At 44.0% G+C, this 59,555-nt stretch overlaps 1 protein-coding gene and 1 non-coding gene across 2 annotated transcripts; both read left to right on the forward strand.

The window, feature by feature from the left end:
* Positions 1–18,886: 18,886 nt before the first annotated feature.
* On the forward strand, positions 18,887–39,121 carry LOC115186258 (N-terminal EF-hand calcium-binding protein 1; the record flags this gene model as incomplete). Its single annotated transcript, XM_029745927.1, has 7 exons — positions 18,887–19,019; positions 20,359–20,435; positions 25,892–25,945; positions 31,233–31,345; positions 33,192–33,269; positions 33,793–33,884; positions 38,244–39,121. Coding segments are annotated over 7 exons (576 nt in total), but the record flags the coding sequence as incomplete, so codon positions are not given.
* On the forward strand, positions 33,549–33,621 carry trnaa-ugc (transfer RNA alanine (anticodon UGC)). Its single transcript has one exon. It is a non-coding gene; the product is annotated as a tRNA-Ala (tRNA).
* Positions 39,122–59,555: the final 20,434 nt, after the last annotated feature.

Here is a 59,555-nt window from a genome sequence, read left to right on the forward strand (position 1 = left end):
CTCCTTCTCTTCTCTCCTTCTCCTCTTCTCCTCTTCTCCTCTCTTCTCCTCTGTCCCCCTCTTCTCTTCTCCTCTGTTCTCCTCTCCTCTGTTCTCCTCCTCTCCTCTCCTCTCCTCTCCTCTCTTCTCTTCTCCTCTGTTCTTCTCTCTTCTCTCTTCTCCTCTCTTCTCCCCTATTTTCTTCTCGTCAGTCAGTCAGCCAGCCAGCCAGTCAGTCAGTCAGCCAGCCAGTCAGTATGTGATGAGTGATGAGTGCTCTCCATCCAGACAAACCTCTGAGGGGACTTCTGCTTTATGTCTGTGTCTACCCAATTAGTGTGTGTGGGTGTGTGTTGTGTTTTGTGTGTGTTGTGTGTGTTGTGTTTGTGTGTTGTGTTTGTGTGTGTGTTGTGTTTTGCGTGTGTTGTGTTTTGTGTATTGTGTTTTGAGTGTGTTGTGTGTTGTTTGTGTTGTGTTTTGTGTATCGTGTTTTACATGTGTTGTGTGTTTTGTGTTGTGTTTGTGTGTTATGTGTATGTTGTTTTGTGTGTGCTGTGTTTTATGTGTTGTGTTGTGGTTTGTGAGTTGTGTTGTGGTTTGTGTTTTGTTTTGTGTGTTGTGGTTTGTTTTGTGTGTTGTTTTATGTGTTGTGTTGTGGTTTGTGTGTTGTGTTGTGTTTTGTGTGTTGTGTTTTGTGTGTGTTCTTGTGTGGTTCAGTTGGTAGAGCGTGGCGCTTGTATTCATGCATGACTGTAAATTGCTTTGGATACAAGCATAATGTGTTATATATTACCTACCCTATGTTGGGTAATGTGTGTTTTAGCAGTCTGATTATCTAGCTCTGTGTAGCATGCCTCTAGGGTCATTAGTAACAGTGTGACTCACCAGATCTGGTCTGAATGTAGGTCGAATGTAGGTCGAAGGTCAGCTCTGTCCATGCCCTGGGAAGCAGCGGCTACTTTTAGAACACTCACAGCGTTCTGAATCAGAACGGAGAACCCAGGCTGCCACAGTGCTGCTTTTTGTTCTAGCACCTGGGTGATGGCATGTCATGCTTCAGAACTGGGCAAGAATGGAACAGAATTCTCTCCTCTCCCCTCCCTCCCTCCCCTCCCCTCTCCTCTCCTCTCCTCTCCTTTCCTCTCCTCTCCTCTCTACTCCCCTCTCCTCCTCTCATCTCTCCTCCTCCCCTCCTCTCCTCCTCTCTTCTCCCTTCCTCTCCTCTTCTCCTCTCCTCTCCTTTCTTCTTCTCCCCTCCTCATCTCCCTTCTTCCTCCCCCCTCCTCCTCTCAGCTCCTGTCCCAATCAGGGACCCTGAGTTCCAGCCCCCTGAGTCCCTGAGTCCCAGCCCCCTGAGTCCCAGCCCCCTGAGTCCCAGCCCCCTGAGTCCCTGAGTCCCAGCCCCCTGAGTCCCTGAGTCCCAGCCCGCTGAGTCCCTGAGTCCCAGCCCCCTGAGTCCCAGGCCCTGAGTCCCAGCCCCCGAGTCCCTGAGTCCCAGCCCCCTGAGTCCCAGCCCCCTGAGTCCTGAGTCCCAGCCCCCTGAGTCCCTGAATCCCAGCCCCCTGAGTCCCTGAATCCCAGCCCCCTGAGTCCCAGCCCCCTGAGTCCCTGAGTCCCAGCCCCCTGAGTCCCAGCCCCCTGAGTCCCAGCCCCCTGAGTCCCTGAGTCCCAGCCCCCTGAGTCCCTGAGTCCCAGCCCCCTGAGTCCCTGAGTCCCAGCCCCCTGAGTCCCTGAGTCCCAGCCCCCTGAGTCCCTGAGTCCCAACCCCTGAGTCCCTGAGTCCCAGCCCCCTGAGTCCCTGAGTCCCAGCCCCCTGAGTCCCTGAATCCCAGCCCCCTGAGTCCCAGCCCCCTGAGTCCCTGAGTCCCAGCCCCCTGAGTCCCTGAGTCCCAGCCCCCTGAGTCCCTGAGTCCCAACCCCTGAGTCCCTGAGTCCCAGCCCCCTGAGTCCCTGAGTCCCAGCCCCCTGAGTCCCTGAGTCCCAGCCCCCTGAGTCCCAGCCCCTGAGTCCCAGCCCCCTGAGTCCCTGAATCCCAGCCTCCTGAGTCCCAGCCCCCTGAGTCCCTGAGTCCCAGCCCCCTGAGTCCCTGAATCCCAGCCCCCTGAGTCCCAGCCCCCTGAGTCCCTGAGTCCCAGCTCCCTGAGTCCCTGAATCCCAGCCCCCTGAGTCCCAGCCCCCTGAGTCCCTGAGTCCCAGCCCCCTGAGTCCCTGAGTTGAGTCCCTGAGTCCCAGCCCCCTGAGTCCCAGCCCCCTGAGTCCCTGAGTCCCAACCCCTGAGTCCCTGAGTCCCAGCCCCCTGAGTCCCTGAGTCCCAGCCCCCTGAGTCCCAGCCCCCTGAGTCCCTGCCCAGCAGCCATATTTAAACACCACTCCAGATATAACAACATTTCTCTAGTCCCTTGTTTGGAGAAATTCTGTAGCTGGAATCCCAATTTGCTCCAATAGAGAATTTAGTAGCAAAGCATCAGCTCAGCAGGTAGATGAACTCTACTGTCTCAATCTCTGATGTGTCTAAGGCCCATTTTCTATTCTGTCTGATGTCTCTAGCCAGGTTCACTGTGGAGCTGTGTGTGTGTGTGGGTGCGTGTGTGTGTGTGTTTACGTATGTGAGTGCGCACGTGCATACGTGTGAACTTGGGTGTGTGTGCGTGTGTGTATGCATGCGTGCGTTTGTGTGTGTTTGTCTGCAGGATGAAAGGATGCAGACCACTCAGGTGACCACATTGGGGGGGGGGGGACCTCTATGGAGCTCTACCATTCAGACTGAAAACCTCTGGTTATATATACTCTGGTAGTATGGGGAAGAGAGACAGGGCCGCTGTTCTTGTTTCTCTGTTGAAATGACTAAATCCCTCAGAGACAGGACCAATGCCTTTCCTATGAGACCTAAAATGTTTTTCCTTTGAAGACTACCTCATCAGCAGTCAGTTTACAAGCATATATTCTCACATATATGTGACTCGTTTCAGGGAACTAGGCATATTTTATTGATTTATTTATTTTACCTTTATTTAACCAGGTAGGCTAGTGGAGAAGAAGTCCTTTATTTAACCAGGTAGGCTAGTTAAGAACAAGTTCTCATTTACAACTGCGACCTGGCCAAGATAAAGCAAAGCAGTTCGACACAAACAACAACACAGAGTTACACATGGAGTAAAACAAACATACAGTCAATAATACAATAGGAAAATCTATATACAGTGAGTGCAAATGAGGTAGGATAAGAGAGGTAAGGCAATAAATAGGACATGGTGGCTAAATAATTACAATATAGCAATTAAACACCAGAATGGTAGATGTGCAGAAGATGAATGTGCAAGTAGAGATACTGGGGTGCAAAGGAGCAAGATAAATAAATAAATACAGTATGAGGTAGGTAGATAGATGGGCTGTTTACAGATGGGCTGTGTACAGGTGCAGTGATCTGTGAGCTGCTCTGACAGCTGGTGCTTAAAGCTAGTGAGGGAGATATGAGTCTCCAGCTTCAGAGATATTTGCAGTTCATTCCAGTCATTGGCAGCAGAGAACTGGAAGGAAAGTCGGCCAAAGGTGGAATTGGCTTTGGGGGTGACCAGAGAGATATACCTGCTGGAGCGCGTGCTACAGGTGGGTGCTGCAATGGAGACCAGTGAGCTGAGATAAGGCGGGACTTTACCTAGCAGAGACTTGTAGATGACCTGGAGCCAGGGGTTTGGCGACAAATATGAAGCGAGGGCCAGCCAACGAGAGCGTACAGGTCACAGTGGTGGGTAGTATATGGGGTTTTGGTGACAAAACGAATGGCACTGTGATAGACTGCATCCAATTTGTTGAGTAGAGGGGTGGAGGCTATTTTGTAAATGACATTGCCGAAGTCGAGGATCGGTAGGATAGTTCGTTTTACGAGGGTATGTTTGGCAGCATGAGTGAAGGATGCTTTGTTGCAAAATAGGAAGCCGATTCTAGATTTAACTTTGGATTGGAGATGTTTAATGTGAGTCTGGAAGGAGAGTTTACAGTCTAACCAGACACCTAGGTATTTGTAGTTGTCCACATATTCTAGGTCAGAACCGTCCAGAGTAGTGATGCTGGACGGGCGGGCAGGTGTGGGCAGCGATCGGTTTAAGAGCATGCATTTAGTTTTACTTGCATTTAAGAGCAGTTGGAGGCCATGGAAGGAGAGTTGTATGGCATTGAAGCTCGTCTGGAGGGTTGTTAACACAGTGTCCAAAGAAGGGCCAGAAGTATACAGAATGGTGTCGTCTGCGTAGAGGTGGATCAGAGACTCACCAGCAGCAAGAGCGACATCATTGATGTATACAGAGAAGAGAGTCGGCCCGAGAATTGTACCCAGTCGCTCCCCCATTGAGACTGCCAGAGGTCCGGACAACAGGCCCTCCAATTTGACATACTGAACTCTATCAGATAAGTATTTGGTGAACCAAGCGAGGCAATCATTTGAGAAACCAAGGATGTTGAGTCTGCCGAGGAGGATGTGGTGATTGACAGAGTCAAAAGCCTTGGCCAGGTCGATGAATATGGCTGCACAGTAATGTCTCTTATCGATGGCGGTTAGGATGTCGTTTTGGACCTTGAGCAGGGCTGAGGTGCACCCATGACCAGCTCTGAAACCAGATTGCATAGCAGAGAAGGTACGGTGGGATTCGAAATGGTAGGTAATCTGTTTGTTAACTTGGCTTTCGAAGACCTTAGAAAGACAGGGTAGGATAGATATAGGTCTGTAGCAGTTTGGGTCAAGAGTGTCCCCTCCTTTGAAGAGGGGGATGACAGCAGCTGCTTTCCAATCTTTGGGGATCTCAAACGACATGAAAGAGAGGTTGAACAGGCTAGTAATATAGGTTGCAACAATTTTGGCGGATCATTTTAGAAAGAGTGTCCAGATTGTCTAGCCCGGCTGATTTGTATGGGTCCAGATTTTGCAGCTCTTTCAGAACATCAGCTATCTGGATTTGGGTGAAGGAGAAGTGGGGGAGGTTTGGGCGAGTTGCTGTGGGGAGCGCAAGGCTGTTGACCGGGGTAGGGGTAGCCAGGTGGAAAGCATGGCCAGCCGTAGAAAAATGCTTATTGAAATTCTCAATTATAGTGGATTTATCGGTGGTAACAGTGTTTCCTAGCCTCAGAGCAGTGGTCAGCTGGGAGGAGGTGCTCTTATTCTCCATGGACTTTACAGTGTCCCAGAACTTTTTTGAGTTTTGTGATACAGGAGGCAAATTTCTGCTTGAAAAAGCTAGCCCTAGCTTTCCTAACTGCCTGCGTATATTTGTTCCTAACTTCCCTGAAAAGTTGCATATCACAGGGGCTATTCGATGCGAATGCAGAACGCCACAGGTTGTTTTTGTGCTGGTCAAGGGCAGTCAGGTCTGGAGTGAACCAAGGGTTATATCTGTTCCTGGTTCTACATTTTTTGAATGGGACATGCTTATTTAAGATGGTGAGGAAGGCACTTTTAAAGAATAACCAGGCATCCTCTACTGACGGGATGAGGTCAATATCCTTCCAGGATACCCGGGCCAGGTAGATTAGAAAGGCCTGCTCGCTGAAGTGTTTGACAGTGATGAGGGGTGGTTGTTTGACCTCAGACCCATTACGGATGCAGGCAATGAGGCAGTGATCACTGAGATCTTGGTTGAAAACAGCAGAGGTGTATTTGGAAGGCAAGTTAGTTAGGATGATATCTATGAGGGTGCCCGTGTTTACGGATTTGGGGTTGTACCTGGTGGGTTCATTGATAATTAACATCAAGGCGGTGACCCGATCCTGTAGGTTCATGCTCTACAACATTCGCAGAGTACGACCCTGCCTCACACAGGAAGCGGTGCAGGTCCTAATCCAGGCACTTGTCATTTCCCGTCTGGATTACTGCAACTCGCTGTTGGCTGGGCTCCCTGCCTGTGCCATTAAACCCCTACAACTCATCCAGAACGCCGCAGCCCGTCTGGTGTTCAACCTTCCCAAGTTCTCTCACGTCACCCCGCTCCTCCGCTCTCTCCACTGGCTTCCAGTTGAAGCTCGCATCCGCTACAAGACCATGGTGCTTGCCTACGGAGCCGTGAGGGGAACGGCACCTCCGTACCTTCAGGCTCTGATCAGTCCCTACACCCAAACGAGGGCACTGCGCTCATCCACCTCTGGCCTGCTGGCCCCCCTACCTCTGAGGAAGCACAGTTCCCGCTCAGCCCAGTCAAAACTGTTCGCTGCTCTGGCACCCCTATGGTGGAACAAGCTCCCTCACGACGCCAGGACAGCGGAGTCAATCACCACCTTCCGGAGACACCTGAAACCCCACCTCTTTAAGGAATACCTGGGATAGGACAAAGTAATCCTTCTAACCCCCCCCCTAAAAGAATTAGATGCACTATTGTAAGTGGTTGTTCCACTGGATATCATAAGGTGAATGCACCAATTTGTAAGTCGCTCTGGATAAGAGCGTCTGCTAAATGACTTAAATGTAAATGTAAAATAATTTGAGGGCATCAAGTTTAGATTGTAGGATGGCCGGGGTGTTAAGCATGTCCCAGTTTAGGTCACCTAGCAGCACGAGCTCTGAGGATAGATGGGGGTCACTACTTCACAGGCGAGCCATTTGACCGTAAACTTAAAAAAAATATCTAACTGCGTCTTTTTGGCAGAAATGCCTTCTGGAACATGTGAACTTTCATGTGGCTTAATAACAAACTTGTATTCCATCTGGGCTTCCGAGTGGCGCAGCGGTCCAAGGCACTGCATCTCAGTGCTAGAGGCGTCACTACAGACCCTGGTTCGGTTCCAGGCTGTATCACAGCGGTATAAGGCACTGCATCTCAGTGCTAGAGGTGATGGAGAAAACACCAGTCTGGATTACATCATCAAACTAGGGCATGGCATCAGACAGGAGATGCGTCCATCGATGAATGATGTATATGGGTAAGATAGTCTAGCTAGCTATTTTCAAATATTACACATTTCAAATTTTGACCGAAAGTGGTTTAATTTCAAGTTAAAGTGTTCTCTTAGCTAGCTAGATAACGTTAGCTGGCTGGCTCGCTAGCTAACGTTACGTGTATGATCTTATTATTCGTATCTCAGAGCCATTTGTTTGGTTAGCTATAGCTTCATGCTAGCTAGCTATAGCCTAATGTTAGCTAGCTAACATTGAACCTGGTTGGTTAGCTACCTGCAGATTCATGCAGGGTAATAATGTCATGAGTTGGGATTATGGTTCATTGTTTACCTAGCTAGCTAGCTACATGTCTTAACAATAGACTCTACTATGCAAGTAAACATTTCGGGTGTGTTTGTAAATTCTGTCTGGCCATCTACTCCGATTTCAGAGCACTCTTGTCTAATTACATTTTAGGGTATCTGAGGAGTAAATAGAAACGTATTTTGACTTGTTGAAACAAAGTTTAGGGGTAGATTTTCGGTTTCCTTTCTCTGCATGTTGAACGAGTGGATTACTCAAATCGACGGCGCCAACTAAACAGACTTTTTGGGACACAAAGAAGGATTTTATCTAACAAAACAACACTACCTGTGAGAGCTGGGACCCTTTGGTTGACAAATCAAAGAAAGATTTTCAAAAAGTAAGTGAATATTTAATCGTTATTTGTGAATGTATGAAAGCTGTACCGGTGGAAAAATATTTTGATATGGGGCGCCGTCCTCAAACAATCTCATGGCATGTTTTCTCTGTAATACCTACTGTAAATCGGACAGTGCAGTCAGATTAACAAGAATGTAAGCTTTCAACCGAAATAAAACACTTATATGTACATAAATGTTTAAAATCCATAATATTTACGATTATTTATTTTAATTGAGCGCCCTCCAGTTTCACCGGAAGTTGTTCCCGCTAGTGGGACCTCTAGCCCTAAGAAGTTTTGAAGAGATGGGTGGGGCTAAACCTTAACAGGGTTTGAACAATGCTAAATGGGGGTAGACAAAGAAGAGCTCTCCAGTAGTAGTATAAAAACAATCAAAGGCCATTTTCCCAAAAGTGAGTTTACAAGTTTGTCAACTTTCAAAGCAGAATGACTTTCTCATTGTTCCTCAACTGTAGTGTATGATTTACCATTTTCTAGCTCTGAGTCTCTACTTTTATCCACTGTAAAAAAAAAACATTTCAAATGTTGCTACATAAGACCGACTTGAGCCGGTCGGTCACATATTTAAATGCTGTTTAGTATACATACTGTATATCACATGATGATGGCCATAGTTTATGCAGCAGCGTCACACAAACAACCAGGGGGCCAAATCAGTGCATCGTATCGTGCCGAACCTAACCTATTGTCATCTGAGGATAATTTTAAGTGACGCCAGCCCACGGCTACCTAGACCCTGTGTCACTGGCACTGAGAGATGCAGCACTCCACTGGCCACCACAGACCTGGATGGGTTCAAATACACTGAACAAGAAACAGAAACGCAACATCTAAAGATCCCAGAAATGTTCCATACGCACAAAAAATGATTATTTCTGTCAAATGTTTTTTTCCATCCATGTTAGTGAGCATTTCTCCTTTGCCAAGATAATCCATCCACCTGACAGCTGTGGCATATCAAGAAGCTAATTAAACAGCATGATCATTACACAGGTGCACCTTGTGCTGGGGACAATCAAAGGCCACTAAAATGTGAAGCTTTGTCAAACAACAGAATGCCACTGACGTCTCAAGTTTTGAGGGAGCATGCAATTGGCATGCTGACTGCAGGAATGTCCACCAGAGCTGTTGCCAGAGAATTGAATCTTCAATTCTCTGCCAGAAGCTGCCTCCAACGTCAGCGGTTTGCTGATGTCAACGTTGTAAACAGAGTGCCCCATGGTGGCGGTGGGGTTATGGTATGGGGCAGGCATCAGCTACGGACAATGAAAACAGTTGCTTTTTATCAATGGTAATTTGAATGCACAGAGATACCGTGACGAGATCCTGATGCCCATTGTCGTGCCATCCAGCCTCCTCCATCACCTCATGTTTCAGCATGATAATGCACGGCCCCATGTCGCAAGGATCTGTACATAAATCCTGGAAGTTGAAAATGTCCCAGTTCTTCCATGATCTGCATACTTACCAGAAATGTCACCCATTGAGCATGTTTGGGGAGCACTGGATTGATGTGTACGACAGAGTGTTCCAGTTCCTGCCAATATCCAACTTCGCACACTGACTGGTTTACTGATACATGCCCTACCTTTTTTTTAAAGGTATCTGTGACCAACAGATGCATATCTGTATGCAAATTAAATCAAATAACATTTTATTGGTCACATACTGTCACGGCTGTCTGAAGAATGGGACCAAGGCACAGCGTGTGTATCATTCCACATTTTTATTATAACTGTGAAACTATGCTATACTATATTGACATACAAATAAACAAATAAACAAAACAACAAACCGTGACGAAGAGGTGCAACATACACTTACTCAAAATAATCTCCCACAAACCCAGGTGGGAAAAACAACCACTTAAATATAATCCCCAATTAGAGACAACGATGACCAGCTGCCTCTAATTGGAGAACATCCCAAAAAACCCAACATAGAAATACAACAACTAGAACCCCACATAGAAATACCTAAACTAGACAAAACCCCCAACATAGAAAAAAGAAACTAGAACCAACATAGACATAAATAAACTAGACAAAACCCTCTGTCACGCCCTGACCTACTCTACCATAGAAAAAGCTTTCTATGGTCAGGACGTGACACATACATTAGCAGATGTTATTGCGGGTGTAGCGAAATATTTGTGCTTCTACATCTAATACATGTGCTAATATCTAACAAGTAATTTCTAACAGTTTCACAACATATACCCAAAATACACGTAAATCTAAGTAAGGAATGGATCAAGAATATATTTACATATACGTCAGAGAGGCATTGGACTAAGATACAGTGGCATAGTATAGAATACGGTATATACATATGAGAGGGGTGATGCAATATATGTAAACATTGTTAAGTGATTAAGATACCGTAGACTAGTGTGGAGTAGAGGTCGACCGATTAATCGGAATGGCCGACTAATTAGGGCCGATTTCAAGTTTTCATAGCAATCGGTAATCAGCATTTTTGGACATCGATTATGGCCGATTACATTGCACTCCACGAGGAGACTGCGTGGCAGGCTGACTACCTGTTATGCGAGTGCAGCAAGGAGCCAAGGTAAGGTGCTAGCTAGCACTAAACTTATGTTATAAAAAACATTCAATCTTAACATAATCACTAGTTAACTACACATGGTTGATGATATTACTAGTTTATCTAGCTTGTCCTGCGTTGCATATAATCGATGCGGTGCCTGTTAATTTATCATTGAATCACAGCCTACTTCGCCAAACGGTTATTTAACATTCGCGAAAAAAGCACTGTCATTGCACCAATGTGTACCTAACCATAAACGTCAATGCCTTTCTTAAAATCAATACACAAGTATATATTCTTAAACCTGCATATTTAGTTAATATTGCCTGCTAACATGAATTTATTTTAACTAGGGGAATTGTGTCACTTCTCTTGCGTTCTGTGCAAGCAGAGTCAGGGTATATGCAGCAGTTTGGGCCGCCTGGCGAACTGTGTGAAGACCATTTCTTCCTAACAAAGACCGCAATTAATTTACCATAATTTTACGTAATTATGACATAACATTGAAGGTTGTGCAATGTAACAGCAATATTTAGACTTATGGATGCCACCTGTTAGATAAAATACGGAACGGTTCAATATTTCTGTGTGTTATTATATTATAATTAAGTCTATGATTTGATAGAGCAGTCTGACTGAGCGATGGTAGGCACCAGCAGCTCTTAAGCATTCATTCAAACAGCACTTTCATGCATTTGCCAGAAGCTCTTCGCAATGCTTCAAGCATTGCGCTGTTTATGACTTCAAGCCTATCAACTCCCGAGATTAGGCTGGTAATACTAAAGTACCTATTAGAACATCCAATAGTCAAAGGTATGTGAAATACAAATGGTATAGTGAGAAATAGTCCTATAATAACTACAACCTAAAATGTCTTACCTGGGAATGTTGAAGACTCATGTTCAAAGGAACCACCAGCTTTCATATACTCAGTTGGTAGAGCATGGTGTTTGCAACGCCAGGGTTGTGGGTTCGATTCCCATGGGGGGCCAGTACACAATAAAATAAATAAATACAAATTAAATGCATGAAATGAATAATTAAATGTATGTATTCACTACTCTGGATAAGAGCGTCTGCTAAATGACTTAAATGTAAAAATGGACCAAATGGACCAGTTCGTAGCTGGATTCTTCACCAATCTTTTATACCTTCTACAGAACATAAATGTAGTTCGGTTCTCCAATTATGTGAGGTGGAAGAATCCTTTGCTCTCTATACTGTGAAACACTCTGTCTCTTTATACTGTGGCCATGAGGTGGGACATTTTCTTAGGAATTTACGACCCCTTCTGACCACAGCAGCCTGGGTGTAGGAGACAGAGGGAGATGGTGAAGAAGTGCAGGGGGAGGGGGTCAACTGTGCTCGCTGTACCCAAAGAGGGCAATGTCATGACAGGTGCTTCCTGTTTGAGTTTCTGCCTATAGGAGAGGAGGAGCAAGATGAAATCATGGTCCGATTTGCTGAATGGAGGGCGGGGGAGGGAGTTATATGCATTCTGGAAAATAGTATAACAATGGTCGAGAGTTTTGGCAGCGCTAGTACAACAATCAGTATGTTGATAGAATTTCGGGAGCCTTTTCCTCAAATTTGCTTTGTTGAAATCCCCAGCTACAATAAATGCAGCCTAATGATATGTGGTTTCCTCCACGCTTCTGCTTCCCGGAGAGATGTTTGTTCCTGTCGGCGCGATGTACTGAGAACCCAACTGGCTTTACAGAGTCAGAGTATATCTTGAGAGAGCCATGTTTCTGTGAAGCAGAGTATGTTACAATCCCTTGTGTCTCTCTGAAAAGCAGCTCTTGCCTTGAGCTCATCAATTTTATTATCCAGAGATTGGACATTAGCGAGTAAAATACTCGTAATCCTTGTCGTAATACCGGAAATTCTGGTGAGTTATCACCGCTCTAATATCCAATAGTTCTTCCCGGCTGTATGTAATAACGCAAAACAATTTCTGAGATAATAACATAAAAAAAATTGTACATGAACAAACAAAATACTGCAGAGTTTAAGAGCTAGTCACGATGCTGCCATCATTCAGTGTATTCCCAGTCATATGAAATCCATAGATTAGTGTCACGCCTGCTCCCGCTTCCCCTCATCAGGCTGCCCTTCATTGCACACACCTGTCACCATCATTACATACATCAGCACTCATTGGACTCCTTCACATTGTTGATTGCCCCTCTATATCTGTCTGTTCCTCAGTTTGTTCCCCGTGTCAGTATTGATGTTGGTATGTTTTCCAGTATCCAGACACTGTCCTTGTTTGTTTCTTGTCCGTTTTTCATACATTTTTATTTAACTAGGCAAGTCAATTAAGAACACATTTTTATTTACAATGACAGCCTACCAGGGAACAGTGGGTTAACTGCCTTGTTCAGGGGCAGAACAACAGATTTTTACTTTGTCAGCTCAGGGATTCAATCCAGCAACCTTTCAGTTACTGGCCCAACGCTCTAACCACTAGGCTACCTGCTGCCTAACTGTTCACTAACTGTATTTGCTTCTCATCTCCTTACAGATTAGGGCCTTATTAATTTATTTCAATTGACTGATTTTCTTATATGAACTGTAACTCAGTAAAGTCTTTGAAATTGTTGCATGTTGCATTTATATTTTTGTTCAGTATAGTATTAATTTAGTTTTTTAAATACATTAAGCTTTTGATTAAGCCTACATTAAGAGTCAGATGGGCAATAATTTTCTAGTGGTTTCATTGTGCCGGGCAAGCTCAACCAAGCGCAGAAAAAAAGTATTGCAAAGAAAACAAATACAATTTAAACCTGGGTCTGAGAGTGGCCACAGTGGCAGCACTTCTCTCAGAGCATCCATCATGGGATTCTCCACATTCTGCCATGGAGGGAGCCTGGTTCCATCTCATTCTGGCCTCCGCCGAGTCTCCAACAAACAGATGTTCAGTGGCAATGAAAAGAGAGCTGTAAGACTCGACTTCCTGTGACTCGACTTCCTGTGACTCGACTTCCTCTTTTGGACGTTTATGATTTGTTGACCTCCCCCTCAGTTTTCTTCTTCTAGTCATGTATGTAGGGGGATCTAGTTTCAGGTGTTTCTGTTACGTACGTCTACGTTGGTTTATCTCATTCAGACTAATAATTAGATAGACACACGACTAGTGTTTAGAGGTTAGATCGTCATATCTGTTATTTTGACACGCTTCAGAGGCTGCCTGCCAGATGACGATCAATTAATGTTTAACGTCAACATTTAATGGGGGATTTGAAATTAAGTTTGAAGTTGTTGAGCTTTTACTTTTGGTTTTTGGATCATACATTACACTTGTGGTGTATCGCACCTCACATTCAGACTCTGGAATACGGTATACATTATATACCTCTATGGAAAGCTAATGCTATTGTTTCTGTAATGCTTTTGCTGCTTAAAATTCAACTTCAGAAAATTCAGGCGGATAATTCATGCTCTTAGCTTCAAGCCAAATCTGTTCATTAATAACAACTAGTGAGCTTTTCCCCATGGACCCATATAGCCACAGAAATACCAGCTAAGTCATTCACTATTTCCCTCAGGGCTTGGATTTACATTTAATATTACGGTACACCTAGAGAAAACAGACATGTTCCCTGTTTGGCTAAACAGTGATGTATGAAGATTCCATTCGGTGTAGCATGGGTTCCCAGGTTTGGTTTACACTGTGAAAGCCTGTGACAGCAGAGGTATTCAGTAGCTGGTACAGAATACAGTGCGTTCAGAAAGTATTCAGACCCCTTTGACTTTTTCCCCATTTTGTTACGTTACAGCCTTATTGTAAAATGGATTAAATGGTTTGTTTCCCCTCATCAATAACCCATAATCAAAAAGAAAAGAAAAAAAACGTTTTGTTTTGCAAATGTATGTTTTAAGAAAAACATGGAAATATTGCATTCACATAAATATTCAAACCATTTACTCAGTACTTTGTTGAAGCACCTTTGGCAGCAATTACAGCCTCAAGTCTTCTTGGGTATGACGCTACAAGTTTGGCACACCTGCATTTGTGGAGATTCTTCCATTCTTCTCTGCAGATCCTCTCAAGCTCTGTCAGGTTGGGTGGGGAGTGTCGCTGCACAGCTATTTTCAGGTCTCTCCAGAGATGTTAGATTGGGTTTAACATTTAAGTCATTTAGCAGACGCTCTTATCCAGAGCGACTTACAAATTGGTGCATTCACCTTATGATATCCAGTGGAACAACCACTTTACAATAGTGCATCTAAATATTTTAGGGGGGGGGGTTAGAAGGATTACTTTATCCTATCCTAGGTATTCCTTAAAGAGGTGGGGTTTCAGGTGTCTCCTGAAGGTGGTGATTGACTCCGCTGTCCTGGCGTCATGAGGGAGCTTGTTCCACCATAAGGGTGCCAGAGCAGCGAACAGTTTTGACTGGGCTGAGCGGGAACTGTGCATCCTGAGGTAGGGGGGCCAGCAGGCCAGAGGTGGATGAGCGCAGTGCCCTCGTTTGGGTGTAGGGACTGATCAGAGCCTGAAGGTACGGAGGTGCAGTTCCCCTCACGGCTCCGTAGGCAAGCACCATGGTCGAGCTTCAACTGGAAGCCAGTGGAGAGAGCGGAGGAGCGGGGTGACGTGAGAGAACTTAGGAAGGTTGAACACCAGACGGGCTGCGGCGTTCTGGATGAGTTGTAGGGGTTTAATGGCACAGGCAGGGAGCCCAGCCAACAGCGAGTTGCAGTAATCCAGACGGGAGATGACAAGTGCCTGGATTAGGACCTGCACCGCTTCCTGTGTGAGGCAGGGTCGTACTCTGCGAATGTTGTAGAGCATGAACCTACAGGATCGGGTCACCGCCTTGATGTTAGTGGAGAACGACAGGGTGTTGTCCAGGGTCACGCCAAGGTTCTTAGCACTCTGGGAGGAGGACATAATGGAGTTGTCAACCGTGATGGCGAGATCATGGAACGGGCAGTCCTTCCCCGGGAGGAAAAGCAGCTCCGTCTTGCCGAGGTTCAGCTTGAGGTGGTGATCCGCCATCCACACTGATATGTCTGCCAGACACGCAGAGATGCCATTCGCCACCTGGTTATCAGAAGGGGGAAAGGAGAAGATTAATTGTGTGTCGTCTGCATAGCAATGATAGGAGAGACCATGTGAGGATATGACAGAGCCAAGTGACTTGGTGTATAGCGAGAATAGGAGAGGGCCTAGAACAGAGCCCTGGGGGACATCAGTGGTGAGAGCACGTGGTGCGGAGACAGATTCTTGCCACGCCACCTGGTAGGAGCGACCTGTCAGGTAGGACGCAATCCAAGCGTGGGCCGCGCCGGAGATGCCCAACTCGGAGAGGGTGGAGAGGAGGATCTGGAGGTTCACAGTATCAAAGGCAGCAGATAGGTCTAAAAGGATGAGAGCAGAGGAGAGAGAGTTAGCTTTAGCAGTGCGGAGAGCCTCCGTGACACAGATAAGAGCAGTCTCAGTTGAATGACCAGTCTTGAAACCTGACTGATTTGGATCAAGAAGGTCGTTCTGAGAGAGATAGCAAGAGAGCTGGCCAAGGACGGCACGTTCAAGAGTTTTGGAGAGAAAAGAAAGAAGGGATACTGGTCTGTAGTTGTTGACATCGGAGGGATTGAGTGTAGGTTTTTTCAGAAGGGGTGCAACTCTCGCTCTCTTGAAGACGGGAGGAAAGTAGCCAGCGGTCAAGGATGAGTTGATGAGCGAGGTGAGGTAAGGGAGAAGGTCTCCGGAAATGGTCTGGAGAAGAGAGGAGGGGATAGGGTCAAGCGGGCAGGTTGTTGGGCGGCCGGCCGTCACTAGACGCGAGATTTCATCTGGAGAGACAGGGGAGAAAGAGGTCAAAGCACAGGGTAGGGCAGTGTGAGCAGGACCAGCGGTGTCGTTTGACTTAAAAACGAGGATCGGATGTCGTCGACTTTCTTTTCAAAATGGTTGACGAAGTCATCCGCAGAGAGGGAGGAGGGGGGGGATTCAGGAGGGAGGAGAAGGTGGCAAAGAGCTTCCTAGGGTTAGAGGCAGATCCTTGGAATTTAGAGTGATAGAAAGTGGCTTTAGCAGCAGAAACAGAAGAGGAAAATTGCGACGGCGCAATACCATCCGAGTAGGGGCAGAGTGAGAAGTGTTGGAGGAGAGCGAGAGGGAAAAGGATACAAGGTAGTGGTCGGAGACTTGGAGGGGAGTTGCAATGAGATTAGTGGAAGAACAGCATCTAGTAAAGATGAGGTCAAGCGTATTGCCTGCCTTGTGAGTAGGGGGGGAAGGTGAGAGGGTGAGGTCAAAAGAGGAGAGGAGTGGAAAGAAGGAGGCAGAGAAGAATGAGTCAAAGGTAGACGTGGGGAGGTTAAAGTCACCCAGAACTGTGAGAGGTGAGCCATCCTCAGGTAAGGAACTTATCAAGGCGTCAAGCTCATTGATGAACTCTCCAAGGGAACCTGGAGGGCGATAAATGATAAGGATGTTAAGCTTGAAAGGGCTGGTAACTGTGACAGCATGGAATTCAAAGGAGGAGATAGACAGATGGGTCAGGGGAGAAAGAGAGAATGTCCACAGGGGAGAGATGAGGATTCCAGTGCCACCACTCCGCTGGCCAGATGCTCTCGGGTTCAAGTCTCGGGCTCTGGCTTGGCCACTCAGAGGCTTGTCCCGAAGCCACTCCTTCGTTGTCTGTCTGTACTTTGCTCTGTTCATCTTTCCCTCGATCCTGACTAGTCTCCCAGTCCCTGCCACTGAAAAACATCCCCACAGCATGATGCTGCCTCCACCATGCTTCACCGTAGGGATGGTGCCATGTTTCCTCTAGACGTCACGCTTGGAATTCAGGCCAAATAGTTCAATCTTGCTTTCATCAGACCAGAAAATCTTGTTTCTCATGGTCTGAGAGTCTTTAGGGGCCTTTTGGCAAACTGATGTTTTTACTGCTGGGCTGAGACTAGTTAGAGGATGTTTTACTGCTGGGCTGAGACTAGTTAGAGGATGTTTTTACTGCTGGTTTGAGACTAGTTAGAGGATGTTTTACTGCTGAGCTGAGACTAGTTAGAGGATGTTTTACTGCTGGTTGGGTTTGAGGCTAGTTAGAGGATGTTTTACTGCTGGTTGGGTTTGAGGCTAGTTAGAGGATGTTTTACTGCTGGTTGGGTTTGAGACTAGTTAGAGGATGTTTTACTGCTGGGCTGAGACTAGTTAGAGGATGTTTTACTGCTGGGTTGAGACTAGTTAGAGGATGTTTTACTGCTGGGCTGAGACTAGTTAGAGGATGTTTTTACTGCTGGGCTGAGACTAGTTAGAGGATGTTTTTACTGCTGGGCTGAGACTAGTTAGAGGATGTTTTACTGCTGGGTTGAGACTAGTTAGAGGATGTTTTACTGCTGGCCTGAGACTAGTTAGAGGATGTTTTACTGCTGGGCTGAGACTAGTTAGAGGATGTTTTACTGCTGGGCTGAGACTAGTTAGAGGATGTTTTACTGCTGGTTGGGTTGAGGCTAGTTAGAGGATGTTTTACTGCTGGTTGGGTTTGAGGCTAGTTAGAGGATGTTTTTACTGCTGGGTTTGAGACTAGTTAGAGGATGTTTTTACTGCTGGCTGGGCTGAGGCTAGTTAGTTAGCCAGGTGGCTGAGACCCTATCTGTGTCCCAAATGGCACCCTATTTCCTATAGAGCCCTATGGGAACTGGTCAGAACTATATAGGGAATAGGGTGCCATTTGGGACACAGACCCTGTGCTTTTAGAGACTCATCTCAGAAAATGTAATTGGCCAGGGACGATGTTGTGTGCGGAGAGAGCGTCCGATCACAGTCTTCCGTCGGCGTGACCCTTCCAATCACAGTCTTCCGTCGGAGTGACCCTTCCAATCACAGTCTTCCGTCGGAGTGACCCTTCCAATCACAGTCTTCCGTCGGAGTGACCCTTCCAATCACAGTCTTCCGTCGGAGTGACCCTTCCAATCACAGTCTGGCTGACGTCAGAGACGGGTCTCTTATACAGCCAAAGAGCATCATGATGTAAAGTTGTGTATTTATGACACTCTATCTCCCTATCCCATCCCTCCCCTCCAAAATGCTATTGTTCCCTTTGGCAGTGTTAATCCAGGACTGTTCCCTTTGGCAGTGTTAATCCAGGACTGTCCCCTTTGGCAGTGTTAATCCAGGGCTGTCCCCTTTGGCAGTGTTAACTCAGGACTGTCCCCTTTGGCAGTGTTAACTCAGGACTGTTCCCTTTGGCAGTGTTAATCCAGGACTGTTCCCTTTGGCAGTGTTAACTCAGGACTGTTCCCTTTGGCAGTGTTAATCCAGGGCTGTTCCCTTTGGCAGTGTTAATCCAGGACTGTTCCCTTTGGCAGTGTTAATCCAGGGCTGTTCCCTTTGGCAGTGTTAACTCAGGACTGTTACGCCTTCACCTCCCAGGATGCCGTAGACAGCCGAGAGCTGTGTGTGTGCATATACTGTATATCTGTGGGTGGTACCTTCCCTGTGGCTCAGTTGGTAGAGCATGGTGTTTGCAACGCCAGGGTTGTGCGTTTGATTCCCACGGGGGGCCAGCACAAAAAAATATGTTTTTAAATTATTTTTTTTTTAACAATGCATGAAATGAAATGAAATGTATGCACTCACTACTGTAATAAGAGCGTCTGCTAAATGACTAAAAATGAAGAAAAAAAAAGGCTAAAAAATGGTACCAGGGAAAGGTTCCTGACCTGCCTCTCCCTGTGTGTGTGTGTGTGTGTGTGTGTGTGTGTGTGTGTGTGTGTGTGTGTGTGTGTGTGTGTGTGTGTGTGTGTGTGTGTGTGTGTTCCCCAGACGAGGCCCAGTGAAGCCTGATGTGCTGTCCATCCAGTGGTCAGGGAGAAGATCCAACCGAAGGCTTCAAAGAAATAACAGTCTGTCTCCCAACAACCCGCTTCTCAGCCTGGTCAACTCAGGTACACACACACACACACACACGCACGCACACACACACACACACTCACACACACACACACACACACACTCACACTCACAGTCTGTGACTCAGTATGACTGGTATACTGTAGGACCAGCTGGTGACTCAGTCTGACTGGTATACTGTAGAACCAGCTGGTGACTCAGTATGACTGGTATACTGTAGGACCAGCTGGTGACTCAGTATGACTGGTATACTGTAGGACCAGCTGGTGACTCAGTATGACTGGTATATTGTAGGACCAGCTGGTGACTCAGTATGACTGGTATACTGTAGTACCAGCTGGTGACTCAGTCTGACTCATTTACTGTAGGACCAGCTGGTGACTCAGTCTGACTGGTATACTGTAGGACCAACTGGTGACTCAGTCTGACTGGTATACTGTAGGACCAGCTGGTGACTCAGTCTGACAGGTATACTGTAGGACCAGCTGGTGACTCAGTATGACTGGTATTCTGTAGGACCAGCTGGTGACTCAGTCTGACTGGTTTACTGTAGGACCAGCTGGTGACTCAGTATGACTGGTGTACTGTAGGACCAGCTGGTGACTCAGTATGACTGGTGTACTGTAGGACCAGCTGGTGACTCAGTATGACTGGTATATGGTAGGACCAGCTGGTGACTCAGTGTCACTGGTATGCTGTAGGACCAGCTGGTGACTCAGTCTGACTAGTATACTGTAGGACCAGCTGGTGACTCAGTATGACTGGTATATGGTAGGACCAGCTGCTGACTCAGTCTGACTGGTATACTGCAGGACCAGCTGGTGACTCAGTATGACTGGTATACTGTAGGACCAGCTGGTGAATCAGTATGACTGGTATACTGTAGGACCAGCTGGTGACTCAGTATGACTGGTATACTGCAGGACCAGCTGGTGACTCAGTATGACTGGTATTCTGTAGGACCAGCTGGTGACTCAGTATGACTGGTATTCTGTAGGACCAGCTGGTGACTCAGTATGACTGGTATACTGTAGGACCAGCTGGTGACTCAGACTGACTGGTTGTCTTTTTTTTCTTCTGCTTTAATCATGGCCCTATTTTAATCAGATTATATTCTCTATTTCACATGTTTTTCGTGTTTTAGAACTCGTTTTTCAAACTGAATTAGAAGCTGTATCTTTCTACATCAAGTCATTGGATGTCAATCGCCCAGAGAATTAGAGTACGCACACACACGCACACGGACATGTGAACACGCACACACAGCCTAAACAGCATTATTCTATTCCAACTGAGTCGAGTTACATCCGATTATCCCAGGTTAGAGGAAATGTGCCAATGCATTGTGCGTATGTTCTGCTCCCACTCTGCCAGGTCTGTATGAGGAGGACAACCAATGGATGACTCAGGTCAACAGACTCCAGAAGCTTATTGACCGGCTAGAGAAAAAGGTACATGGAAAATATATAGCGCCCTATTCCATCCACTCTCTCTGGTTTTATTCCCTAAATCTCCGTCTTTTTAATACTCTCTCCGTCTCTTTAAAACTCTCTCCGTCTCTTTAAAACTCTCTCCATCTCTTTAAAACTCTCTCCGTCTCTTTAAAACTCTCTCCGTCTCTTTAAAACTCTCTCCATCTCTTTAAAACTCTCTCCATCTCCATCTCTTTAAAACTCTCTCCATCTCTTTAAAACTCTCTCCATCTCTTTAAAACTCTCTCCATCTCTTTAAAACTCTCTCCATCTCCATCTCTTTAAAACTCTCTCCGTCTCTTTAAAACTCTCTCCATCTCTTTAAAACTCTCTCCATCTCCATCTCTTTAAAACTCTCTCCATCTCTTTAAAACTCTCTCCATCTCTTTAAAACTCTCTCCATCTCTTTAAAACTCTCTCCATCTCCATCTCTTTAAAACTCTCTCCATCTCTTTAAAACTCTCTCCATCTCCATCTCTTTAAAACTCTCTCCATCTCTTTAAAACTCTCTCCGTCTCTTTAAAACTCTCTCCATCTCTTTAAAACTCTCTCCATCTCGTCTCTTTTAAACTCTCTCCATCTCTTTAAAACTCTCTCCATCTCTTTATAACTCTCTCCATCTCCGTCTCTTTAAAACTCTCTCCATCTCTTTAAAACTCTCTCCATCTCTTTAAAACTCTCTCCATCTCCATCTCTTTATAACTCTCTCCTTCTCTTTATAACTCTCTCCGTCTCCATCTCTTTATAACTCTCTCCATCTCTTTAGTAATCTCTCCGTCGCCATCTCTTTATAACTCTCTCCATCTCTTTAGTACTCTCTCCGTCGCCATCTCTTTATAACTGTCATGCCTGCTCTCGCTCTTTCCCCCTGGCGCTCGAGGGCGCTAGTCTGCCCTGCATCAGGCACTCCTGCCATCATCAATTACGCACACCTGCCTTCCCTCGTCACACGCATCAGCGATATTGGACTCACCTGAACTCACTCATCACCTGTTTATTACCTCCCCTATATTTGTCAGTGCCCCTGCTCTGTTCCCCGCTGCTGCATTGATTGTTATTTGTCTGTGTTACCCGTGTGCTGACGCTGTCCCTGTCTCGTTCCATGTCTGTTCCATACTAAATGTTTGACTCCCCGTACCTGCTTCGCCTCTCCAGCGTCATCACTTAACAATAACTACCTCCATCTCTTTATAACCCTCTCCGTCTCTTTAAAACTCTCTCCATCTCTTTATAACTACCTCAATATTTTTATAACCCTCTCCATCTCTCTATAACTCTCTCCGTCTCTTTATAACCCTCTCCATCTCTTTATAACCCTCTCCATCTCTTTATAACCCTCTCCATCTCTCTATAACCCTCTCCATCTCTTTATAACCCTCTCCATCTCTCTATAACCCTCTCCATCTCTTTATAACCCTCTCCATCTCTCTATAACCCTCTCCATCTCCATATCTTTATAACCCTCTCCATCTCTCTATCACTCTCTCCATCTCTTTAAAACCCTCTCCATCTCTTTAAAACCCTCTCCATCTCTTTATAACCCTCTCCATCTCTTTATAACCCTCTCCATCTCTCTATAACCCTCTCCATCTCTTTATAACCCTCTCCATCTCTCTATAACCCTCTCCATCTCCATATCTTTATAACCCTCTCCATCTCCATCTCTTTATAACCCTCTCCATCTCTCTATCACTCTCTCCATCTCTTTATAACTCTCTCCATCTCTCTATAACCCTCTCCATCTCCATCTCTTTATAACTCTCTCCATCTCTTTATAACCCTCTCCATCTCCATCTCTTTATAACTCTCTCCATCTCCATCTCTTTATAACCCTCTCCATCTCTCTATAACCCTCTCCATCTCTTTATAACCCTCTCCATCTCCATCTCTCTATAACCCTCTCCATCTCCATCTCTCTATAACCCTCTCCATCTCTCTATAACCCTCTCCATCTCTTTATAACCCTCTCCATCTCCATCTCTCTATAACCCTCTCCATCTCCATCTCTTTATAACCCTCTCCATCTCTCTATAACCCTCTCCATCTCTTTATAACTCTCTCCATCTCCATCTCTCTATAACCCTCTCCATCTCCATCTCTTTATAACCCTCTCCATCTCCATCTCTCTATAACCCTCTCCATCTCTCTATAACCCTCTCCATCTCTCTATAACCCTCTCCATCTCTCTATAACCCTCTCCATCTCCATCTCTTTATAACCCTCTCCATCTCCATCTCTTTATAACCCTCTCCATCTCCATCTCTCTATAACCCTCTCCATCTCTTTATAACCCTCTCCATCTCCATCTCTCTATAACCCTCTCCATCTCTTTATAACCCTCTCCATCTCTCTATAACCCTCTCCATCTCCATCTCTCTATAACCCTCTCCATCTCTTTATAACCCTCTCCATCTCCATCTCTCTATAACCCTCTCCATCTCTTTATAACTCTCTCCATCTCTTTATAACTCTCTCCATCTCTTTATAACTCTCTCCATCTCTTTATAACCCTCTCCATCTCTCTATAACCCTCTCCATCTCCATATCTTTATAACCCTCTCCATCTCCATCTCTCTATCACTCTCTCCATCTCTTTAAAACTCTCTCCATCTCTTTATAACTCTCTCCATCTCTTTATAACCCTCTCCATCTCTTTATAACCCTCTCCATCTCCATATCTTTATAACTGTAACGTTTGTCGTCGGGAGACGAGGAAGCGGACCAAAACGCAGCTGGGAGCGAACACATGTTTATTCAACACCATGGAATTAACATGTACACAAAATTCAAGAAAAACCATCGATACGTTACTTGCTCAAACAAAAGAGACAACAACCCACAAACATCGTGGGGGAAAAGGAACTTAAATGTGATTCCCAATCAGACTTCACAAGTGACAGCTGTCTGATTGGGAAATCACCCCCGAGCCCAACATAGAAATAAAACACAAAGAAAGGCTATAACCAAAACATAGAAAATAAAGCATAGAAATGCCACACCCTGACCAAAATAGCAGAGTTCACCTGGTCAGGGCGTGACAGTACCCCCCCTCCAACGGTGCGTACTCCCGGCGCACCAAACTAAAGTCTATTAGGGGGGGGACCCGGGTGGGCGCCACACCCTCGGTGGAGGCTCTGGCCCCGGGCGTGTTTCTCCCCCTGCCTCCACCCTAGCCCTACCCCTCTGGCCCGGACTGGACCACTGTGGAGCGGCATGCTCAGGCTCCGGAGCGGAGCCGTCGACCGGAACATGATTGGGCACCGGTGGACCAGACACGGGCCGTGCCGGACTGTGGACACGCACCGTGGGCTTGGTGCGGGGAACAGGAACGGGCCGGACAGGACTGTGGACACGCACCGTGGGCTTGGTGCGGGGAACAGGGACGGGCCGGACAGGACTGTGGACACGCACCGTGGGCTTGGTGCGGGGAACAGGGACGGGCTGGACAGGACTGTGGACACGCACCGTGGGCTTGGTGCGGGGAACAGGGATGGGCCGGACAGGACTGGGGACACGCACCACTAACCTGGTGCGGGGAGCAGGGACGGGCCGGACAGGACTGGGGACACGCACCACTAACCTGGTGCGGGGAGCAGGGACGGGCCGGGCCGGACTGGGGACACGCACCACTAACCTGGTGCGGGGAGCAGGGACGGGCCGGACAGGACTGGGGACACGCACCACTAACCTGGTGCGGGGAGCAGGGACGGGCCGGACAGGACTGGGGACACGCACCACTGACTTGGTGCGGGGAGCAGGGACGGGCCGGACCGGACTGGGGACACGCACCACTGACTTGGTGCGGGGAGCAGGGACGGGCCAGACAGGACTGGGGACACGCACCACTAACCTGGTGCGGGGAGCAGGGACGGGCCGGACAGGACTGGGGACACGCACCACTAACCTGGTGCGGGGAGCAGGGACGGGCCGGACAGGACTGGGGACACGCACCACTAACCTGGTGCGGGGAGCAGGGACGGGCCAGACAGGACTGTGAACACGTACTGGTGACCTGAAGCGTGGAGCCGGTTTAGCCACTCGTCCTGGCTGGATGCCCATCCTAGCACGGCATGTGCTGGGCATGTCCACCGGACGCACTGGGCTGTGCGGGCGCACTGGCGACACAGCGCGCAACTCTGCATACCATGGCTTGGTGCGGGGAGCAGGGACGGGCCGGACAGGACTGGGGACACGCACCGTGGGCTTGGTGCGGGGAACAGGAACGGGCCAGACAGGACTGTGAACACGCACTGGTGACCTGAAGCATGGAGCCGGTTTAGCCACTCGTCCTGGCTGGATGCCCATCCTAGCACGGCATGTGCTGGGCATGTCCACCGGACGCACCGGGCTGTGCGGGCGCACTGGCGACACAGCGCGCAACTCAGCATACCATGGCACCTCCTCCAGATCTTCCCTCTGCAGGTCCTCAATCAAACGCCTCATCTCCTTCTCTTCCTCCGCCGTCATCCCCCACGAGAGCAGTGGTCTGGGCTCTTCCTCTGCCCTTCCGGACCACCCCATTAGCCCCCCCAAAAAAATTTCTTGGGGCTGTTTTCCGGGCCTCCTCGACCGCCGCCTGCGACTTCGTCTACCGGCTGGCTTTTCCTCCTCGACCTGGGAGTCCGTCCGCCAGGGTCCTTTCCCTGACATGATCTCCTCCCAGGTCCAGAACTCCTTTCCCTCGCGAGCCCATCTCTCGCGCTCCTTTTCCTCCCGCTGCTTGGTCCTGGTTCGGTGGGTTGTTCTGTCACGTTTGTCGTCGGGAGACGAGGAAGCGGACCAAAACGCAGCTGGGAGCGAACACATGTTTATTCAACACCATGGAATTAACATGTACACAAAATTCAAGAAAACCCGTCGATACGTTACTTGCTCAAACAAAAGAGACAACAACCCACAAACATCGTGGGGGAAAAGGAACTTAAATGTGATTCCCAATCAGACTTCACAAGTGACAGCTGTCTGATTGGGAAATCACCCCCGAGCCCAACATAGAAATAAAACACAAAGAAAGGCTATAACCAAAACATAGAAAATAAAGCATAGAAATGCCACACCCTGACCAAAATAGCAGAGTTCACCTGGTCAGGGCGTGACAATAACCCTCTCCATCTCCATCTCTCTATCACTCTCTCCATCTCTTTAAAACTCTCTCCATCTCTTTATAACCCTCTCCATCTCTCTATAACTCTCTCCATCTCCATCTCTTTATTACTCTCTCCATCTCTCTATCACTCTCTCACTGGTCACTGACTTGTATGAGTCACACAGTGCAGTAAACATGTAAATTACTGAAGTATTTCTTAGCAAGGCATACTACACACACACACGCGCACACACACACACACACACACATACACACACACACACACACACACACACATACACACACACACGCACACACGCACACTGACTGAATCTCCGGTTTCTTCCAGGAGGTTCGTATGGAGCCAGTTGAAGAGGAGGTGTTGGAAGGAATCACCAAATCAGTAACTTATCTACTATTAGCATTAGCTCTCCCTTCTATCTGTCTGTCACCCTGTTCGTTCTGTCGCCCTGTTCGTTCAGTCACCCTGTTCGTTCAGTCACCCTGTTCGTTCTGTCGCCCTGTTCGTTCTGTCACCCTGTTCGTTCTGTCACCCTGTTCGTTCTGTCGCCCTGTTCGTTCAGTCACCCTGTTCGTTCAGTCACCCTGTTCGTTCAGTCACCCTGTTCGTTCTGTCGCCCTGTTCGTTCAGTCACCCTGTTCGTTCAGTCACCCTGTTCGTTCTGTCACCCTGTTCGTTCTGTCGCCCTGTTCGTTCAGTCACCCTGTTCGTTCAGTCACCCTGTTCGTTCTGTCACCCTGTTCGTTCAGTCGCCCTGTTCGTTCTGTCGCCCTGTTCGTTCTGTCGCCCTGTTCGTTCTGTCACCCTGTTCTGTCCGTCACCCTGTTCGTTCTGTCACCCTGTTCGTTCAGTCACCCTGTTCGTTCTGTCACCCTGTCCATTCTGTCACCGTATTCGTTCTGTCACCCTGTTCTGTCCGTCACCCTGTTCAGTCTGGTCCGTCTGGTCCGTCTGGTCCGGTCTGTCTGGTCTGGTCCGTCTGGTCCGTCTGGTCCGTCTGGTCCGGTCTGTCTGGTCTGGTCCGTCTGGTCTGTCTGGTCCGTCTGGTCTGGTCCGTCTGGTCTGTCTGGTCCGTCTGGTCTGGTCCGTCTGGTCTGTCTGGTCTGTCTGGTCCGTCTGGTCTGGTCTGTCTGGTCTGGTCTGTCTGGTCCATCTGGTCTGGTCCATCTGGTCTGGTCTGTCTGGTCTGGTCCGTCTGGTCTGGTCCGTCTGGTCTGGTCTGTCTGGTCTGGTCTGTCTGGTCCATCTGGTCTGGTCTGTCTGGTCTGTTTGTTGTCATGGCAGAAGAGAAGACCTGGAACATTCAGAATCAGCTGCAGATGGTTGTCAAGGAAACAGTGGGTCTGAAACTTGTCTTGTCTTCCAGTAGTTTTTTTCCCTCCTCCCTGCGTCTTTCTGAGTCTTTATTTCTCTTTTTTGAATTTTTTGGTGTAGAAAGCAAAGCATGTTTGGACAACATTGAGCTACTACTGTGTGTGTGTGTGTGTGTGTGTGTGTGTGTGTGTTCCCTGCTTGACTCTGATTTTTTTTTTTAAATGTAGTGCACTATAAAGGGAATAGGTCGCCATTTTGGATGGAGCCCTGTTATCTCCTCACACCGTCACACATTGATGTGTCATCAGCCTCACCGTCCCCAGATCATACGAGGGAACCAATCACTATAGACACAGCAGCAGATCATATGTGGGAACCAATCACTATAGACACAGCAGCAGATCATATGAGGGAACCAATCACTATAGACACAGCAGCAGATCATATGAGGGAACCAATCACTATAGACACAGCAGCAGATCATATGAGGGAACCAATCACTATAGACACAGCAGCAGATCATATGTGGGAACCAATCACTGTAGACACAGCAGCAGATCATATGAGGGAACCAATCACTATAGACACAGCAGCAGATCATATGAGGGAACCAATCACTATAGACACAGCAGCAGATCACATGAGGGAACCAATCACTATAGACACAGCAGCAGATCATATGAGGGAACCAATCACTATAGACACAGCAGCAGATCATATGTGGGAACCAATCACCATAGACACAGCAGCAGATCATATGTGGGAACCAATCACCATAGAAACAGCAGCAGATCATATGAGGGAACCAATCACTATAGACACAGCGGCAGATCATATGTGGGAACCAATCATATTGATAGTTGTTAGAGAATAGATGTGTCCACAGGACTCAGGAGGCGTCCATTTTGGATAGTACTTAACTAGTGCAACAGTTTCACATATAACCTGTGGTAAAATACTGAATGTATGGTAACCAATTGATCATATTTTACAGTGAAACAGTGAATTTTCGTCACGTATGTGCATTGGACTCTGAGCCCTTGTGTGAGTCTGTTTGTGAGCCATACGGGCTCCAATTAGCCTGTAGAGGAGAGAGAGAGAGAGAGAGAGAGAGAGAGAGAGAGAGAGAGAGACAGAGAGAGAGACAGAGAGAGAGAGAGAGACAGAGAGACAGAGAGAGACAGAGAGACAGAGAGAGCGAGAGAGACAGAGAGACAGAGAGAGCGAGAGAGAGCGAGAGAGAGCGAGAGAGAGCGAGAGAGAGAGAGCGAGAGAGACAGTTAAAGGGCGTTTTATTAGCCTGTAGAGGAGAGAGAGAGAGAGAGAGAGAGAGAGAGAGAGAGAGAGATAGAGAGACAGTTAAAGGGCGTTTTATTAGCCTGTAGAGGAGAGAGAGAGAGAGAGAGATAGAGAGACAGTTAAAGGGCGTTTTATTAGCCTGTAGAGGAGAGAGAGAGAGAGAGAGAGAGAGAGAGAGAGAGAGAGAGACAGTTAAAGGGTGTTTTATTAGCCTGTAGAGGAGAGAGATAGAGAGACAGTTAAAGGGCATTTTATTAGTACAGAACCAGCTCAGAGTTCACTCGTGACCCAGGGGAGAAAGCTTTCACTTACTGTACCCATCAGCCCCTTCTGCTACTGTCAACAAACCCTGACTCTCTCAACAACAGACTGGTTATGCCCCAAATGGAACCTTATTCCCTATTTAGTGCACTACTTTAGACCAGGGACCCTGGTTAGTGCACTACTTTAGACCAGGGACCCTGGTTAGTGCACTACTTTAGACCATGGACCCTGGTAGTGCACTACTTTAGACCAGGGACCCTGGTAGTGCACTACTTTAGACCAGGGACCCTGGTTAGTACACTACTTTAGACCATGGACCCTGGTTAGTGCACTACTTTAGACCAGGGACCCTGGTTAGTGCACTACTTTAGACCATGGACCCTGGTTAGTGCACTACTTTAGACCATGGACCCTGGTTAGTGCACTACTTTAGACCAGGGACCCTGGTTAGTGCACTACTTTAGACCATGGACCCTGGTTAGTACACTACTTTAGACCATGGACCCTGGTTAGTGCACTACTTTAGACCATGTACACTGGTAGTGCACTACTTTAGACCATGGACCCTGGTTAGTGCACTACTTTAGACCAGGGACCCTGGTAGTGCACTACTTTAGACCAGGGACCCTGGTTAGTGCACTACTTTAGACCAGGGACCCTGGTAGTGCACTACTTTAGACCAGGGACCCTGGTTAGTGCACTACTTTAGACCAGGGACCCTGGTAGTGCACTACTTTAGACCAGGGACCCTGGTTAGTGCACTACTTTAGACCAGGGACCCTGGTAGTGCACTACTGATGGTCAGGAGTCTTATGGCTTGGGGGGTAGAAGCTGTTTAGAAGCCTCTTGGACCTAGACTTGGCGCTCCGGTACCGCTTGCCGTGCGGTAGCAGAGAGAACATGTCTTGGGTGGCTGGAGTCTTTGACAATTTTTAGGGCCTTCCTCTGACACCGCTTGGTATAGAGGTCCTGGATGTCAGGAAGCTTGGCCCCAGTGATGTACTGGGCCGTACGCACTACCCTCTGTAGTGCCTTGCGGTCGGAGGCCGAGCAGTTGCCATAACAGGCAGTGATGCAACCAGTCAGGATGCTCTCGATGGTGCAGCTGTAAAACCTTTTGAGGATCTGAGGGCCCATGCCAAATATTTTCAGTCTCCTGAGGGGGAATAGGTTTTGTCGTGCCCTCTTCACGACTGTCTTGGTGTACTTGGACCATGTTAGTTTGTTGGTGATGTGGACACCAAGGAACTTGAAGCTCTCAACCTGCTCCACTACAGCCCCGTCGATGAGAATGGGGGCGTGCTCGGTTCTCCTTTTCCTGTAGTCCACAATCATCTCCTTTGTCTTGATCACATTGAGGGAGAGGTTGTTGTCCTGGCACCACACGGTCAGGTCACTGACCTCCTCCCTATAGGCTGTCTCATCGTTGTCGGTGATCAGGCCTACCGCTGTTGTGTCGTCAGCAAACTTAATGATGGTGTTGGAGTCGTGTTTGGCCATGCAGTCGTGGGTGAACAGGGAGTACAGGAGGGGACTGAGCACGCACCCCTGAGGGATAATAATATGAGCTGTTATTATCCCATGTCTGTTTATGTGTTGTTATGTTGTTGTTTATTTGTTGTTATGGTGTTGTTTATGTGTTATGTTATTGTTTATGTGTTATGTTGTTGTTAATGTGTTGTTTATTTGCTGTTATGTTGTTATTTATGTGTTGTTTATGGGTTATGTTGGTGTTTATGTGTTGTTTATGCGTTGTTATGTTGTTGTTTATGTGTTGTTATTTATATGTTGTTATGTTGTTGTTTTTGTTGTTGTTTATATGTTGTTATGTTGCTGTTTATGTGTTGTTATTTATATGTTGTTGTTTATGTGTTGTTATGTTGTAGTATATGTGTTGTTATGTTGTTATTCATGTGTTGTTATGTTGTTGTTTATGTGTTGTTTATGTGTTTTTATGTTGCTGTTTATGTGTTGTTATGTTGTAGTTTATGTGTTGTCATGTTGTTATTCCTGTGTTGTTATGTTGTTGTTTATGTGTTGTTATGTTGTTGTTTATGTGTTGTTTATGTGTTGTTATGTTGCTGGCACCGCGGGCACCTTTAGCCCCGGGGTGGCAGGCCCGATGATGCAACTACTTTCACAACGCCTGATCCTACCAATCTCCAATTACTGTGCTGCAATTTAACTAGTGCATAGAGGGTAAACCACTGAAATAGAATCACTAGAATGGGTGTCTCCATTCAAGTCAATAGGTCTGTAATGGGTCTGTAAGGGCTATGGCCATTCTAGTGGTTGTATTTCTATGGGGTAAACCTTTCACAGAGGACATGTCAGGATAACAAGTCCCATGGTCCCACCACCGTCAGCTGAAGGTCTGTCCTTAGTGACAGCCTAGGAGGAAGCCTACTCCCTCCCAGATAGCTTCCCTCACACCCCTGTCTAATATTCACTGTCCTCTGTCCCCTGTCCTGTCTGTCCTGTCTGTCCCCTGTCCTGTCTGTTCTCTGTCCCCTGCCCTGTCTGTCCCCTGTCCTGTCTGTCCCCTGTCCTGTCTGTTCTCTGTCCCCTGCCCTGTCTGTCCCCTGTCCTGTCTGTCCTCTGTCCTGTCTGTCTTGTCTGTCCCCTGTCCTGTCTGTCCCCTGTCCCCTGTCCTCTGTCCCCTGTCCTGTCTGTCCTCTGTCTCCTGTCCTGTCTGTCCTCTGTCCCCTGTCCTGTCTTTCCTCTGTCCTGTCTGTCCTCTGTCCCCTGTCCTGTCTGTCCTCTGCCTTGTCTTTCCTCTGTCCCCTCCCAGCACATCCTGATAGTCCAGAGGCAGCTGAATGTGTTGGAGGAGGAGCTGGATGAGTTTCGCCTGGCTCTCAGACAGTACATGGAGTGTGCCTGCGCCCAGACCGGCTGCCTGCAGTAAGAGCTCATACACTACAACTCTGTCTTTCAACAACAACTTCCTGTAGTAAATAGAAACATTTTAGTTTTTCAGGCCCATTAAGTCTAATACTGGGGGTTTAAAAAAGCCAGTTTAATATCTTGGTGGGTTTTTATATGTGTGCTATTTCACACATGTACATTATAAATGTGTTTTGTTTTTCTTCATATCCCAACTCCCCCTGAGACACAAATCAACAGATTTATTTCACCTTGTTGACTCGGGGTTTTCAAACTAGCGACCTTTGGGTTACTGGCCCAACACTCTAACCCCTTCATCGGTATAGTCAGAGACATACGTGGTGTTTACACAGTAAAGGTGAGCAGAGTACAGCATGCTTACTGCTTCTCACTGATTTTGCTGATCAGTCAAATTAGTGGGAGAGTTATGCACAATATGGATAATCTGGAGGAGGCAGGAGAGGAGAGGAAATACAGATTGTACGTGTAGTTGTGTTGTAGTTGTGTTGTATAGCTACAGAGCCTTTAGAAATGCCATGTGGCACAGCAGGGGTATGTGACTCAGTCTCACTGGCAGGCATCTTTCTCTGTCTTTCTCTCTCTTTCTCCTTACCGAACCTGCCGTCTCTAACTCTGAATACTATGGCTATGAAAAGCCAACTGACATTTACTCCTGAGGGGCTGATCTGTTGCACCTTCTACTACCTCTGTGATTATTATTATTTGATCCTGCTGATCATCTATGAACGTTTGAACATCTTGAAGAATGAGGACTGGCCACCACTCAGAGCCTGGTTCCTCTCTACCCAGTACAGCCAGTAGAGGACTGGTCACCTCTCAGAGCCTGGTTCCTCTCTACCCAGTACAGCCAGTAGAGGACTGGTCACCCCTCAGAGCCTGGTTCCTCTCTACCCAGTACAGCCAGTAGAGGACTGGTCACCTCTCAGAGCCTGGTTCCTCTCTACCCAGTACAGCCAGTAGAGGACTGGCCACCACTCAGAGCCTGGTTCCTCTCTACCCAGTACAGCCAGTAGAGGACTGGTCACCTCTCAGAGCCTGGTTCCTCTCTACCCAGTACAGCCAGTAGAGGACTGGTCACCTCTCAGAGCCTGGTTCCTCTCTACCCAGTACAGCCAGTAGAGGACTGGTCACCCCTCAGAGCCTGGTTCCTCTGGTCTACCCAGTACAGCCAGTAGAGGACTGGTCACCCCTCAGAGCCTGGTTCCTCTGGTCTACCCAGTACAGCCAGTAGAGGACTGGTCACCCCTCATAGTCTGGTTCCTCTCCAGGTTTCTTCCTAGGTTCCTGCCTTTCTAGGGAGTTTTTCCTTGCCACCGTGCTTCTACATCTGCATTGCTTGCTGTTTGGGGGGTTTAGGCTGGGTTTCTGTAACAGCACTTTGAGATATCAGCTGATGTGAAATGGGCTTTATAAATACATGTTATTGATTTTGAGAGAGAGAGAGAGGGAGAGAGAGAGAGAAATGTATGTTTCCCATGCCAATACAGCCCTTGAATTGAATTGAAAGAGAGAGAAAGAGAGAAAGAGAGAGTAGCCTACAGGATGGAATGACATTAAAGAAGTCTTGTCATTAACAATTCCCAAAACAACAAGAATCCTGCCAGTGTTTCAATCAGTAGTTTGACTAAATCCTAATGAATTTCTCTGGGAATAAAACACAAAGCTGAAAGGAAAACATAGTTGACGAACATGTTTGACAAATCTACTTAGTGACTGGAAAACAAATCTGAACCAAAATCAGTCTAAGCTGATTTTTTTTAAAGTACAAGCTGTATAATCCTACATGTATGTCACTTACATGCTAATAAGACACTTTTTCTTCTTCTTCTTCTTCTGTGGTTAGTGTGGCAGTTCAGCGACTGGCTAAAGAGTCCCGTTTCATTCTGTACGAGTTCTGGGAACACAACCACGTGTGGAAGAAGTAAGTAGTCTTTCTCTCTAGCTGACAATCATTATCAGTGGAAACTAAATTACAGCACTTGACATGTTTTGACTCTCCAGTTTGTCCCCACTGTGAGACTTCCTCTGAGGAAGACATCATGTGAAGTCGAAAAACATCCGTTCAACTACTCATGAAATAAAACCTGGGATAAGAAGATATGACTCTCTGCCTGCTGTTTCGAATGCTCCAACTTGTTTACCAGGAATTCATCAATTTTTTTTTTGGGGGGGGGAATTCTTCTTGGGGTAAACATCTATGGTCCCTGTGGCTCAGTTGGTAGAGCATGGTGTTTGCAACGCCAGGGTTGTGGGTTCGATTCCCACGGGGGACCAGTACAGAAAAAATAAATAAATAAATGTATGAAATGTATGAATTCACTACTGTAAGTCGCTCTGGATAAGAGCGTCTGCTAAATGACTAAAATGTAAAAATGTAAACCTTACGACTTGAATGTAAAAGCACTTTGAGCACTTGGAAAGTTGAAGTGTTTTTGTCTTTTCAGCCATCTCCAGACGAACTACAGTAAGTCGTTCCAGAGAGGCAACGTGGACTTCCTGGAGACACCGGAGCTCATGACCACCATGCTGGTGCCTGGTACGGCAATCAATAACACACCTGGGATTCACACTGAATTCTTTCACATGTGGTACATCAATCAATAACACACCTGGGATTCATACCGAATTCTTTCACATGTGGTACGTCAATCAATAACACACCTGGGATTCATACTGAATTCTGAACATGTGGTACATCAATCAATAACACACCTGGGATTCACACTGAATTCTGAACATGTGGTACATCAATCAATAACACATCTGGGATTCATACTGAATTCTGAACATGTGGTACATCAATCAATAACACACCTGGGATTCATACTGAATTCTGAACATGTGGTACATCAATCAATAACACACCTGGGATTCATACTGAATTCTGAACATGTGGTACGTCAATCAATAACACATCTGGGATTCATACCGAATTCTTTCACATGTGGTACATCAATCAATAACACATCTGGGATTCATACTGAATTCTGAACATGTGGTACATCAATCAATAACACACCTGGGATTCACACTGAATTCTTTCACATGTTCTGAACATTGTCTTAAAGGTCCAATGCAGCAGTTTTTACATCAATATCAAATCCATTTTTTTTTGGGGGGGGGGGATGACAATTTAGTTCCTTATTAACCAGATATCTATCCAACTATTTAATGCGGATGGTTACGACCGAGGCTAATGGAAACATGAAATACCGGTACAATTTTATAAAAGCCAAACAATTTGTTCATTTGACATGGTGGGATCTTTTTGTGGGATCTTTTTGTGTCAGTTGGTAGAGCATGGTGTTTGCAACACCAGGGTTGTGAGTTCGATTCCCACGGGGGGCCAGCACAGAAAAATAATGTATGAAATGAAATGTATGCCTTCACTACTGTAAGTCGCTCTGGATAAGGGCGTCTGCTAAATGACTAAAATGTAATGTAAATGTAAATTAGTCGAGAAATAGCAATGGAAACACCTTTTAACGAGCAAATATTGAAATAATAACCACCAAATCAAAGTAAACTTGGAGTCACTAAGATTTGGGATTCAGATTGTTAGGTTACAGATGAAATAACTGATGAACTTCCCAGGGTGTGTGGTGAAAGTGCACGGTGATGAGCTTGATTCTCCTTTCCAATAAATATTGAGAGTCTTATTCTGGTGACATGATGATGATGGATTGCTTGGCTGCCATTTTGACAAATATACAAATAATATCGCTCTTATCCATAATAATCTCATACTGTGGAATCCTGAGTGGGCACATTCGTTATATAACTCAAATTGTTTGTGACAAAACCATCTAGTAGAGTTGAAAATGAGATGGAAACACATTTAAATTCTAATTTTAATTTGGTAGATGGGAGTTTAACTGCAAAAGTTTATTTTATGTCACGGACTCACAGCCTTCTATCTGCAAAAAGTCCGTTTGATGGAAACACATCTCTGGTGGGAAGATTAGCATATTTTTGAATATTCGCATGAAAATCTGTCACATATTGAATGGAAACCTAGCTACTGTAATATTTTTCCATTAAACTAGACTAAATATATTTTTTTAGCAAAATACTATTTCTCAAGTAAGAATTTTGCTGGGACTGTGGGGAGCGAAAAAAACAACCTTAAAGTTAGCTGTTATTGGCAGAGAGGTTTGGAACTCTCTTTGTTATTGGTCTATTAACCAATTTACCGCAGGGTGATGTCACCAGGCAAGGTGGAACTCCCGCCCATGGACAGCTGCTGATTAGAAGGTCCTGTGTAGATTGTATTTTCAACCAGCATCTATCAGGAAATAAACACTGATCAAATGTTTTCACACTTTTACAGTGTTGGTTTCATCAGCTGTTGTACAATATGATACAAAACACAGAAAACATGTTTTATTTATTTTTGGACTGCAATTGACCTTTAAGCCTGCCTGGGCTACCATGTTGATTGAGTTAGCACTTCTGGGACTAATATTGACAGTGAGCGACCCGGTTCTACGTATTGGACTGGTTTGTGACTAACGGACTCTGTCCCTGGTTAGAGGGGAATAAAGCAGCCCAAGAATTAACACACAGGAAGTTCATTTAAACACATTGAGGAAGATGTACATGTGGATAAAATATTCCCATGTACTAAAGTCCAACCACGCTCACAGACTGAAAAAAAAGACAGTTCTGGTACGGGCAATATTTACTCCCTTTGAGAGCCTGGGTCAGGCTGGCTAGCCAATCAGGACCTGGAGAGACTGCATGGCTAGAGTGTGCACAGGGGTGAGACACATGGCTATTGTCTGATTGGCTGAAGCCATGTTCTGGAGGAGATATCAGCTATTGTCTGATTGGCTGAAGCCATGTTCTGGAGGAGATATCAGTTATTGTCTGATTGGCTGAAGCCATGTTCTGGAGGAGATATCAGCTATTGTCTGATTGGTTGAAGCCATGTTCTGGAGGAGATATCAGCTATTGTCTGATTGGTTGAAGCCATGTTCTGGAGGAAATATCAGCTGTTGTCTGATTGGCTGAAGCCATGTTCTCGAAGGAGATATGATCTCAGACGTGAGAAGGATGAGTGAGAGCCAGACAGAGTAGCTCCAGAAAGTAAATGTGCACACAACACAGTGATATAGCGTCCTGTAACGCCCTCGGCAGGGAGATTCTGTAACAATTATAAACTGGGGGGGGGGGGGGGGGGGTTAGCGCCCTGAATGCTGATTGGCTGACAGCTGTAGTATATCAGACCGTATACCATGGGTATGACAAAACATGTAATTGTACTGCTCTAATGACGTTGGTAACCAGTTTATAATAGCAATAAGGCACCTTGGGGGTTTGTGCTATATGGTCAATATACCACGGCTAAGGGCTGTGTCCAGGCACTCCGCGTTGCGTCGTCCATAATAACAGCCCTTAGCCGTGGTATATTGGCCATATACCACAACCCATCGGGCCTTATTGCTTAACTATATGCCATTGAGCAGCCGCTTTTATACAAAGCAAGTTACAGTCATACATATGGGTGGTGGTCCCGGGAATTGAACCCACGATCCTGGTATTTCAAGCATCATGCTCTACCAACTGATCTCCAGAGAAGCAGTCTTCTGTTGGTTCCATCTTGCCAGCTCAGTCAATATAGTCCTCTGTTCCCTTGAACACGATCCCCTTTGCACTCCGGCCTCCCGGGGAGTTACATTGATTCTGAGGAGGACAGTTTAGACATGTTGATTTGGAAGCGGTTTATTATGTAATGGATCAGTGTTTGTGAGTAAGTGTGTCTTCTCTCCCTCCCTTCTCTCACGCTTTTCTCTTCTTCTCTTCTCTCCTTCCCTTCTCTCGCACTCTTCTCTCCTTCCCTTCTCTCCCTCCCTTCTCTCCTTCTCTTCTCTCCTTCCCTTCTCTCCCTCTCTTCTCTCCCTCTCTTCTCTCCCTCCCTTCTCTCCCTCCCTTCTCTCCTTCTCTTCTCTCCCTCTCCTCTTCTCTCCCTCCCTTCTCTCCTTCCCTTCTCTCCTTCTCTTCTCTCCCTCTCTCTTCTCTCCCTCCCTTCTCTCCTTCTCTTCTCTCCCTCCCTTCGCTCCCTCCCTTCTCTCCCTCCCTTCTCTCCTTCTCTCCTTCTCTTCTCTCCCTCCCTTCTCTCCCTCCCTTCTCTCCTTCTCTTCTCTCCCTCTCTCTTCTCTCCCTCCCTTCTCTCCTTCTCTTCTCTCCCTCCCTTCTCTCCCTCCCTTCTCTCCCTCCCTTCTCTCCTTCTCTCCTTCCCTTCTCTCCCTCCCTTCTCTCCTTCTCTTCTCTCCCTCCCTTCTCTCCCTCCCTTCTCTCCCTCCCTTCTCTCCTTCTCTCCTTCTCTTCTCTCCCTCCCTTCTCTCCCTCCCTTCTCTCCTTCTCTTCTCTCCCTCCCTTCTCTCCCTCCCTTCTCTCCCTCCCTTCTCTCCTTCTCTTCTCTCCCTCTCTCTTCTCTCCCTCCCTTCTCTCCTTCTCTCCTTCTCTTCTCTCCCTCCCTTCTCTCCTCCCTTCTCTCCTTCTCTTCTCTCCCTCCCTTCTCTCCCTCCCTTCTCTCCCTCCCTTCTCTCCTTCTCTTCTCTCCCTCTCTTCTCTCCCTCCCTTCTCTCCTTCTCTCCTTCTCTTCTCTCCCTCCCTTCTCTCCCTCCCTTCTCTCCTTCTCTTCTCTCCCTCCTTCTCTCCCTCCCTTCTCTCCTTCTCTTCTCTCCTCTCCTTCTCTCCTCCCTTCTCTCCCTCCCTTCTCTCCTCTCCCTTCTCTTCCTCCATTCTCTCCTCCCTTCTCTCCTTCCTTCTCCTCCCTTCTCTCCCTCCCTTCTCTCCTCTCTTCTCCCCTCCTCTCTCCCTCTCTTCTCTCCCTCCCTTCTCTCCTTCTCTCCTTCTCTTCTCTCCCTCCCTTCTCTCCCTCTCTTCTCAGCCTCCTGGTGGGTCCTAAACAACAACTAAATGACATCACGCCAGGACGACTGAGGACCGCTATCGATCAGAAACATAGTTTGTAGTCAATCGGCTATCATTAGCATTGTCATTGGGAAGAAGTGCACACACACACACACACACACACACACACACACACACACACACACACACACACACACTACTGTCAACTTGTACTGTGAAGTAATTCTGAATTATTATGTATCAGACCTCTGTGTCCCTTCCTATTAGCTGTGTATTGATGTTCTCTAGATGTTTACCTTGTATTGATGGTACAGTTCATGTTCTCTAGATGTTTACCTTGTTAGGATGGTACAGTTCAGGTTCTCTAGATGTTTACCTTGTTAGGATGGTACAGTTCCATGTTCTCTAGATGTTTACCTTGTTAGGATGGTACAGTTCCATGTTCTCTAGATGTTTACCTTGTTAGGATGGTACAGTTCCATGTTCTCTAGATGTTTACCTTGTATTGATGGTACAGGTTCCATGTTCTCTAGATGTTTACCTTGTATTGATGGTACAGTTCCATGTTCTCTAGATGTTTACATCAGCACAGTTTCCAGTTCTGTGTCTCAAATGGCACCCTATTCCCTATATAGTGCACTACTTTAGACCAGAGCCCTATGGAACCCTATTCCCTATATAGTGCACTACTTTAGACCAGAGCCCTATAGAACCCTATTCCCTATATAGTGCACTACTTTAGACCAGAGCCCTGCACTCTACAGGGAATATTGTGTCATTTGGAATGCATGCCACCTGTCAGTAGCAGTATGGTTCTCTACACTACTGGTCACAAGTTTTAGAACACAAGGGTTTTTTCTTTATTTCTACTATTTTCTACATTGTAGAATAATAGTGTAGATATCAAAACAATGAAATAACACATATGGAATCATGTAGTAACCAAAAAAGTGTTAAACAAATCAAAATATATTTCATATTTAAGATTCTTTAAAGTAGCCACCCTTTGTCTTGATGACAGCTTGGCACAATCTTGGCATTCTCTCAACCAGCTTCATGAGATAGTCACCTGAAATGCATTTCAATTAACAGGTGTGCCTTCTTAAAAGTTAATTTGTGGAATTTCTTCACGAGACTACTCCATTTTTTTCTTTCAGCCTTTGAATGAATACAACATTGCCCGGTTGGAATATTATCGCTATTTTACGAGAAAAATGCGCTCACGTGTCACCCTTTGGATAGTGACCTGAACGCACGAACAAAACGGAGCTATTTGAATATAACTATGGATTATTTGGAACCAAAACAACATTTGTTGTTGAAGTAGAAGTCCTGGGAGTGCATTCTGACGAAGAACAGCAAAGGTAATCCAATTTTTCTAATAGTAAATCGGAGTTTGGTCAGGGCTAAACTTGGTGGGTGTCTAAATAGCTACCTCGTGATGGCTGGGCTATCTACTCAGAATATTGCAAAATGTGCTTTCACCGAAAAGCTATTTTAAAATCTGACACCGCGATTGCATAAAGGAGTTCTGTATTTATCATTCTTAAAATAATTGTTGTGTATTTTGTGAACGTTTATCATGAGTAATTTAGTAAATTCACTGGAAGTTTTCGGTGGGTATGCTAGTTCTGAACATCACATGCTAATGTAAAAAGCTGGGTTTTTGATATAATATGAACTTGATTGAACAAAACATGCATGTATTGTATAACATAATGTCCTAGGAGTGTCATCTGATGAAGATCATCAAAGGTTAGTGCTGCATTTAGCTGTGGTTTGGGTTTATGTGACATATATGCTTGCTTTGAAAATGGCTGTGTGATTATTTTTGGCAGGGTACTCTCCTAACATAATCTAATGTTTTGCTTTCGCTGTAAAGCCTTTTTGAAATCGGACAATGTGGTTAGATTAACCTCTTACATCTAGATGTTCCGCTAGCGGAACACCTGCTCCAATATCCAATGATGGGCGTGGCGCGAAATACAAATTCCTCTAACCTCTCTGGCGCATGTGGGACGAACTCGTCCCACCTACGTAACAGCCACTGAAATCCAGTGGCGCCATTTTTGAATCGTTAGAAATACTATTACTTCAATTTCTCAAACATATGACTATTTTACAGCTATTTAAAGACAAGAATCTCGTTAATCTAACCACACTGTCCGATTTCAAAAAGGCTTTACAACGAAAGCAAAACATTAGATTATGTCAGCAGAGTGCCCAGCCAGAAATAATCAGACACCCATTTTTCAAGCTAGCATATCATGTCACATAAACCCAAACCACAGCTAAATGCAGCACTAACCTTTTATGATCTTCATCAGATGACACACCTAGGACATTGTGTTATACAATACATGCATGTCTGTTCAATCAAGTTCATATTTATATCAAAAAACAGCTTTTTACATTAGCATGTGACGTTCAGAAAAAGCATAACCCCCGCAAACTTCCGGGGAATTTACTAACAGTTTGCTAAATTACTCACGATAAACGTTCACAAAAAGCATAACAATTATTTTAAGAATTATAGATACATTACTCCTCTATGCACTCGATATGTCCGATTTTAAAATAGCTTTTCGGATGAAGCACATTTTGCAATAATTTAAGTACATAGCCCGGCATCACAGGGCTAGCTATTTAGACACCCACCCAGGTCAGCCTCCACCAAAATCACATTTCCTATAAGAAAAATGTTCTTACCTTGCTTGTTCTTCGTCAGAATACACTGCCAGGACTTCTACTTCAATAACAAATGTTGGTTTGGTCCCAAATAATCCATCGTTATATCCAAACAGCGACGTTTTGTTCGTGAGTTCTAGACACTATCAGAATGCTACATCACGGTCTTGCGCATGGCGCATTGGCGTGACAAAAAATGTCTAAATATTCCATTACCGTACTTCGAAGCATGTCAACCGCTGTTTAAAACCAATTTTTATGCCTTTTATCTCGTAGAAAAGCGATAATATTCCAACCGGGAATATGCAATGAGCCTAAACAGCCGAATTAAATTTCTCCTCAGGAGCGAATCGTGCACGCGCCTCATTCAAAGGTCCTCTGATCCGCCACTTACCAAAGGCGATAATGTGTTTCAGCCTGAGGCTGCCTCGTCAACCTTCAGCTATTTCCCGGGTTCTGAGAGCCTATCGGAGCCCTGGGAATTGTCACGTTACAGCTAAGATCCTTACTTTTCAATAAACAGATGCAAGACGCACGACTCCTTGTCAGACAGGGTACTTCCTGCATGAAACCTTGTCAGGTTTTGCCTGCCATAGGAGTTCTGTTATACTCACAGACACCATTCAAACAGTTTTAGAAAATTCAGAGTGTTTTCTATCCAAACCTGAACAATAATATGCATATTCTAGCTTCTGAGTTGGTGTAGGAGGCAGTTAAAAATGGGCACATATTTTTCCAAAATTCTCAATACTGCCCCCTAGCCCAAACAGGCTAAATTCCGAAAACTTCAATTTTTCAAACATATGACTATTTTACAGCATTTTAAAGACAAGACTCTCGTTAATCTAACCACACTGTCCGATTTCAAAAAGGCTTTACAGCGAAAGCAAAACATTAGATTATGTCAGCAGAGTGCCCAGCCAGAAATAATCAGACACCCATTTTTCAAGCTAGCATATAATGTCACAAAAACCCAGAAGACAGCTAAATGCAGCACTAACCTTTGATGATCTTCATCAGATGACAACCCTAGGACATTATGTTATACAATGCATGCATGCTTTGTTCAATCAAGTTCATATTTATATCAAAAAACAGCTTTTTTACATTAGCATGTGACGTTCAGAACCAGCTTACCCCCGCAAACCTCCGGTGAATTTACTAAATTACTCACGATAAACGTTCACAAAAACATAACAATTATTTTAAGAATTATAGATACAGAACTCTATGCACTCGATATGTCCGATTTTAAAATAGCTTTTCGGTGAAAGCACATTTTACAATATTCTCAGTAGATAGCCCGGCATCACAGGGCTAGCTATTTAGACACCCACCAAGTTTAGCACTCATCAAAATCAGAAAGATAATCAAAAGTTTGATTACCTTTGATGTTCTTCATCAGAATGCACTCCCAGGACTTCTACTTCAATAACAAATGTAGGTTTGGTCCAAAATAATCCATAGTTATGTTCCATCAGCGACGTTTTGTTCGTGCGTTCTAGACACTATCCTAATGGTAAACAAGGGTCGTGCGCATGGCGCATTTCGTGACAAAAGATTTCTAAATATTTCATTACCGTACTTCGAAGCATGTCAACCGCTGTTTAAAATCAATTTTTATGCCATTTTTCTCATAAAAAAGCGATAATATTCCAACCGGGAATCTGCAATTAGGTAAACAGCCGAAAGAAAATACATCACGGGGTCGACTCGGGCACGCACCTAAGCCTTTTGTCTGCTGATAGACCACTTAGCAAAAGCGCTCGTGTGTTTCAGCCAGGGCTTTGAATTACGTCATTCAGCATTTTCCCGGGCTCTGAGGGCCCATGGAAGCCGTAGGAAGTGTCACGTAACAGCAGAGATCCTTTGTAATGGATAGAGAGAATCAACAAGGGGAAGAAATGGTCAGACAGGGTACTCCTGAACAGAATCTTCTCAAGTTTTGGCCTGCCAAATGAGTTCTGTTATACTCACAGACACCATTCAAACAGTTTTAGAAACTTTGGAGTGTTTTCTATCCAAAGCTAATAATTATATGCATATTCTAGTTTCTGGGCAGGAGTAATAATCAGATTAAATCGGGTACGTTTTTTATCCAGCCGTGAAAATACTGCCCCCTATCCATAACAGGTTAACGAGAGTCTTATCTTTAAAATGGTGTAAAATAGTTGATTGTTTGAGAAAATTGAATTGTGGTATTTTAGTTGGTTTTGTATTTCGCGCCGTGCGATGCCATTGGCTGTTGGCTAGGGGTTCCGCTACAGGCTGAACCTGTTGGGGCTAGGGGGCAGTATTGAGAATTTTGAAAAAAATATGTGCCCATTTTTAACTGCCTCCTACACCAACTCAGAAGCTAGAATATGCATATTAGTTGCATATCAGAGTGTTTGGATAGAAAACACTCTGAATTTTCTTAAACTCTTTGAATGGTGTCTGTAAGTATAACAGAAGTCATATGGCAGTCAAAAGCCTGAGACAAATCCTGACAGGAAGTGGATACCTGATGTGTTGAATTACCTTTAAGCCTATGCCATTGAAACACACAGGGGCTTATTAATCGTTGAGCACTTCCTATGGCTTCCACTAGATGTCACCAGTCTTTACAAAGTGGTTTGAATCTGCTACTGTGAGATCTGACCGAACAAGAGCCTTGGAACGGTGGTGGCCGATAAGACTCTGGCACGCGAGTTCATGTTGGGTACTCTCGTTCCAATACATTTTAAAAGAGAATGCAATCGTCCGCCTTGAATATTATTCATGTTCTGGTTGAAAAAGGCACTAATGATTTATGCTATACAACGTTTGACATGTTTGAACGAACGTAAATATTTTTTTCCCATCTTTCATGAAGACAAGTCCGGCGGGCGTAGTTCATGTGCTAACGACACAGAGCTTTTTGGACATAAATTATGAGCTTTTTCGAACAAAACTACATTTGTTATGGACCTGGGATTCCTGGAAGTGACATCTGATGAAGAGAATCAAAGGTAATGGATTATTTACATAGTATTTTCGATTTTAGATCTCTCCAACATGGCGGTTAGTCTGTATCGCAAAGCGTATTTTTCTGGGCGCAGTGCTCAGATTATTGCAAAGTGTGATTTCCCAGTAGGTTATTTTTAAATCTGGCAATCCGGTTGCGTTCAAGAGATGTAAATCTATAATTCTTTGAATGACAATATAATATTTTACCAATGTTTTCGAATAGTAATTATTTAATTTGTTGTGCTGATTGACTGGCGGTTATTGGAGGGAAAAGATTTCCTCAACATCAACGCCATAGTTAAACGCTGTTTTTGGATATAAATATGAACTTGATAGAACAAAAAATGCATGTATTGTCTAACATAATGTCCTAGGATTGTCATCTGATGGAGATTGTCAAAGGTTAGTGCATAATTTTAGCTGGTTTTCTGCTTTTGGTGACGCGTGTCTTTGCATTGACAAAACATTACACACAGCTATTTTCAATGTACTGTTCTAACATAATCTAACTTTATGCTTTCGCCGTAAAGCCTTTTTGAAATCGGACAACGTGGTTAGATTAAGGAGATGTTTATCTTTCAAAGGGTGTAAGATAGTTGTATGTTTGAGAAATTTGAATTATGACATTTAATTGTTTTCAAATTTGGCGCTCTTGAAATGCACCTGCTGTTGATAGGGTGTACCAGGGGTGGGACGCTTGCGTCCCACATAGCCCATAGAGGTTATTAAGACATGAAGGTCAGTCAATACGGAACATTTCAAGAACTTTGAAAGTTTCTTCCAAGTGCAGTCGCAAAAACCATCAAGCGCTTATGATGAAACTGGCTCTCATGAGGACCGCCACAGGAAAGGAAGACCCAGAGTTACCTCTGCTATAGAGGATAAGTTCATTACAGTTACCAGCCTCATGAGGACCGCCACAGGAAAGGAAGACCCAGAGCTTCCTCTACTGCAGAGTATTAGTTATTTAGAGTTACCAGCCTCAGAAATTGCAGCACAAATAAATGCTTCACAGTTCAAGTAACAGACACATCTCAACATCAACTGTTCAGAGGAGACTGCGTGAATCAGGCCTTCATGGTCAAATTGCTGCAAAGAAACCACTACTAAAGGACACCAATAAGAAGAAGAGACTTGCTTGGGCCAAGAAACACGAGCAATGGACATTAGACCGGTGGAAATCTGTCCTTTGGTCTGATGATCCAACAGCCGTGTCTTTGTGAGACGTGGTGTGGGTGAACGGATGATCTCCGCATCTGTATTTCCCACTGTGAAGCATGGAGGAGGAGGTGTTATTGTGTGGGGGGTGCTTTGCTGGTGACACTGTCTGTGATTTATTTAGAATTGAAGGCACACTTAACCAGCATGGCTACCACAGCATTCTTCAGCGATACGCCATCACATCTGGTTGGGCTTCGTGGGACTATCATTTGTTTTCAACAGGACAATGACCCAACACACCTCCAGGCTGTGAAAGGGCTATTTGACCAAGAAGAAGAGTGATGGAGTGCTGCATCAGATGACCTGGCCTCCACAATCACAGACCTCAACCCAATTGAGATGGTTTGGGATGAGTCAAAAAAAGCAACCAACAAGTGATCAGAATATGTGGGAACTCCTTCAAGACTGTTGGAAAAGTGTTCCAGCTGAAGCTGGTTAAGAGAATGCCAAGAGTGTGCAAAGCTGTTATCAAGGCTATTTGAATAATAAAAAATAATAAATGTATTTCACCTTTATTTAAACAGGTAAGCCAGTTGAGAACAAGTTGTCATTTACAACTGCGACCTGGCCAAGATAAACCAAAGCAGTGCAACACAAACAACAACACAGAGTTACACATGGAATAAACAAGAGTACAGTCAATAACACAATAGAAAAAAAATTAAGTCTATATACAGTGTGTATAACATATATTTTGATTTGTTTAACACTTTTTTTTGGTTAGTACATGATTCCATATGTGTTATTTCATAGTGTTGATGTCTTCACTATTATTTTACAATGTAGAAAATAGTAAAAATAAAGAAAAACCCTTGAATGAGTAGGTGTTCGAAAACTTTTGACCGGTGGCTGTACTGTACAGGGAGTGTAGTGTTGTAGATTGTGTGTGTGTGTGTGTGTGTGTGTGTGTGTGTGTGTGTGTGTGTGGGTGTGTGTGTGTGTGTGTGTGTGTGTGTGTGTGTGTGTGTGTGTGTGTGTGTGTGTGTGTGTGTGTGTGTGTGGTGTGTGTTAGAGGCTATCCCTGTGTAGTATCAGTGCTTGGGAGGATGAGAACAACCCAAGCTAACCAACAGGTCACCGTACATTTCTGAACAAATAGATTGTATAGTTATTGGATGTATTTTAATGTGTAAATCATTCAGTGGTAAGAAATAAAGATCATATATTGTTGTCTGTCTCTTATTTCAATCAGGTTGTTCATACTCATACTGTCACTGAGAGTTATCCTACCCTTAGCCCAAAATGACCTGTCACTGAGAGCTACGTTACCCCGAAACGATCTGTCACTGAGAGCTATGTTATCCCGAAATGACCTGTCACTGAGAGTTACATTACCCCAAAATGACCTTTCACTGAGAGCTACGTTACCCCAAAATGACCTGTCACTGAGAGCTACGTTATCCCGAAATGACCTGTCACTGAGAGCTACATTACCCCGAAATGACCTGTCACTGAGAGTTACGTTATCCCAAATGACATGTCACTGAGAGTTACATTACCCGAAATGACCTGTCACTGAGAGCTACGTTACCCCGAAATAACCTGTCACTGAGAGTTATCCCAAAATGACCTGTCACTGAGAGCTACGTTATCCCAAAATGATCTGTCACTGAGAGCTACGTTATCCCAAAATGATCTGTCACTGAGAGCTACGTTATCCCAAAATGACTGTCACTGAGAGCTACGTTACCCCAAAATGACCTGTCACTGAGAGTTATCCCAAAATGACCTGTCACTGAGAGCTACGTTATCCCAAAATGACCTGTCATTGAGAGTTATCCCAAAATGACCTGTCACTGAGAGTTATCCCATTATCCCCAAATCCTAACATTGGTGAATTAGGATACAGAGACGTTGGATTCTGTTGACTGATTCAACACTTATTATGTTAAATCCTCAACATGTTAATTCATATGATGTCAAAGTTACGCTCTCTGCACTTCTAATGCTAGGTCAAGTGTTACGTTCCACTTTGATGATGTCTGGTAATATGTATTTAGGAAGTATTGTTATGTAAACATTGTCTGTGTGTCGACCCACTGTCGGGCTCACCACTCAGATGTCATTTGACTCACCAAGCCAAAATGTTTGGCCACCCACTCTGTAGGCTATAATGTGAGACGTAGTAAAAGGCTTGGGATTTGTTCTTCCTCCATTTTCTAGGGGAAGAGTGGTCTAGCTAGCTACCCCTTGTCACACCCTAACGTTATGGCCAGTTTGTAGGAGCTGTGGCCTGTCGTCTCAAATGTTACATAAGGCCTGTTCAAACATGAGTCATTCACTCACTGACAGGCAGGTGTCCGTTTAAAAAGAGACCACTCACTGCCACCTGGTGGGCACGGGAAATACAACACCCACCAATAGCAAGGACAGACTGCCTAATGTTTATATTCAGTAACAAGTAGTCAGGGAGCAGTGATATTAGTAACAGGTAAATACTGTACATTACCAAAGGTATAATCTATATCGAGATCATGTTGACTGACTGATGAGAGACCGTTATTGGCTGGTGATAATGTGACGTGCAGTGAATTCTCTGTCTGATATTTAATGTATCAACTGAGATAATGTTGAAATTAAGAGAATATTTCAGAAGCTAAATAATGACTTCCAGGAGCACTTCTTCACTCTGTCCTCTCTTCCTCTTTTCCATTTGAATAAACCTTCATGGCTAATGCACTGCCCTTCACTGATGTCTATTATAGAGAGATAGAGCTGGTATTATAAACCCTAACCCCTTCACTGGTGTCCTATTATAGAGAGATAGAGCTGGTATTATAAACCCTTCACTGTGTGTCTATTATAGAGACATAGAGCTGGTATTATAAACCCTTCACTGGTGTCTATTATAGAGAGATAGAGCTGGTATATAAACCCTTCACTGGTGTCTATTATAGAGAGGTAGAGCTGGTATTATAAACCCTAACCCTTCACTGGTGTCTATTATAGAGAGATAGAGCTGGTATTATAAACCCTTCACTGGTGTCTATTATAGAGAGATAGAGCTGGTATTATAAACCCTTCACTGGTGTCTATTATAGAGAGATAGAGCTGGTATTATAAACCCTAACCCTTCACTGGTGTCTATTATAGAGAGATAGAGCTGGTATTATAAACCCTAACCTTCACTGGTGTCTATTATAGAGAGATAGAGCTGGTATTATAAACCCTTCACTGGTGTCTATTATAGAGAGATAGAGCTGGTATTATAAACCCTAACCCTTCACTGGTGTCTATTATAGAGAGATAGAGCTGGTATTATAAACCCTTCACTGGTGTCTATTATAGAGAGATAGAGCTGGTATTATAAACCCTAACCCTTCACTGGTGTCTATTATAGAGAGATAGAGCTGGTATTATAACCTTCACTGGTGTCTATTATAGAGAGATAGAGCTGGTATTATAAACCCTTCACTGGTGTCTATTATAGAGAGGTAGAGCTGGTATATAAACCCTTCACTGGTTGTCTATTATAGAGAGATAGAGCTGGTATTATAACCCTTCACTGGTGTCTATTATAGAGAGCATAGAGCTGGTATTATAAACCCTAACCCTCACTGGTGTCTATTATAGAGAGATAGAGCTGGTATTATAAACCCTTCACTGGTGTCTATTATAGAGAGATAGAGCTGGTATTATAAACCCTAACCCTTCACTGGTGTCTATTATAGAGAGATAGAGCTGGTATTATAAACCCTCACTGGTGTCTATTATAGAGAGATAGAGCTGGTATTATAAACCCTTCACTGGTGTCTATTAAGAGAGATAGAGCTGGTATTATAACCCTAACCCTTCACTGGTGTCTATTATAGAGAGATAGAGCTGGTATTATAAACCCTAAACCCTTCACTGGTGTCTATTATAGAGAGATAGAGCTGGTATTATAAACCCTAACCCTTCACTGGTGTCTATTATAGAGAGATAGAGCTGGTATTATAAACCCTAACCCTTCACTGGTGTCTATTATAGAGAGATAGAGCTGGTATTATAAACCCTTCACTGGTGTCTATTATAGAGAGATAGAGCTGGAAATTATAAACCCTTCACTGGTGTCTATTATAGAGAGACAGAGCTGGTATTATAAACCCTTCACTGGTGTCTATATAGAGAGATAGAGCTGGTATTATAACCCTACCCTTCACTGGTGTCTATTATAGAGAAATAGAGCTGGTATTATTAACCCTTCACTGGTGTCTGTATAGAGAGATAGAGCTGGTATTATTAACCCTTCACTGATGTCTATTATAGAGAGTAGAGCTGGTATTATTAACCCTTCACTGGTGTCTATTATAGAGAATAGAGCTGGTATTATTAACCCTTCACTGGTGTCTATTATAGAGAGGTAGAGCTGGTATTATTAACCTTCACTGATGTCTATTATAGAAAGATAGAGCTGGATTCATAACCCTTCACTGGTGGTCTATTATAGAGAGGTAGAGCTGGTATTATAAACCCTAAACCTTCACTGGGTGTCTATTATAGAGAGGTAGAGCTGGTATTATAACCCTTAACTGGTGTCTATTATAGAGAGATAGAGCTGGTATTATAACCCTAACCCTTCACTGGTGTCTATTATAGAGAGAATAGAGCTGGTATTATAAACCCTAACCCTTCACTGTGTCTATTATAGAGAGGTAGAGCTGGTATTATAAACCCTAACCCTTCACTGGTGTCTATTATAGAGAGATAGAGCTGGTATTATAAACCCTAACCCTTCACTGGTGTCTATTATAGAGAGATAGAGCTGGTATTATAAACCCTAACCATTCACTGGTGTCTATTATAGAGAGATAGAGCTGGTATTATAAACCCTAACCCTTCACTGGTGTCTATTATAGAGAGGTAGAGCTGGTATTTTAAACCCTTCACTGGTGTCTATTATAGAGAGGTAGAACTGGTATTATAAATCTTAACCCTTCACTGGTGTCTATTACAGAGAGATAGAGCTGGAATTATAAACCCTTCACTGGTGTCTATTATAGAGAGATAGAGCTGGTATTATAAACCCTAACCCTTCACTGGTGTCTATTATAGAGAGATAGAGCTGGTGTTATAAACCCTTCACTGGTGTCTATTATAGAGAGACATAGCTGGTATTATAACCCTAACCCTTCACTGGTGTCTATTATAGAGAGATAGAGCTGGTATTATAAACCCTTCACTGGTGTCTATTATAGAGAGATAGAGCTGGTATTATAAACCCTTCACTGGTGTCTATTATATAGGAGATAGAGCTGGTATTATAAACCCTAACCCTTCACTGGTGTCTATTATAGAGAGATAGAGCTGGTATTATAAACCCTTCACTGGTGTCTAATATAGAGAGATATAGCTGGTATTATAAACCCTAACCCTTCACTGGTGTCTATTATAGAGAGATAGAGCTGGTATTATAAACCCTTCACTGGTGTCTATTATAGAGAGATAGAGCTGGTATTATAAACCCTTCACTGGTGTCTATTATAGAGAGGTAGAGCTGGTATTATAAATGCTTCACTGGTGTCTATTATAGAGAGGTAGAGCTGGTATTATTAACCCTTCACTGATGTCTATTATAGAGAGATAGAGCTGGTATTATAAACCCTAACCCTTCACTGGTGTCTATTATAGAGAGATAGAGCTGGTATTATACACCCTAACCCTTCACTGGTGTCTATTATAGAGAGATAGAGCTGGTATTATAAACCCTTCACTGGTGTCTATTATAGAGAGATAGAGCTGGTATTATAAACCCTAACCCTTCACTGGTGTCTATTATAGAGAGATAGAGCTGGTATATAAACCCGAACCCTTCCTGGTGTCTATTATAGAGAGATAGAGCTGGTATTATAACACATAACCCTTCACTGGTGTCTATTATAGAGAGATAGAGCTGGTATTATAAACCCTAACCCTTCACTGGTGTCTATTATAGAGAGGTAGAGCTGGTATTATAACCCTTCACCGGTGTCTATTATAGAGAGATAGAGCTGGTATATTAAAACCCTTCACTGGTGTCTATTATAGAGAGGTAGAGCTGGTATTATAAACCCTAACCCTTCACTGGTTTCTATTATAGAGAGGTCGAGCTTGGTATATAAACCTTCACTGGTGTCTATTATAGAGAGATAGAGCTGGTATATAAACCCTAACCCTTCACTGTGTCTATTATAGAGAGGTAGAGCTGGTATTATAAACCCTAACCCTGTCACTGGTGTCTATTATAGAGAGATAGAGCTGGTATTATAAACCCTTCACTGGTGTCTATATAGAGAGATAGAGCTGGTATTATACAACCCTTCACTGGTGTCTATTATAGAGAGATAGAGCTGGTATTATAAACCCTAACCCTTCACTGGTGGTCTATTATAGAGAGATAGAGCTGGTATTAAAACCCTAACCCTTCACTGGTGTCTATTATAGAGAGATAGAGCTGGTATTATAAACCCTATACCCTTCACCTGGTGTGTATATAGAGAGATAGAGCTGGTATTATAAACCCCTTCACTGGTGTCTATTATAGAGATAGAGCTGGTATTATAAACCCTAACTTCACTGGTGTCTATTATAGAGAGATAGAGCTGGTATTATAAACCCTTCACTGGTGTCTATTATAGAGAGATAGAGCTGGTATTATAAACCCTAACCCTTCACTGTGTCTATTATAGAGAGATAGAGCTGGTATTATAAACCCTAACCCTTCACTGGTGTCTATTATAGAGAGATAGAGCTGTATTATAAACCCTAACCATTCACTGGTGTCTATTATAGAGAGATAGAGCTGGTATTATAAACCCTAACCCTTCACTGGTGTCTATTATAAGAGAGGTAAGCTGGTATTTTAAACCCTTCACTGGTGTCTATTATAGAGAGGTAGAACTGGTATTATAAATCTTAACCCTTCACTGGTGTCTATTACAGAGAGTAGAGCTGGAATATAAACCCTTCACTGGTGTCTATTATAGAGAGATAGAGCTGGTATGATAAACCCTAACCCTTCACTGGTGTCTATTATAGAGAGATAGAGCTGGTGTTATAAACCCTTCACTGGTGTCTAATATAGAGAGACATAGCTGGTATTATAAACCCTAACCCTTCACTGGTGTCTATTATAGAGAGATAGAGCTGGTATTATAAACCTTCACTGGTGTCTATTATAGAGAGACATAGCTGGTATTATAAACCCTAACCCTTCACTGGTGTCTATTATAGAGAGATAGAGCTGGTATTATAAACCCTTCACTGGTGTCTATTATAGAGAGATAGAGCTGGTATATAAAACCCTTCACTGGTGTTCTATTATATAGAGATAGAGCTGGTATTATAAACCCTAACCCTTCACTGGTGTCTATTATAGAGAGATAGAGCTGGTATAATAAACCCTTCACTGGTGTCTAATATAGAGAGATATAGCTGGTATTATAAACCCTAACCCTTCACTGGTGTCGATTATAGAGAGATAGAGCTGGTATTATAAACCCTTCACTGGTGTCTATTATGAGAGAGATAGAGCTGGTATTATAAACCCTTCATGGTGTCTATTATAGAGAGGTAGAGCTGGTATTATAATGCTTCACTGGTGGTCTATTATAGAGAGGTAGAGCTGGTATTATTAACCCTTCACTGATGTCTATTATAGAGAGATAGAGCTGGTATTATAAACCCTAAACCCTTCACTGGTGTCTATTTAGAGAGATAGCAGCTGATATTATAACCCTAACCCTTCACTGGTGTCTATTATAGAGAGATAGAGCTTGGTATTATAAACCCTTCACTGGTTGTCTATTATAGAGAGATAGAGCTGGTATTATTAACCCTAACCCTTCACTGTGTGTCTATTATAGTAGAGATAGAGCTGGTAGATTAAACCCTAACCCTTCACTGGTGGTCTATTTAGAGAGATATGAGCTGGTATTATAAACCATAACCCTTCACTGGTGTCTATTATAGAGAGATAGAGCTGGTATTATAAACCCTAACCCTTCACTGGTGTCTATTATAGAGAGTTAGAGTTGGTATTATAAACCCTTCACTGGTGTCTATTATAGAGAGATAGAGCTGGTATTATAAACCCTTCACTGTGTCTATATAGAGAGGTAGAGCTGGTATTATAAAACCCTCACTGGTGTCTATTATAGAGAGATAGAGCTGGTATTATAAACCCTTCACTGGTGTCTATTATAGAGAGGTAGAGCTGGTATTATAAACCCTAACCCTTCACTGGGTCTATTATAGAGAGGTAGAGCTGGTATTATAAACCCTTCACTGGGTTTCTATAGAGAGATAGAGCTGGTATTATAAACCCTAACCCTTCACTGGTGTCTATTATAGAGAGGTAGAGCTGGTATTATAAACCCTAACCCTTCACTGGTGTCTATTATAGAGAGATAGAGCTGGTATTATAAACCTTCACTGGTGTCTATTATAGAGAGATAGAGCTGGTATTATAAACCCTTCACTGGTGTCTATTATAGAGAGATAGAGCTGGTATTATAAACCCTAACCCTTCACTGGTGTCTATTATAGAGAGATAGAGCTGGTATTATAAACCCTAACCCTTCACTGGTGTCTATTATAGAGAGATAGAGCTGGTATTATAAACCCTAACCCTTCACTGGTGGTATTATAGAGAGATAGAGCTGGTATTATAACCCTTCACTGGTGGTCTATTATAGAGAGATAGAGCTGGTATTATAAACCCTAACCCTTCACTGGTGTCTATTATAGAGAGATAGAGCTGGTATTATAAACCCTTCACTGGTGTCTATTATAGAGAGATAGAGCTGGTATTATAAACCCTAACCCTTCACTGGTGTATTTTATAGAGAGGTAGAGCTGGTATTATAAACCCTTCACTGGTGTCTATTATAGAGAGATAGAGCTGGTATTATTAACCCTAACCCTTCACTGGTGTCTATTATAGAGAGGTAGAGCTGGTATTATTAACCCTTCACTGATGTCTATTATAGAGAGATAGAGCTGGTATTATAAACACTAACCCTTCACTGGTGTCTATTATAGAGAGGTAGAGCTGGTATTATAAACCCTAACCCTTCACTGGTGTCTATTATAGAGAGCTAGAGCTGGTATTATAAACCCTTCACTGGTGTCTATTATAGAGAGATAGAGCTGGTATTATAAACCCTAACCCTTCACTGGTGTCTATTATAGAGAGATAGAGCTGGTATTATAAACCCTTCACTGGTGTCTATTATAGAGAGATAGAGCTGGTATTATAAACCCTAACCCTTCACTGGTGTCTATTATAGAGAGTAGAGCTGGTATTAAACCTAACCCTTCACTGGTGTCTATTATAGAGAGATAGAGCTGGTATTATTAACCCTAACCCTTCACTGTGTCTATTATAGAGAGGTAGAGCTGGTATTATTAACCCTTCACTGATGTCTATTATAGAGAGATAGAGCTGGTATTATAAACACTAACCCTTCACTGGTGTCTATTATAGAGAGGTAGAGCTGGTATTATAAACCCTAACCCTTCACTGGTGTCTATTATAGAGAGATAGAGCTGGTATTATAAACCCTAACCCTTCACTGGTGTCTATTATAGAGAGACATAGCTGGTATTATAAACCCTAACCCTTCACTGGTGTCTATTATAGAGAGATAGAGCTGGTATTATAAACCCTTCACTGGTGTCTATTATAGAGAGATAGAGCTGGTATTATAAACCCTTCACTGGTGTCTATTATATAGAGATAGAGCTGGTATTATAAACCCTAACCCTTCACTGGTGTCTATTATAGAGAGATAGAGCTGGTATTATAAACCCTTCACTGGTGTCTATTATAGAGAGATAGAGCTGGTATTATAACCCTAACCCTTCACTGGTGTCTATTATAGAGAGATAGAGCTGGTATTATAAACCCTTCACTGGTGTCTATTATAGAGAGATAGAGCTGGTATTATAAACACTAACCCTTCACTGGTGTCTATTATGAGAGATAGAGCTGGTATTATAAACCCTAACCCTTCACTGGTGTCTATTATAGAGAGGTAGAGCTGGTATTATAAACCCTAACCCTTCACTGGTGTCTATTATAGAGAGATAGAGCTGGTATTATAACCCTAACCCTTCACTGGTGTCTATTATAGAGAGGTAGAGCTGGTATATTAACCCTTCACTGCTGTCTTATTATAGAGAGATAGAGCTGGTTTATTATAAACACTAACCCTTCACTGGTGTCTATTATAGAGAGGTAGAGCTGGTATTATAAACCCTAACCCTTCACTGGTGTCTATTATAGAGAGATAGAGCTGGTATTATAACCCTCACTGGTGTCTATTATAGAGAGATAGAGCTGGTATTATAAACCCTAACCCTTCAATGGTGTACTATTATAGAGAGATAGAGCTGGTATTATAAACCCTTCACTGGTGTCCTTATATAGATGAGGTAGAGCTGGTATTATAACCCCTAACCCTTCACTGGATGTCTATTTATAGAGAGATAGAGCTGGTATTATAAACCACTCACCCTTCATGGTGTCTATATATAGAGGGATAGAGCTGGTATTATAAACCCTAACCCCTTCACTGGTGTCTATTATGAGAGATAGAGCTGGTATTATAACCCTTCACTGGTGGTCCTATTATATAGAGATAGAGCTGGTATTATAACCCTAACCCTTCATTCTGGTGTCTAGTATCGAGAGATAGAGCTGGTATTATAAACCTTCACTGGTGTCTATTATAGAGAGATAGAGCTGGTTTAAACCCTAACCCTTCACTGGTGTCTATTATAGAGAGATAGAGCTGGTATTATAAACCTAACCCTTCCTGGTGTCTATTATAGAGAGATAGAGCTGGTATTATAAACCCTAACCATCACTGGTGTCTATTATAGAGAGATAGAGCTGGTATTATAAACCCTAACCCTTCATGGTGTCTATTATAGAGAGGTAGAGCTGGTATTTTAACCCTTCACTGGTGTCTATTATAGAGAGGTAGAACTGGTATTATAAATCTAACCCTTCACTGGTGTCTATTACAGAGAGATAGAGCTGGAATTAAACCCTTCACTGGTGTCTATTATAGAGATAGAGCTGGTATGATAAACCCTAACCCTTCACTGGTGTCTATTATAGAGAGATGAGTGAGCTGTGTTATAAACCCTTCATGGTGTCTAATAGAGAGATAGCTGGTATATAAACCCTAACCCTTCATGGTGTCTATTATAGAGAGATAGAGCTGGTATATAAACCCTCACTGGTGTCTATTATAGAGAGACATAGCTGGTATTATAAACCCTAACCCTTCACTGGTGTCTATTATAGAGAGATAGAGCTGGTATTATAAACCCTTCACTGGTGTCTATTATAGAGAGATAGAGCTTATTTAAAACCCTTCACTGGTGTCTATATAGAGATAGAGCTGGTTATTAAACCCTAACCCTTCACTGGTGTCTATTATAGAGAGATAGAGCTGGTAAATAAACCCTTCACTGGTGTCTATATAGAGAGATATAGCTGGTATTATAAACCCTAACCCTTCACTGGTGTCTATTATAGAGAGATAGAGCTGGTATTATAAACCTTCACTGGTGTCTATTATAGAGAGATAGAGCTGGTATTATAAACCCTTCACTGGTGTCTATTATAGAGAGTAGAGCTGGTTTATAAATGCTTCACTGGTGTCTATTATAGAGAGTAGAGCTGGTATTATAAACCCTTCACTGATGTCTATTATAGAGGATAGAGCTGGTATTATAAACCCTAACCTTCACTGGTGTCTATTATAGGAGATAGAGCTGATATATAAACCCTAACCTTCACTGGTGTCTATTATAGAGAGATAGAGCTGGTATTATAAACCCTTCACTGGTGTCTATTATAGAGAGATAGAGCTGGTATTATTAACCCTAACCCTTCACTGGTGTCTATATAGAGAGATAGAGCTGGTATTATAAACCCTAACCCTTCATGGGTCTATTATAGAGAGATAGAGCTGGTATTATAACCATAACCCTTCACTGGTGTCTATTATAGAGAGATAGAGCTGGTATTATAAACCCTAACCCTTCACTGGTGTCTATTATAGAGAGGTAGAGCTGGGTATTATAAAACCCTTCACTGGTGTCTATTATAGAGAGATAGAGCTGGTATTATAAACCTTCACTGGTGTCTATTATAGAGAGGTAGAGCTGGATATAAACCCTTCACTGGTGTCTATTATAGAGAGATAGAGCTGGTATTATAAACCCTCATGGTGTCTATTATAGAGAGTAGAGCTGGTATTATAAACCCTAACCCTTCACTGGTTTCTATTAGAGAGGTAGAGCTGGTATTATAACCCTTCACTGGTGTCTATTATAGAGAGATAGAGCTGGTATTAAAACCCTAACCTCACTGGTGTCTATTATAGAGAGGTAGAGCTGGTATTATAAACCCTAACCCTTCACTGGTGTCTATAGAGAGATAGAGCTGGTATAAAACCCTTCACGGTGTCTTATAGAGAGATAGAGCTGGTATTATAAACCCTTCACTGGTGTCTATTATAGAGAGATAGAGCTGGTATATAAACCTAACCCTTCACTGGTGTCTATTATAGAGAGATAGAGCTGGTATTAAAAACCACCCTTCACTGGTGTCTATTATAGAGAGATAGAGCTGGTATTATAAACCCTAACCCTTCACTGGTGTATTATAGAGAGATAGAGCTGGTATTATAAACCCTTCACTGGTGTCTATTATAGAGAGATAGAGCTGGTATATAAACCTAACCCTTCATGGTGTCTATTATAGAGAGATAGAGCTGGTATTATAAACCCTTCAACTGGTGTCTATTATAGAGAGATAGAGCTGGTATTATAACCTAACCCTTCACTGGTGTATTTATAGAGAGGTAGGCTGGTATTATAAACCCTAACCCTTCACTGGTGTCTATTATAGAGAGATAGAGCTGGTATTAACCCTAACCTTCACTGGTGTCTATTATAGAGAGGTAGAGCTGGTATTATTAAACCCTTCACTGATGTCTATTATAGAGAGATAGAGCTGGTATTATAACACTAACCCTTCACTGGTGTCTATTATAGAGAGGTAGAGCTGGTATTAAACCCTAACCCTTCACTGGTGTCTATTATAGAGAGCTAGAGCTGGTATTATAAACCCTTCACTGGTGTCTATTATAGCCCTTCACTGGTGTGTATTATAGAGAGATAGAGCTGGTATTATAAACCCTTCACTGGTGTCTATTATAGAGAGATAGAGCTGGTATTATAAACCGTAACCCTTCACTGGTGTCTATTATATAGAGAGAGCTGGTATTATAACCTAACTTCATGGTGTCTATTATAGAGAGATAGAGCTGGTATTATAACCAACCCTTCACTGGTGTCTATTATAGAGGAGGTAGCTGGTTATTAACCCTTCACTGTGTCTATTATAGAGAGATAGAGCTGGTATTATAAACACAACCCTTCAATGGTGTCTATTATAAGAGGTAAGCTGGTATTATAAACCCTAACCCTTCACTGGTGTCTATTATAGAGAGATAGAGCTGGTATTATAAACCCTTCACTGGTGTCTATATAGAGACATAGCTGGTATTATAAACCCTAACCCTTCACTGGTGTCTATAGAGAGATAGAGCGTGGTATTATAACCTTCATGGTGTCTATTATAGAGAGATAGAGCTGGTATTATAAACCCTTCACTGGTGTCTATTATATAGAGATAGAGCTGGTATTATAAACCCTAACCCTTCACTGGTGTCTATTATAGAGAGATAGAGCTGGTATTATAAACCCTTCACTGGTGTCTATTATAGAGAGATAGAGCTGGTATTATAAAACCCTAACCCTTCACTGGTGTCTATTATAGAGAGATACAGATGGTATTATAAACCCTCACTGGTGTCTATTATGAGAGATAGAGCTGGTATTATAACCCTAACCCTTCACTGGTGTCTATAGAGAGAGATAGAGCTGGTATTATAAACACTTAACCATTCACTGGTGTCTATTATAGAGAGATAGAGCTGGTATTATAACCCTAACCCTTCACTGGTGTATAGAGAGGTAGAGCTGGTATTTAAACCCTTCACTGGGGTCTATTATAGAGGGTAGAACTGGTATTATAAATCTTAACCCTTCACTGTTTGTATTACAGAGAGATAGAGCGGCTGTATAAACCCTTCACTGGTGTCTATTATAGAGAGAGAGAGGCTATATGATAAACCCTAACCCTTCACTGGTGTCTATATAGAGAGATAGAGCTGGTGTTATAAACCCTTCACTGGTGTCTATAGAGAGAGACATAGCTGGTATTATAAACCCTAACCCTTCACTGGTGTCTATTATAGAGAGATAGAGCTGGTATATAAACCCTTCACTGGTGTTATTATAGAGAGACTAGATGGTATTATAAACCCTAACCCTTCACTGGTGTCTATTATAGAGAGATAGAGCTGGTATTATAAACCCTTCACTG

The sequence above is a fragment of the Salmo trutta genome, unplaced genomic scaffold (genome assembly GCF_901001165.1).
Source record: "Salmo trutta unplaced genomic scaffold, fSalTru1.1, whole genome shotgun sequence".
Taxonomy (NCBI): domain Eukaryota; kingdom Metazoa; phylum Chordata; class Actinopteri; order Salmoniformes; family Salmonidae; genus Salmo; species Salmo trutta.